The sequence below is a fragment of the Thamnophis elegans genome, chromosome Z (genome assembly GCF_009769535.1).
Source record: "Thamnophis elegans isolate rThaEle1 chromosome Z, rThaEle1.pri, whole genome shotgun sequence".
In the NCBI taxonomy this organism is placed as follows: Eukaryota; Metazoa; Chordata; class Lepidosauria; order Squamata; family Colubridae; genus Thamnophis; species Thamnophis elegans.
The window spans coordinates 104,125,732-104,197,820 of NC_045558.1; the positions used below are offsets into that span (position 1 = coordinate 104,125,732).

The 72,089-nt window shown below is 40.6% G+C and overlaps 1 protein-coding gene and 1 pseudogene across 1 annotated transcript; one reads left to right on the plus strand and one right to left on the minus strand.

Moving 5' to 3' along the window:
• Positions 1-18,871: 18,871 nt before the first annotated feature.
• On the minus strand, positions 18,872-30,771 carry DLX3 (distal-less homeobox 3). The gene is made up of 3 exons (XM_032238170.1): positions 30,450-30,771; positions 27,924-28,114; positions 18,872-19,219 (listed from the first exon to the last, which is right to left on the minus strand). The coding sequence occupies exons 1-3, from the start codon at positions 30,769-30,771 to the stop codon at positions 18,872-18,874; spliced, it is 861 nt and encodes a 286-aa protein (XP_032094061.1).
• Positions 30,772-53,287: 22,516 nt separating this feature from the next.
• On the plus strand, positions 53,288-53,629 carry LOC116521254 (annotated as a pseudogene).
• Positions 53,630-72,089: the final 18,460 nt, after the last annotated feature.

Sequence of the window (72,089 nt, forward strand, 5' to 3'; positions counted from 1 at the left end):
TTTGACATTTGAGCTTCCTCACATGTCAGGGCTCTGGAAAAGCCAACAAATCCAGCTATGCTAAGAGGCCTGCCTCCTGAGCTGTCTCAATGCCCAGATGGTTTCTCATCTTCAGAACAAATTTCAACACCGCCTTCTCATTCCCCTGCCCTATCCCCAATCCAGGTCTGCCCAAGCAGGCTCCAAAGTGGATAAACAACCCTTGGGCTGTGACAGACTTCAGCAAGGAGCTTCCACAGCAGATGACAGCAGCTCTTCCACAGGGCATGGATGGAGTGCCTCAACAATGACTCACGAGCTCTCGGCCTCCCCCTCAGGTGCAGGAGGACAAACAGGAGGTGCTTGCCACCCCCAGAATGTTTGCCTCTTTGTTTATGTTGTGTCAGCTGTAAAACACCCTTTCTTCTGGCAAGACCTCAAGGGCTTTGATTGACTCAGAGTCGCACAACAAGACTTCATCCTGTATTCAGGGCAACTGGGGAGAGTGTTGAGCCCTGTGTGCAAATATTGCTGGGTGGAAGAATCAAATCCAGGGCTTTTAATTTATTAATTACATTTGTATCCCATTTGTCCTCCCAGAAGCTTCTAGGTAGCTCATTGACTCTTCTTACTTCACTTTTCTACACTTACATTTCTTCTAGGTAAGCTAATAGCAATAGCAATAGCAATAGCAGTAGACTTATATACGGCTTCATAGGGCTTTCAGCCCTCTCTAAGCGGTTTACAGAGAGTCAGCATATTGCCCCCAACAATCTGGGTCCTCATTTTACCCACCTCAGAAGGATGGAAGGCTGAGTCAACCCTGAGCCGGTGAGATTTGAACCGCTGAACTGCTGATCTAGCAGTAGCCTGCCGTGCTGCATTTAACCACTGCGCCACCTCGCTAAGATGAGAGGGGGCAACTTGTGAAAAGTTGGTCAGTGAGTTGCCTAGAAAAATGGGGATAAAATCCCTCAATTTAATGCAGGATTGTGCTTACTGTTAAGGTTCCATTCTTCTTAACAGAAATGGCGTTTTTAGGACTTAAGAAGGATACGGCCAATTTCATCAATTTGAATGACTGCAAATTGAGTTTCTTTCAATTATAGACCTAATTCCTTAAAATGAGTATTCAACATCCTACTATGGGATGTTCTAACAGCTATAAAAAAAGGGTGCTAGGATAAAGGGTTCTCACCACCCATTTAGTCCAACGCTAGATTCAATAAGGTCTAGCGAGGTGGCGCAGTGGTTAAATGCAGCACTGCAGACTACTGCTAGATCAGCAGTTCAGCGGTTCAAATCTCACCGGCTCAGGGTTGACTCAGCCTTCCATCCTTCCGAGGTGGGTAAAATGAGGACCCGGATTGTTGGGGGCAATATGCTGACTCTCTGTAAACCGCTTAGAGAGGGCTGAAAGCCCTATGAAGCGGTATATAAGTCTACTGCTATTGCTATTGCTATTGTAAAGTAATACAATCTGCATTTCTTAAGTTTTGCAATCTCCTGTTGGTCTATATTCTAAAGTCGGTCTGCTCGGAATCTTAAGTAGGCAGAATTACTATTTTTGCCCTTGTTCAGGACAGAATTGAAAATCTTACAGCATGCATTTCTTGTGCAAGGTTACTTCCATCTCTTTTATATTCAGGGAAACAGAGGAGAGGTGTTTAAATAATACGCTCAGGTGCAAGTGCAACATTTAGTTTGAGAAAAGAGATGTAGATTGGAAAGGCAAGACATGGCTTGGGGAGAATCTAACCAAAAGTCAGCCTTCCTAAAGATCCAAGTATGGAATATAAATAATAAATATAAGATAAATCAGGAAGGGGATCTCCAGTCCTGGTCTATATTCATTCTACTGTATTCATTTTATTAAGGAATTGTTTTAATCTGCATTAAATATGCTGTCATCTTTTGCATTGTGAGTGTGAGACAGCCTCTTCTCATTTGCATTTTAAGAAGCTTAGGGGAGATAGAGTCATTCTTGGGAATGAAGATGATGCTGGAATTGGAGCTTTGTTTGGTGTTGTTTTGCAACTGCTAGGTCTTCCTCCCACCTGCCCTCCCTCCCTCCCTCCCTCCCTCCCATCCATCCATCCACCCACCCACCCACCCACCCACCCACCCACCCACCCATCAGGTGAGGGAGAAAATCTGGCAGGAGCCAAAGAAGAGGTCCAGAAGTTTACTAGGGTCTTTTGATAGGGGCTTCAGATATATATACATTTGAAAATTGCCAGAGTGGTAAGAAATGGCACTAAATTATGTTGCTCCCAGTGATTTGAAAGAAGGCCAAGATTCAGATGATTCTTCTTCTCCCCACAATATTTATATATATATATATATATATATATATATATATATATATATATATATATATATATATATATATATATATATATATATATATATATACACATACATACATACATACATACATACATACATACATACACATACACACACACATATATATACACACATACATACATACATACATGTATGTATGTATGTATGTATGTATGTATGTATGTAAGATTTTACACCCCCGGTATGCCCAAATATGGGAGGAAGATCACTACTTCCATTCTCTGTCCTTCGGCTCGTCACAAGAGACCATCCAGGCAGAAACCCAATATTTTTACTGTTGCCTTTTTTTGTTACATTGTTGTATTTGTGCTGATAAATAAATAAAGGGAGACTAGTATAGATCTATTTCAAGCTATTTAGCTCTCATCAGCTAGCCATACCCTTGCTGGGATTCGAACCTGTGCTGTATTGCTTCTTAGGCAAACGTCTTAGCCATTAAGCCATACAATAGAGCAATACAGCACAGGTTCGAATCCCAGCAAGGGTATGGCTAGCTGATGAGAGCTAAATAGCTTGAAATAGATCTATACTAGTCTCCCTTTATTTATTTATCAGCACAAATAAAACACTAATATAACAAAGGCAACAGTAAAAATATTGGGTTTCTGTCGTGATGGACTCTTGTGACGAGCCGATTGACAGATAATGGAAGCAGTTAGCTTCCTCCCATAATTGGGGCTTACCAGGGGTTGTGACACTATATATATATATATATATATATATATATATATATATATATATATATATATATATATATATATATATATATATATATATATATATATATATATATATATATTGTGGGGAGAAGAAGAATCATCTGAATCTTGGCCTTCTTTCAAATCCCTTGGAGCAACATAATTTAGTGCCATTTCTTACCACTCTGGCAATTTTCAAATGTACTGTACTAGAATTCATTATCCCAGGCTATATTGATATGTTGTGGTGATAGAAATTATAACCTATTATTTCTGAAAGATGAAATGTCTGCAGATTCACATCTTAGGCATCAGTGAATTGAAATGGCCTGGGCCTGCACATTTTCAGCTAGGAGATCTAATTGTTAAATATGGAAGACATGAAAAACAAGGAACAGCACTGTTTTTATACTTAGAAAGGGTATAGTAAGGAGTCTAGTACTTGGCTACAGTTCAGTCAATGACTGAATAATATCAATTAGATTTGTGGACAACCCTTTAATATTATAATCATTCAAGTTAATGTTCCATCTACCAACACAGAAGAACAGAAAGTTGAAGACTTTTAGGATCAAGTTCAATTTGAAGTTGGTATAAAACAAGTAAGTAAAATGTACTTATGACTGGAGACTGAAATGTCAAAATTGGAAACATTAAGGAGGAAAATGTAAATGGATTGTATGCTTAGGAAACAGAAATAAATCAAGTCTGACTTACCAATTTCAATATCTCATCATCCTTATGCAAAATCTATAAGCAAGTCAAGAAGCAACAATATGGATAACAGAGTCTCCTAGTTAGCAAAGAAATGAGGCAAGATTGCATACTCTCCCCTTACTCATCCACCCTATATTTAAAATTTATAATGAAAATATCAAAGCAGTAGATAGGTTCTTCCTTTGAGGATCAATCATAAACAGTAAAGGAACAAACAATCTAGAAATGCAGTGTAACTAGCTATCAATCCTGAAATGATCATGAGTGAGGCCATCTTGGAGGCTTCTTGGAACCTGCCTGGAATCCACACTGTAGATCGGACATTAATACAATTGAGTGAGTCCAGAGGAATTTCACTTTCCAGAGTACTCCACTCCTCTGCTCACAATATAATACCTTATGCCACTAGAAATTTTGGGCTTGGACAACCTAGAACTATGCCACCTACGGTCTGACCAAAGCATAGTACACAAAATTGTCTGGTACAACGTCCTACCTGTCAATGACTACTTCAGCTTCAACCACAATAATAAGTGGGCAAACAATTGATACAAACTCAAGGTAAACCACTCCAAACTTGATTGCAGAAAATATGACTTCAGCAACAGAATGGTCAACGCCTGGAACGCACTATTTGACTCTGTTATTACATCCTCAAGCCCCCATAATTTTAACCTTAAATTATCTACCGTGGACATTACCCCATTCCTAAGTGGTCTGTAAGGGGGCGTGCATAAGCGCACCAGTATGCCTACTGTCCCTGTCCTACTGTCCCCATTTATTCGTACCCATTTCCTCTATTCATGTCCATGTTTATACTAATGCCTGTTATTTTGTTCATGTTTGACAAACTAAATAAACAAAGGGAGTGGGGGAAATAGTTAGATGGGGTTTGTAGCCCAAACAATAAAATTTTCCTATGGGAACCCAAGGACATTCCACAGGTGGCTGGCCAGAGAAGGAGTGAAGTAATCAAGCAACCAGCCAGCTCCTGAATTGGATAGTGTGACCAGTGACTTGGGAGAAATGGGAAACCTTTACTTTTAATTAGGTGAAAGCCGTGAGAACCTTTAGGGTCAGCTTCCACCAGTTGTTCCAGTATGTTATACCCAATATATTTGAGGTATTTGAGGAGCTTGCCTACCTCAGAGTTCTGATTTCTATGGGTACATTACTTGGAATGCTGACACTAGCATTTTGTACAGTAGCCATGAAGGCCTTAGAAAAGATATTCAGATGCCGGGATGTGTCTATCCCTAAAAAAAATCAGAGCAGTGCAGGCTAAGGTATTAGCTGCGAGACCAAACCCCCACTGTAGGGAGGAGGAACCGACCAGGTGGTTCCGCCCCAGGTGACTTATGGACCCTTTGAGGTTCCAGACGGAGCTTGGGGTCATTCCTGATACTTACGCCCACAGTCCGGTAGAGACTCTGGTTGCTGCCTGGCACTTGGCAGCATCGGAGACCCTCGACCGGATTGCGCCACTACGGCCCCTCCGAGGCGGCGGATCCCGGAGACCTCCTTGGTTCACCGAGGAACTCCGGGAGATGAAGCGCCGGAGGAGATGCCTAGAGCACCTATGGAGGTCCGATAAGTCCGAATCGAACCGAGCAATGGTAACCATCAGCACCAAGGAATACAGCAGGGCACTTAGGGCAGCGAAAAGATCTTATATAGCCACCTTGGTTGCGTCCGCTGAGTCCCGCCCAGCCGCCCTGTTTAGGATAACCCGCTCCCTACTAAATAGGAGGGAAACGGGGGAACCCCTGCAGGGCAGGGCTGAGGATTATGCCCAATTCTTAGCGGACAAAATTGCTCGGTTTCGGTCGGACTTGGACTCCATCTCTGCAGTTCCAGCCGAGGCACAAGAGGATGAAGTAGACCACCTCTGGGTTGAGTTTCAGGATGTTGCCCCTGGGGATGTGGACAAGGCCATGAGGGCTGTAAGTGCCTCCACCTGTGTACTGGATCCGTGTCCCTCATGGCTGGTTGCTAACAGCAGTGAGGTGACACGAGGCTGGATCCAGGCGGTTGTTACCGCCTCTCTTTGGGAGGGGAACTTCCCCGCCGCGCTAAAAGCGGCGGTGGTGAGACCCCTCCTGAAGAAGCCATCCTTGGATCCAGCTGTTCTCAATAACTATCGCCCAGTCTCCAACCTTCCCTTTCTTGGGAAGGTTGTTGAGAAGGTGGTGGCCTTCCAGCTCCAGCGGTCCTTGGAGGAAGCAAGTTATCTTGACCCCTTCCAGTCAGGCTTCAGACCCGGTTACAGCACAGAAACCGCTTTGGTCGCATTGACCGATGATCTTTGGAGAGCCAGAGATGGAGGACATCCCTCCATCCTGGTTCTCCTTGACCTCTCAGCGGCTTTCGATACCATCGACCATGGTATCCTTCTGCGACGACTGCGGGAGGTGGGAGTGGGAGGCACCGTGCTGCGGTGGTTCTCCTCCTACCTCTCGGACAGGTCGCAGTCGGTGTTAGTGGGGGGGCAGAGATCGGCCCCTAGGCCCCTAACATATGGGGTGCCTCAGGGTTCAGTCTTATCCCCCCTACTATTCAACATCTACATGAAACTGCTGGGAGAGATCATTCGCGGGCACGGGATAAGATACCATCAATATGCGGACGATACCCAGTTGTATCTGTCCACCCCGTGCCAACTCAATGAAGCGGCGGACGTGATGAACCGAGGCCTTGAGGCCGTTATGGACTGGATGAGGGCTAACAAGCTTGTACTCAACCCGGAAAAGACCGAGTGGCTGTTGTGTTTCCCTCCCAAAAATTCGACCAGTACTCCATCACTCAGGCTGGGGGGTCAAATTCTACACCCCTCAGAGAGGGTTCGCAACTTGGGAGTCCTCCTGGATCCACAGCTATCCTTTGACCACCACCTGACAGCTGTGACCAGGGGGGCATTTGCCCAGGTCCGCCTGGTGCGCCAGTTGCGACCCTACCTGAATCGGGAGGCTCTCACAACAGTCACTCGGGCCCTTGTGACCTCTAGGCTGGAATACTGCAATGTGCTCTACATGGGGCTGCCCTTGAAGAGCATCCGGCGACTTCAGCTAGTCCAGAACGCAGCCGCGCGAGTGATCGTGGGTGCACCTCGGTTCACCCACATAACACCTATCCTCCGCGAGCTGCGCTGGCTACCTGTCGATCTCCGGGTGCGCTTCAAGGTGCTACTAGTCACCCATAAAGCCCTCCATGGTAGTGGATCTGCGTACTTGAGAGACCGCCTTCTGCCAATTACCTCCCTGCGACCAATTAGATCTCACAGATTGGGCCTCCTCCGAATTCCATCCGCCAGCCAGTGCCGGCTGGCAACTACAGGAGGAGAGCCTTTTCAGTAGTTGCTCCGACCCTTTGGAACGAGCTCCCCGTGGAGATTCGTACTCTCACCACCGTCCAGGCCTTCCGCATAGCCCTTAAGACCTGGCTAGCCCGTCAGGCCTGGGGACAAAGATAATCGCCCCTCCCGAATGATGAATGAATGTTGCTCATTATTTTACTCTATGTTTGTCTACGTTACTGTTTGTATTTCACTCCCCTGATCTTATGTAAGCCGCCCTGAGTCCCCTCAGGGAAAAGGGCGGCCTATAAATGTTAATAAACCTTCAAACCTTCAAACCTTTCCTGTTACACTCTATAGAAGTAAAGTTGGACTTTACTGAAGGTGAAGGATAGGAACAGTATTGATTTTTTTTTGTTATTGGAAAAGACTCCTGAGAATACCATGGAGACACAACAAACAAACAAATCATCAAACAAATCATCCCACTGTTCTCACTCAAGGCTAATAACCAGGTACAAATTATCTTAGTTCAGATACATTATGTGAAGACTTAGCTCTCTGGAGAAGGCTCTAATACTGTGAAAGTGGGAGAAGAGCAGTAAGGGGAAATAGACTCAATTACAGCAACAATGGGTGTATTTTTGGAAGACCAGGTTGGGAACAAAACATCATGGAGAAGAACTGTCTTATAGTTGCTAATGGCATATAATCAATCTGTCATTTATGTCAGGATATCAGGTTATGAAACTATTTGAAACCATAGGTAGAACTCTGGCTTCCCATTTGCAGTATTCCAAGCAGAAGTAGTGCAATAAAAGGGTTTCCAGACAGCGACAACCTGGCTATGATACATATATCTGCTCATCACATTGATATGAAGGCACAGGGTAACTACCAGGAGCAAAGAGAGGGCTATCTAATTACACAGAAAAATTCTAAGCCAAAGGTGTTATTGAATGCTGGATCTATTACAGCTGAACCCTGTAGTATCTTGTCTCCATTGTCTCAATGTAATCCTTCAACCACCTATTTTTGTCCATGTCTGCTACTAATATGTACTTAATATGAATTTGGCACTTAATATCTCATTGGTTCAGAGTGAATGATAGCTTGTAAAACCACTTCAAGTTGATTCATAAGATCTGAAGAAGAAAATAACCTTGCGTTGCTTTTTCTGACTCAAAGTGGGACCCCACAACGTTTCCCAACTACACAATGAACCCTACTCAATCAAAACTATGCCAGATATGGAAAGCAACCCATTGTCAGTAGCTTGTGCAAATGAGATAAGTTGCAAATTTTAGGGGGAAACAAATTATAGGCAATAGAAGATATAGAACTTTTGGGAAAATGAGGAAAGTAAGAAAGATATTTCATTTCCTAATTCTATTCCATCACACTGGTTTAGCTTTGTTTCTGTCTGTTAAGATTTCTTTCTTAAATTTATGAATGTATTGTTAGAAACCAATATATAGAATTGCCACTGAGCTACTGCTTTATATGTTTTCATTGTATGGTGCATGAGTTCATGGACACCACTGTAGATTTGTCACTGATGTGCAAGGATTGCATGCTTCACTTAATGACCATGGCAAAAAAGACCATAAAATTGAATGTTGTTCACTCAACAACCACTTCACTTAGTGGCAGAAGTTCCAGTCCCAATTGTGGTCATATGTTGAGAACTACATGTATATACAATGAAGAAGAAAAAAGAAATTTGAGTTTTACAAATAGTTGGCAAAATAGGCTCCAGCTATTCTAAAGACAAACAATATTGATTTGATGACTAGCAGTGTCTACCTAGAAATGTGCTGGCTTTCTCTCATGTATTGAGTTCAGTTTTGTGGGTGAGAGAGATCCATCATCCTTATCTTCACCTATTTCACCTCATATGGAACCTGATCCTGTAGATATTTAACTTTTAGCTACTTCAACTTTGAGACACTAGCCATGCAACTAAAATTTTCAAAATCAAATAGAATGGAAAATATGCCTAAATATGCTGTCTTTCCTAAAGACTTCTGCCATGAGCTCAACTTCTGGCAGAAGAGATCCTTAAGATCTTGTTTAATTAATATGATCTTCCTGAAGAAGCAAGGTTTTCACTGGAATATCATTCTTGTTCATTTGTTAATGTTAGATGTATTGAGGAGGGATCTGAATTTCCTCCTGCATCAACTTACCAAAAGTCTCAAACTCTTGTAAATCACAGTTTGATCTATATATATATATATATATATATATATATATATATGTATATGTATATGTATATGTATATGTATATGTATATGTATATGTATATGTATATGTATATGTATATGTATATGTATATGTATATGTATATATATATATATTTATTCCAGTCCAACAAAAAAGCAAATGACTATCAGCCTCTGTTAGGCAAAAAATATTCCCTTATACATCTTTCTATTGTAAATATCTTTAAAGCATTCTCTTCTGGGCATTTGTCTATCAGTTTCAAGGATATCTGCTGGTTAGAAAGGTTTTCCCGCAATTTCAACATATATTTGACTCTTGGCAATCGTCTTTAATTGGTTTTTCTTGTCACTCTGGATTTACTTGTTGCTACAATATCTTCTGGTTGGATGACCACTGTGACCACTGTGGTGTCCATTATGTGAACAGTGAAAGAGATGCTGAGAGCTTGCAACCCCCAGATAATACCTCAGGTAGCCATGCTTTTACAACATTTTTTTTTAAAAATAAGAGAGTTGAAAATATGTACTTTTGTGCTATTTAGGTTCTGTCTTACATTTTCTAAAAGATCATTTTGAATTTCAAAATCAAAGGAAAGCTATTAAGCTGCAAAAAACAAAATCCAGTTTTAAACAAACTTAATGTCCAACAGTCTCTTTATATTCCACGTTATTTTGGTATATTCAGCACCCTGCATTTTTGTATTTTGTGATTAAATCAACTCATCATGGCAAACATTTTATGAGAATACTCATAAAATATTTTAAAATTCTAAATGTGGCCCTATATCAAAAACACAGGGAAACGTATACTGGGAGATGATAATACTTAGTTATACCTATTTCTACAAACATACATTGTTGGTGCTTCCCAAAGTTTCAAGTGATAGTTGCACAGTCTGCTCCATTTTTTTCAACCATTCTTCAAGTTCATTCACTGTAGCTTCCCACAGGTTGAGAAATCTGATATGTCTTCATTTCTTTATGATAATAATTGCTTTACCAAAGTTCACGAGAAACCCTGAAAAGCTTACTGAAGAACTTCCTGGAACTCACCATTGAAGCCTGACCAGGGGCTTCAGTAAAAAAAAGGCAGTTTCTTTCTGAGTCCCATCAACAACAAACTACTGTTGAAACTAAGTTCTTATGGTATCTCCGGAACCCTGCACAAGTGGATAGCCACATTCCTGTTAAACAGGCATAAAATAGTCAAAATAAGGAGGGCCCTATCAATTCAGGTACCAGTTAACAGTTGTGTCCCACCAAGGCAGCGGTTTAGGATCCATGCTCTTTCTGCTTTACATCAGAATCGTATTAAAAGCAGCTTCACCAATGTCATAAAATCATTTAACACCATTGACAATGCTGCTGCCATACAAAGCAACCTTGACAATGTGTCAGAATGGTCGTGCAATTGGCAATTCCTAATTTTAACTAATAAATGCTCTGTCGTACACATTAGCAATAAAAATAGGAACATCAAATACAAGTTGGGTGTAAACAATCTTGTAGAAGACCCTCACTCTGTCAAGGACCTAGGAGTACTCATCTCAAACAATTTAAGCCCCAGAGCTCACTGTAACAGCGTTGCCAAAAAGGCATTAAGAGTTGTTAACCTAATAACATTGTATTGCTAACTAGGGCATACAAAACCTTTGCCAGACCAATTCTTGAATAGCTCATCTGCCTTGAACCCACACTGTATATCAGACATTGACACGATTGAGCAGGTTCAGAGGTATTTCATGAGAAGAATACTCTACTCACAATAGAATTCCCTATGCCACCAGGCTTGAAATTTTGGGCTTGGTCAATCTGGAGCTGTGCCACCTGCGGTTCGATCAAAGCATAGTGCACAAAATTGTCAGCTACAATGTCTTGCTTGTCAATCACTTCTTCAGCTTCAACCACAATAATACATGGGCAAACAATTGATACAAGCTCAAGGTAAACAACTTCAAACTCAATTGCAGAAAATACGACTTCAGCAACAGAGTCGTCAATGCCTGGAATGCTCTATCTGACTTCATTGTTACAGCCTCAAACCCTCAAAGCTACAATCTCAAACTGTCTACCTCATTCTTAAGAAGTCTATAAAGCGGGCATGCATAAGTGCATCAGCATGCCTACTGCCCCAGTCTTACTGTCCCCATTTATCTGTATTTAGTTACATGGATTATGTTTATGTTCATACCGATACTTGTTATCTTGTACATGTTTGACAAATAAATATTTAAATAATAAATAAATAAATAAATAAAATGCTCATTTTTGGATATTCACAATGTTTTATTCCTGACGCTGAATAAAATGTCCTTCTCTTGCTAAATAATAATTATTACATACTGACAGTCAAATGATAGGCTCCAACAAAGTCCTCCAATCTGGTGGGAAAATATTCCAAGCTGATTGGCTGAGCCATTTGACAGCTCCCTATAAAAGGGATAGCTGTCAAATGGGCCAGAGCTGGATTTGTAAATAGTTGTTTAATAAAGAGCTGTTGTTTGTCACTGAAGCCTGAGTCTGTCTCATCCATTCACCCAATTTAACATTGGCAATGAAGGTGGGATTGGAGACAACTAGGCAGAAAGAGCTGACAATACAATCCAGCAGGAAAATCCAGTTGTAACGATCATGGGCATCAAGCGGTCATTTTGAGCAGCAATTTCAAAATTGACTTGACAAACAAAATGACAACACACGCCCCTCCTGCTCCATTTGACCCAGCTACTGAGCACTGGGATTCCTACATGATGCAGTTTGAGTGCTACATGGAGGCTAATTGATTGATTGATTTAATGTGTATGCCGCCCACTCTCAAGAGACTCAGGGCGGCTTACAATAAAAAAGGGGGAGGGAGGGACATACAAAAACAAGACAACATTAAAAAACACAACATTCACAACTGAGGGTGGGGCTGGACGATTCAACAGCCCCAGGCCTGCCGGAGCAGCCAGGTCTTGGTCACTTTGCGGAAGGCCGGAAGGGTAGTGAGGGTCCGGATCTCAATGGGGAGATCGTTCCAGAGGGCTGGGGCAGCAACAGAGAAGGCCCCCCCAGGAGTCGCCAGCCGATGACCTTCTCGGGCTCTTGAACAACCAGAAAAGAGTTATGTTCCTGAACTACTGTGGGCCAGAGGTCTTTGACACCACCAAAACTCTGTCTAAACTGACACCAGTCCAAACTGTCACCTGGTCGGCCTTGCAAAATATGCTCAAACAGCAGTATGCACCAAAGCCTTCAAAATTCATGAGGCGGCACAAATTTAATCTCCGTAACAAGAAAGAAGGGGAGTGCATCAATCAATATGTTGCCGCTCTCCATAAAGCTGCAGCGAATTGCAAATTTCATGACCTAGATGAGTTGCTGCTGGATCAGATAATTTGTGGGGTAAGAGACATTAACTTGCATAGGAGGCTATTGGCCAAAACAAACCTCACACTACAAATTGCTCTAGATGAGGCAAGAGCTACAGAATCCTCAACTAAATTCACTGAGACGCTACAGAAACACAGTAGTCCCAAAAGTACGTGCAGAGCTGTAGAAGTCCATTGTGAGAACATTGAATAAGAACTCTCATCTGACAGGTCTGCCACATGTGATTGGAAAAGAGAAAAATGTTCCATGATTTTGGAAGTCATTTCCCGCCTTGCACCAGCTTGGAGGATACCATCAGAGATCTGCCTGCCAGTTCAGGAACGCTATCTGTCAGTGTTGTGACTGCATAGGACATCTAGACCGAGTCTGCAGAAGGGACCAATGAGCTCTGTCAGGCAGCTGGGAGAACCAAGACCACCCAGATGAAAGTTTTGGAAGCCCTAGTGAAAGCAAGAGAAAGCACAACCTACCGACATGTTCCAGGCAAAAATCTGGCAAGCCAGAATTCCAAACTAATTGATATGGGGATTTTGGAGCTGGTCGACCATGCACACTGGGAAATCCCTATTGTGACTCCTGTCCAGCCTGACAGATCTGTCTGTCTGTCTTCTTGAATTGAATTGAATCTGCGTGAACTACAAGTGTACCCTAAATAAGGCTCTCCAACAGAGCGCTTACCTGGTGCCCATTGTACAGCATTTACTACATTGTCTTGGCCTGGGAAAAATATTTGCTAAATTGGATCTGGTGCAGGAATACCAGCAACTGTTGATATATGGTACCATGGTGGAAGCCTAAACCATTGTGACACATAGGGGTGCATTTAAATGCACCAGGCTTCAATTCGGCGTTAGCATTGCCCCTGGACTGTTCCAAAGCTTCATGGAACGGTTTTTGCAGGGGATACCAGGAGTCATCCCCTATTTTGATGACATCTTGATATCCACTGCAAATGGGGAGCAACTTTTCAATCATTTACGAATGGTTTTGGCCAGAATTAGAGAAAAGAGTCTCTGTTTGAAAAAAGAGAAATATCAAATTGCAGTTCCACAGATAGAATTCCTGGGGTATTTGAGTGACGGCTCCAGAATTCACCCAACAAACACAAAAATTAAAGCTATCCAGGATGCCCTCACACCTTGCAACCAGACTGAGCTGCAGACATTCCTCAGACTTCTCAATTTTTATAGCATCTTTTTGGGGCAGAAAGCAACAGTAGCTGAACCATTGCACTGGCTCCTCAGAAAAAACACCAAGTGGACAGGATCAGATCTGAAGCTGCTGTCAACAGACACATTCCTGATGTACTATAACCATACCCTGCAGCTAGTACTGACCCGCCCTTCAGTATTGGGGCAGTCCTCAGCCATCGCATGCCCAACGGGACTGAAGCCCCCATTGCATACTACTCAAGGAACCTATCTGCTGCTGAGCGAAACTACAGTCAATTGGACAGAGAAGCACTGGCTGCAGTGGCGGGGGTCAAGAGGTTTCATGAGTACGTGTATGGCCATGACTTTGAACTTATTATGGACCATAAACCACTCATGGGGCCCTTGGCTGTGGACTATCCCACACCTGCATCGCTCTTGTTGTGAATGACCCGCTGGACTGTCTTCCTTGTGGCCTACAGCTATCACTCATCCACTGGGCCTGTAAGACTCTGGGCCATGCTGATGCCCTCAGCAGGTGCCTGTTGCCTGAACAATTGGACGATCCAACCCTTGAAACACTGGTTTTGCTTATTGACTGCCTTGAGGCCAGCCTGGTGTCATCTAACGAGGTCACCTGCTACTCAGCGATGGACAAAACAATCTCACAAGTAATGAACTGGGTGTGAAGTGGGTGGTCCAAGCGACTGGTTGGGACTGTATTTAAACCATTTGTTGCAAAGCAAAATGAATTGTCTGTATTGTCTCCAGTGATTGTTCAAACCAAACTGTGAGTTGCAAAATTAGAAGCCTTGCATGTAAGGCATCCAGGAATTGTCTGAATGAAAACTTTGGCAAGGAGTTATATGTGGTGGCCTAACATGGATGGGGAGATCGCAGAGTGGATAGCAACCTGCACACCATGGCAGGAATCCAGAACAGTTCCCCCAGAGGCACTTGCATGTGAATGAGAAAGCCCAGGACAGCCTGGTCCAGGGTGCACATTGACTTTGCAGGCCCTATGCATGGACAAACTTTCCTCATAGTTGTGGATGCCTACTCGAAATGGTTAGAGGTAGTTCTCATGACCACCACCATGGCAGAGGCTGTCATCAAGGTGCCATGTAGACTTTTCTCCAGACATGGCCTGCCCAATGTTCTGGTCTCAGACAACGCACCCCAATTTATAGCCATCCAATTCAAGACCTGTTTAGCAGAGCAGGGAATCAGACATGCCCTGGTTGCCCCATTCCATCCAGCTAGTAATGGTCAGGTGGACAGAATGGTGTGATCTGCAAAGGAAGCCCTATCCAGGATGGGGCCTAGAGATCGGCAACCCGGGTAGACCAATTCCTCCTTATCCAATACATCACGCCAAATGCCACAACTGGCAGAAGCCCCTCTGAATTATTGATGGGTTGCCAACTAAGGTCTCCCTTAGACCGGCTACACCCAAACTATTCTGCCAGCCATCAGTTGATTTGACCAGTCAACTATGAGTAGGGGATCAAGTCTATGTCCACAACTACACTGGAGGAGCTCTCTGGGTTCCTGCCACAACAATAGAAATCACCGGCCCTCGCTCTTACTGCTTAGAGCTTAAGGACGGTAGAAGTTGGAGGTGGCACATTGATCAACTCCGAGGCTGACTCGGCCATTCCAATCTTAGGCAACCAGAGGTAACTCCTGCATGAGTTAGCCAAAGTCCTACCCAAAAGGAGCAATCATACACTCCTTTCACAGACTTCTCAATCCCGAAGGTGCCGGAATACTTATCTGAGGAAGTTGGGGGCCCGCGGCGAGTTCCGAGCAAATCAGCTCTAAGAACTCCAGCCACACCCCAGGGAAGTTTCCAGGAGCTTCCATCAGGCAAAGCTGGAGAGTCAGCAGGTCCATCCGAATTGACCAAAGTCCCAGTGCCAACTGAACTGCGCAGGTCAGAGGGTCTCTAAACGTCCCGCCTACGTACGTGACTATATCACTAGCCTGATCAGTCCAGCTAAGAGGGGTGTTACATATGGACAGCCAAATGGTAAGATCCACCAAGATCCTCCAATCCAGCGTTATTGTATGGTGTATGCTAAAACATTTTATGCAGTCTGCAAAATATGTTATGATCACAGTATCCTGGAATGAGAACTTTGAGGAACGTAATAAATGTTTCTGAATCTACATTTACAAAATCTATAGTCCTTAACCATAGCTGCTTAAGCAAAAAATAAAGTCTTATTCTGTGAGGTTCAAAAAACATTTTATTAATATTATACAGAAAGGTTCTGTTTGCTACCAAAGCAGAAAGGAATCTCAAACAAAATCTCCATTTCAGTGAAATTGTTTTTTTTTAATTTCCCTAAGAATTGAAAAAATAAAAAAGTTTTTTTAAAATTTAAAATGTTTTATATAAAGCCATATATAAATTCCCCTCACCCTACTCTCCTTATTTATTATACCAGGGAACATAAATATGAATCCTGACACTGTACAGCATAAGAGATTGCTTATTCAAATTGTAGCTCTTATTTTTTCCTTTAAACACCCACATAGCTTTATTTTAAAAATATCCAAGATGGATTTGTTCTGGCTTTTGCTTTAAAAAATAAGCTTTCCTCTTTGATAATAGCTTAAAATAACTTTAGAGCAACACATAACTATTACTTTATTATTTTTTTAAATAAATTATTCTGAAGTATTTTAAATATCTCCCTAACTTTTAAATAAAATATTTCTCCTGAATCATTTAAAAAAAAATTATGAAGGTCAGCTTCTCAACATAAATCAAATGCATGTGTTATTTTTATTCTTTGGGGTATTTCTAAATTCCAACCTGAAGTAACTCTTGTTTGATGCTAGAATAAGCAGAGACTAAGACAGCAAAGAAACTTTGGTGTTATTCCCCGTCATCGCGTTGTCAGATTTTGCTTTTGACCAAAGCAAAAATCAGGATTCCTACAGTGCACTCCTCATAGTTATATGAAAACAAATTCCACTGATATCAGTGGGCTCAAATTCAAACAAATATGTAGCCTTACTCCATAGTATACCTGGAATTACCTAAGATGACTGGCACTTTTTTCTCTCTCTTCATGACCTCTCCATTCCTTCACACAAAATTTTGTCAACCTAGTTTTCTATATTTGGCCTGGAGCAGAGAATCCGTGTCTTTGATGTCCCAATTCTATGTATAATTAGCACTTCCACAATATAACTTTATCAATTGAGTGAAGAGCTCAGATGTGGTTAAGTATATTCAAATATGTTCAATTTTACTTTGGTGTCATATTTACACAATTGTGCTAAGGTTTATGCTTTGGTTGAATTTAACATAGCTTGCCATACAAACTCAGCTATAGTAATTTGTTAACTTTGATGGATTATTTACCATTTTTGTATGAACCCATGATAGTTAATTGGGCAAAGCATGGTTGCACTGTGTATTTGTACCTTGTGTGACCCCATACAGGCAGTCCTTGATTTACTATTCTTTCGTTTAGTGAAAACAGTTACAATGGCACTGAAAAAGGGGATTTATGATTGTTTTTCACACAATCATTGCAGCATCCCTACGTGATCAAAATTTGGATGTTCTCCTATGGGATCATTTTTTGCAACCTTCTGTCAAGAAAAGTCAATGGGGAAGCCACATTCACCTTACAACTGTGTTAGTTGTTACTAACTTAATAAGTGCAGTACTTCACTTAACAACTGTGACAAGAAAGGTCTTAAAACTGTCACTTCACTATAGAAATTTTGGGCCCAGTTGTGATAAGTGAAGGTCTATCTGCACTGTAATATCCTAGGGTCTGGTTTAGCATATTGAATGCAGCCAGGAATTGTGATGAATTGTGATTTAATAGTAAGTAAATCAGACTACTAGAGTTTATTTTTTAAAATTGCCCCCCCCCTCAAAAAAAAACCCTTGGTTTATCAGTATGTGCTGAGAATTACTATAAAGATTAGATGGGTTTTTTTTTGTTCCCTCGTGTATTAGAATTCTACCTTTATTTTTATTGTGTGAAGTATCTGCCTCAAACACTCAAGACAAGACTATTAACTGGGGGCTAGTATAGAACTGAGATCACTTTTTTCTTTTCCATCACCAGATGAAAAACCAGTACAAAAGTTTAATTTTACAATTTTTTTTCTTTTTTAATCTGCAATAAATCCCAGAGTGCATTCAGTATAAATCCAAAATAAACATTGGTCAGTATTGTTTTTTTCTGGGTTCCCTCACCCTTTTTTTTCTGTGCTAGCCAGTAGCACTACTGTAAATTAACACTATATACTGACCAGTTTTTGTGTAACACCTATGAAGTGAATTTAATCCTAAAGTGATTACAAAATCTATCACATTAATAGTTGTTGTCATCTACCTCTCCCTAGAGCATTGCTACAATTTCCAGTGGGACAGTATTTGCAAGGTGGTGTATAAAATGGGGGGGGGGGGGAGTTGGTTATATTACATTGTTCCCATTCCCAACTGCATGGGTAGCTAACAGCTCAAGCCTATTCCTATTATAGGCATGAATAATTGATTGGTATTTGCAACCATACCAATCTTTCATAAGACACATGAAGTTGATACTCCTCTGTTTGAGGTGGTCATCAATCAAAAAAACAAAGCAAAAACAAAATAACTAAAAGGGAATAAAACATTTTTTCTCCTTTGCATGCAGCTTTTTGCTTGTCTCTAACCATGCTGAGAACCACCCAGCTGATGGTGGAAACTGGGAACAATTAGACCAGAGACAAATCATCCAGGAAGTGGGTAACAAGAGTTCTTGATGGAACTGATTTGCCTGAAGTACAACACGGGCTGCAAATATTTTCTCTCCCTTTCACATTTCTTTACCCCCTCTCCCCCCCACACCCAATGGTCTCCCCTAATGTCTTAGCCCTCCTGCAGTTCAGTTGTTTCTGAGATGAGATGGAATGTGTACCTGTCCCGTGAAAGATATCAAAGGGTTTTAACTTGTTGCCTTCTGTTTTTTTTCTCTCCCTCTCTGGCTCCCTCTCCCTCATTCCTTTTTTCCTGCTCCACTGGTTTCATTGAGGAGGGAAAGGAGGTTAATAAACCGCTCCAGGATTGGGAGGAGGCCCTGGAGATGGATGATGCATAGAGCCAGAAGTGGGCGGAGGTCCCTGTTGTTGTATGTGAGGCCCATTCAGATTCTGATGATGGAACCAAGAATTCTGATCTTCCAGGTAGCTTGGGGGAGAGGTATAAGAGAGTGGCTGGGGGATTTGGCTCCTGGTGGCTGGGTTATTATGAGTATTACTGTCCCAGAGGGTGGGAGATGGTGGAGAATTGCAAGCCATGGAGTCACTGTTATTTGGGCTGTGTTCCAAGGGGACCTCTCCATTTTTGTACAATTTCTTAAATTTAGACCTCCGGTTCTGGAACCATATTTTGACCTGCAAGAAAGAAAGAACATTATTTAATTTGTAGAATAGGCTGCATCTATTCTATTCTAAGCCAGTCCTGTCCCCACCAAAGATAAAGCTCTACATTTCCTCCATCAACCCAAGGAAAAGTATTACTTGTCCAGTTCAAAAAGAGTTCTGTGGGCTCAGTGGATTTCATGAAACAGGGAAAAGACTCAAATCCTGGCAATTTCAGATATGTTTGGAAAGATTGGATAGATAGTTCGAAGATCTTATATGGATTCACAAATTGCACTAAGCCATGAGCTACAATTATGCCTGACTGTAAAGACCATGCTATGCAACACTTTTATTGTGTTTAGTTTTGACTTAGCATAAACAGTGAATCTAATTACTATTCATCAATCTAACTCTAAATTGCAGAAAGTTTGTGAGAGTATATCACAGAGGTAATAGCCATCTCTGCTCTAAACTCTTTCTAGGAATGTGTAGAAGAAAATAAGCATACCCCACATTCCTTTTGAAAAGTAGGACTACAAATACAAGCCAATTTCTAAAATGATCTACCAACCAATGTGTGTTAATAGAAGCAGGGAACTGTGGCTCATTGCAAAAAAAAAAAAAAAAAGTCAGGTGACAAAAGCTTGCTCAAAAGGTTTTACAAGTCTTTCAAGGATGCTAAACATTGGGATTGGGATGACTGCCATGATGAAACTTTGGGCAGGGCTGGAATAGTGGCCTAGCTGGCTGGAAATCTTCCCAATACCATTGTAGAGTTGTGTGACTCCATCTACATCCCACTCTAGAGAAAGAGTATAAGTAAAACAAAAGGAAGTGGGTGGTGGGTAGGAAGAAAGGATAAAGGATCAACGACAGTGGAGACAGAAACTCTTCCTAATCAAAACAAGGAAGCAGGGGGAGTTTGGAACAAAGTCTGCTTTGTTTAATTGAGAAACATCCTTTTTTTTTTTGCTTCTGGGGCAGGGGAAATCTCTCTGCAGTTGGTAATCAATGAAAGAGCTATGGTGGCACAGTGCTTAGAATGCAGTATTGCAGGCTAATTCTGCTGACTACCTGTAGTTTGTCTCTCACTGGCTCAAGGTTGATTCAGCCTTCCAACCTTCCAAGGTGGGTGGAATGGGGACCCAGACTGTTGGGGGCAATATGCTGGCTCCGTGAAACTGCTTAGAGAAGGTTGTCAAGCACTGTGAAGCAATATATAAGTCTAAGTGCTATTGCTATTGCTTTAGAATTGGCAAGTTTTTATTCTGAGCAGTCAGTTAAAATGCAGCTACATTGACTGGCTGATAATTCTTTAACCTGCGAGTGCGATGGGATAGGATTGCGAACTCATAAGAACAGACCAGGTGATTTAAACTGAAATAATCCAAACTCTTTACAAATTGTTGATTACAGAGGAACAATCACCAGTTTCATACTTTTTATATAGCTGGACTTCAACTTTCAAAACCCCAAATAAAAGAGAAAAGGGCATTTATGGACTTTTTTTTAGTTCTAGTAAAATCTGCATCAAATCTACTTCTGCTCATGGTGGAAAAATACAATGTGTTAGAATATTTTTATAGTAAAGTAACTGTATTTAATAGATGATTCTTCCATTAGTATCCCATTCAGAAACTATGCTGAATGTACGCAAGCATACATGTATGTGAGATGACAAAAAAAAAACCTAAGGGAAAATGTGGAAGGACAACTGATAGACTCAGAGATATCATTCAAATCTACAAGAAAGAGCTCCCCCTCATGTCCAAAGAAAACTTCATTCTTGGTATTTCTTTCATTTTCTAAAATCTGACCATAAGAAAAGTTCCTACCAAACTAGGATGGAAATGATGAGACTGCCATAGTATATATTGATATATTTTAATTAAGACACACCAGAAACTAGAAACCCGTGCATCTTGGTGATACCTGCAGAAAAACACCACTGACAGTATAAAATTTGGCCAGTGAACTACATATTAATTCGCAATTCATGCTTTTTTGCTCTGTAGGTCTAGGTTATGATCTGAAATATACATATTCATGAGACTTTTGTTTTTGTTGGGAAAAAGCCAATCTATTGGGCAAGGATCAATTCACTGTCAAATATTTCTGATTCCCAACAATTTAACAATAGATGTAATAAAAGGTCTATCATAATTTTATTATAGAGGTGAATGTTTAAAGTAACTAAAAATTGGAGGTGGGTGGGGTGGAAAATATATGAAAAGAGAGCAAACTTTGGAAAGTTCTGACCTCAGCAGATTCTCATATTCATAATTATTTAATTATGAGTATTTGTTGCTAGCAAAAAGATCCGACCGGTGAAGTTTGAGGAGTTCTATTAAAATAAATCCTTCCGTGCCTTTCCAAAAGTCAGCTGGACTTTCTTGGTTTATCCTCTTCTCATCCAGAACTGAAGAAGCTTCTTGGATGAGAAGCAAACCATTTTCAAGGAATGAACCCAAAAAGTCCAGATGCCTTTTGGAAAAGTATCTTTGAGGCAACCATGTGCTAGATGAGTGAGAATCTCTATAGATATTAAAATGAATATTCCACAAGTCTAAAGTTGACTCTTTTTTAAAAAAACAACTCCAAGTTCATCCAACCACTAGAAAAGCTTATGACACCAAAGTGAGGGACTATATCTCATTTGTTATAGATGGCTGTAAGTATATTCCAATACTTCTGGAGGAGGTTGGGTTATGAAATTCACACTAGACAATGTATTTAGGCAAATAGTAGATATTGTACATTTAATGCAACATTGTGCAAGATGATTCAAGCAAACTAAGAGTGGAAAAAAATGCAATTTCTCTCTGGTGGTCACCCGGGGAGGGGAGGAAATTCTTGCTTTGACAATCACATGGCTACCTCATACTCAACATGAACAAAACCCGTCCCGTATGGGAAAAACTTCAGATGATTCAGACAAATGAGCAATGCATCAGGCCATCTCCTATCCCACCTCCTGAAAAAAAAGTCTAAAGAAAAAAACTTGGGTCAGTGACCAGGGTGACCCTAGGGGAAAATTCCTTTCTGACTGTCATGGGGCAGTCTGTGTTTGTAGGAACAAAAACTCATCTGTACACCCCGAGAGCATTTTGTTGGGTGCAATTTTCGATGTGTCAGGTTGCCACCACTATGCTATGCTCTTGACCTATCAGAATCCGGAAGCATGCCAACTTGCTCCCTTAATTTAGATCAAAGCAATTAAGCAGCCTTCTTGTCCTCGGGGTGCTTGGCTGGCTCCACATTCCAGTCCAGCTTCTTTACCAGCCCCTCATGACCTGCTTAAGGAGGGAAGGCTTGTGGGAGAGGATGACACACAAGACAGCTTCATGTCTGAATGTGGGAGCTGAAACAGAGGAAGCTAACTTGGTTGGGTGTGTGCGTATATGTATCACCAATCACACATGATGTTTTGGAATATCGCGTTGAGCATTGTGAATGAGCATTTGGCAAAAGGCCAGAATATTTTAGTAGGAGTCCAAAGGGTGTCGCTTTCCTAACATTCATTAAGGTACCATCTCCACAGAATTAAAGCCAGGTTTGCCTAAAATCTAAGCTTATGATAAATGATACCTTTCTACTTTGGGAACCATCCCACTTTGTCCTTTTTTTCTGAATTATAATTGAGAAAAGAAAAAGTCATCCTCATGGCAAAAGTATGTTGTGGCCTTTGAAACAATCTTCTGCAAATGCCAGCCATTGCCAAATTAAACTGCAAATTAAAGAACTAAGGAAAAAATATTTTTATATTTCTGGAAACTGATGCAGGAGAGTGAATTCCTTCAGTTTATATAAGGGTCATTCAGGAGGCGTTGTTTTTTTCTTTTTTGTGGGCATACCTACCAGATTATCAATACTGTATATTAAAATAATACCATGAGCATTTCTTATGTCGTTCTATAATTCCAACCAATCCTGATGTTGACCATGGTGGCTAGTACTACTGAAAGTCAAATGAGTAGTACAAAAACCTTGATTTCTGATCTAAAAGGAACTTTCCATCATTTAAAATCCTCCGTGAGCTGCACTGGCTACCTGTTGGTCCCCAGGTGCACTTCAAGGTCTTACTCACCACCTATAAAGCGCTCCATGGTAGTGGATCTGGCTATTTGAGAGACCGCCTTCTGCCAATTACCTCCCTGCGTCCCATCAGATCGCATAGAGTTGGCCTCCTCCGTATTCCATCCGCCAGTCAGTGCCGACTGGCGACTACTCGGAGGAGAGCCTTCTCTGTTGCGGCTCCGACACTATGGAACAATCTCCCCGTGGAGATTCGTACCCTCACCACCGTCCAGGCCTTCCGTACAGCCCTCAAGAACTGGCTAACCCGTCAGGCCTGGGGATAATCTTATTTCGCCCCTCCCGAATGCTGAGTGAATGTTGAGTTTTATTGTCTAATTTACTTTGTGCACATTTCTTTTTTTGTATTGTCCTACACTCCCCTTCCTTTTTTGATTGTAAGCCGCCCTGAGTCCCCTCAGGGAAAAGGGCGGCCTATAAATAAACTACAAACTAAACTAAACTAAACTAAACTAAAATGAAACATTAAATCTTATCTCCCAATCCTCTATTTAAATTTGTGTTCTTCAACTTGGCAACTTTTAAGATGTGCAGACTTTGCTGTTTGGGGGATTCCACTTGGCTGGACATCATATTGGCTGGGGAATTCTGGGAGTTGAAGTCCACACATCTGAAGGTTGCCAAGATTGAGAAACACTGGTTCAGCAGGAGAGTGCTTTAGGCATTTATAAAAGGATGGAAATGTATTTTGGGTACACACCCCGAAAGCGGAGTTGCAATCTTAAAGTTTGAAAAACACTGATTTAAAGGAAGGCTATGGTCCTCTTCATAAGGCTCACTGAACATAGTGAATGAGATCAAGATCAAATCATGTTTAGAGTAGATCCATTACAATAAATGGAACTCAAATAAGTTGTGATTAACTTAAGTCCCATTCCTTTCAAAAGGTCTGTTATCCATGACTATGTCCAGATCCAGCTAGCGATTATAACAACCCAATAATGCAGTGCAAAGTACATTTTTATCTAAAGTAATTTCAAGCCAACATATCCAGCACTCAGAAAGGGCCAGAGATCTAATATTTTATTTTGAGGATCTTTGCTAGATATAGCTATGGAACTAAATATAAATGCACCTATTACTCATATGGATTTCTTTTTATAGAAATGTGTTAAATATTTAAAACCTAAGATGACCATCTACTTCAAGTTATTTGAGAACAATCTGAAAAAAATATTTAATGGAACAAAAGGCATTCTTGTTATAGGTGATACTTTTCATATAATTTTATAAATTGTAAGACTGAAGAATCTAGTGAGAATAGGCTTAGATTTCGTTTTAAAAAAATATTTCAATTGTATTACAACTTTTACATTATTATTGAATGACATTCTGATTAAAAGTTAAGCCCTGACAAACAAAAAGTATATTTTACCCTGATTTCATCCCTACCTAAGAAGTTACTTTTTGGCAATCCAGCCTTGTGTATTATTTTTCTTTTTCTTTCATGTAGACTTATCTAGGCTGCATTAATCTGAATGACTATTAGATGGCAGTAAGGTTTCTTGTATCACTTCGCTTCACTCTCATAGTTGCCTGAATCTTTGCAGGCAAGATATGGTATGTCTAGCCTCATATGTATTCATTCGTTTATTAAAGGCAATTTTCAGAGCCATTTAATTTTAGCCTTGTACCAAACTCCTAAATTTGCAGTCCTGTTTCACTCTGGGACCACACAACCTCACCTATAGCATCTAGGGCTACAGATGAAAATATAAGGGTTTGTTTGGGGGTAATGCATGCCTGTTGTTCCTTCTGTTCTTCGCCTTTTCTTTTGGCTTCATTTTGAATTAGTTGACTGAACATTAGGATAAATGAAAGGAGACATTTGGATAAAAGGATAGTAGCCTAACGTTGGACCCAAAAACCTTCCCAAATAATCTAGGTTGTGTCTGGCCTGCCTTAAATATTTGATGGAATGTCTAAATCTTTGTTTCCCATTGCTATTTTTAGGTAAACCATTAATTTTCTCTGGATTACAAATTGACTATATAGCAGAGACAAGTAGCTTGGGTTTTTACAACATGTCAAGCTAAAATAAAATTGGCAATGTAATTGTGTAAACTTAATCAGTATAAACCATTTATAGTTCAGCGTATGCTTCAATAAACTAATGGGAACAGTGAAAGATGCATCTTGCTTTATTATCCCACTGGATGTTGCAAGAAGGTATTTATGTATTTTAAAAACACTTATAATTATAGTGAAAACTTGGGTGCCTACTGGCTACGTTTATGCAGTGTGCTTCAGTATTCAATTAATCCATTTTCTGAATTCTCACAATACACTAGCATATAAATTAGCCAAATGAATACACAGTTAAGTCACCAATTAAAACTTTTTTTGTTAAAAAAAAAACAAAAAAAAACAAAACCTCCACCCTTGGGTTAAAGCCAGTCACTGTTTAGCATGTGGGAAACTTTCCCCTGAGGTCTTGCTTTGGAAAAATTAGATAGTTTCCTTTCCATTACTTTGTTGATTAAAAAAAAATGCTATTACCGATTCTGTCTACATTCCCCAAATAGAGATATCATTAAAAGTAAGAATTACTTATTTTTAGATTTATTCCTGGGCAATAAATTACAAAACGAAGTTAGTATTTATTTCTGATACATGCTTTTATGTATTTGAAAACTAGTATATCTATTTTGTCTGTAGTGCTGTTTTACCTGAGTCCGGCTATTTTTTCCTAAGGAAAAGAGGAGCACCGAATGTTACTTTAAAAAGACAGCATTCGCTTCTATATTTAGCTGTTCTCAAAGAAAACGAAGGAGCTTAGAAATATTTTCAGTCTGACCGATCCTTATCCATGCTTGTTTGGAAATACAACCTACTGACTTTGAGTAGCTAGGCTCTAAGGTAAATGTACTAAGACTGCAGACTTATGTATCCATTCATGATTTCCCAGAACTCTTCTGCATCTTAATGCTCCCAAGTAATTTTGCAAGATTGTAACTTTACTGAGGCAATAAAAAAAAAGTTGAAACACCATTCAGATCAGTAAATTTAATACAGCGGTGCAATAGCTCCACGGCTTCTATTTTTACAAAAAAAATGGGCATTGTCTGTACCAGTGAGACCTGCTAGAGAAACTGGGAACTGAAGTCCAGAGGATCCGGAGAGATCCTGAGCAAGACACTCCTGAACAAGAATCAAGAGAGCTCCAATTTCAGCTTAAACTGCACTTTGGTGATTTGTTGCTTCCCAGGCATAGAAGTGGCAAAGAAACTGTGTCTTCTCACCATTAACAGCTAAGCAAAAAGAGGGAAATTCGGGCAAGTGGAGCTTGCACAGAAATAAGAACTTCCGAAAATTCCCTCTTCAGCACAGCTCTGAAAAGTGAACTCATCTTCTTTTGCATCTTAACTGTCTTTCGACTGTAGTTCCTGCTTTGCAAAATGTGAGTTTGAAATCCCTTTTCAAGGTGCAAAAGACTTGTGTGTGTGTGTTTTTAAAGAAACATCTATCCCACAGTAAATGGAAACATAGTACATGGAATATTGTTCCTTCTGTTCAAATGGCAACTAGCAACCCTTAGACTTACCAGGGCCCACATTAACCAGTTCGCCTGCTGATGTTCATCTAAAGACTAACAATGGGTTCCTTTTTCCACTCAAGCCAACTTCCTTCTCACAGCCATCAATCCTCTTGGCCTAAGCTCAGTTAGCTTCAGGAGGAAAAAAGGGGGAACCTGCCAAAACACAAACTGTAGGTTGCCTTGCCCCACCCACATGTTTCCTGCAGCAATGCTCCTCCGCCTCTCTGGCTAGTCAGCATACCATTCTGGATCTTTGGGTCGCAGCCAGATACAAGTAGGCTACAGGACTAAAAGGACAGAGAGAAAAAAATAACTTCACTCCTTCCCATCTTTGTTCTGTCCCAGCTTGCTTACTGTGGTTCTATTATTACATTTTGTATCTATGGCAGCTCAGGCTTTCTCTAATTATAATTATTGTCATTATAAAAGGCATCGTGTTTGCCTTCCATATGACAACAGAGGAACTCACCACCTCATTTCTGCGATCCTCTTCATCCTAAGTCAATACTGTGTTATCGTAGAATCCACACATTTTAGCTTCTCAGCATGCAGAAAGTTATCTACTTTAAATGGTTAAAAGTGCTGAAAAATATCAGGCTTTGTTTTTAAACCCACATGTACCCACAGATAAAGTGGCATATTTAAAGAAATGAGAAGACAAATGTGGAAAAATCATTTACAAAATGCAGTGAAAAGAGAAGAATGGACAGATTGGAGGAACTTTAATAACTACACGTTGGTAAACTGATTTGAATTCAACCAGTCTGTAAACCCCAAATGATTATGAAATAAATGGGAAAAAATGAGTGAAGATTAGATAGAGCATCTGAAATTAATTGTTACCCTTGGGTTTTTTTTTAAATTTAACTTGATCTTTTCCTTTTTCAAAAAGGAACACTTCAAAAAGTGTTTTTCAAAAAACACTGGATTTTTCCTAATTTTCAAGGTCTAAAGCACTGCATTTTGTAGCCCTGAATTTTTTTGGGGGGAGTTTCAAGAATGTACATTTCTTTACACTCACGTTCCCAAAACAAAGATGAAAGGCTAAGCACACTTTTTCTGTCTTGTGATTAGCCTCCCTTCCTGTTTCTAAAGTTTTACCTGAGTCTGGGTCAGTCCAAGTTGTGCAGCCAACTCTGCCCTCTCTGGCAAAGCCAGGTACTGCGCCTTTTGGAATCTTCTCTGCAAAGCAGCCAGCTGGTAACTGGAGTAAATGGTGCGAGGCTTTCGGATCTTTTTCGGTTTTCCGTTGACCATCCGCACTTCAGGTTCAGGTTCTTCCTTCACTGAAACTGCAAAAGTGAGACAAAAGAAATACGGTGGGAGAAAGGATCCAAAGAGCAGAAGGAACTGTTTCGGTGTCGCTCAAAAAGAAAATACTGCTGGCTTCTAAACCTTTGCATTGATAAAAACAACTTTATCTGTTCCAGCTGCAAAATCCATGCTTTGTTCCAGCAGAGAAAATACTAATTCTCAGCCACTGAATTGCTGTACATGACAATGAAGGACAATTTGATTTGTGTGATAAAAAGAACAGCCCCTTGAAGAAAAGCAATTTACCATAATTTCCTATAATTGTAAACCTTTGCTCTTTTCAAGGAGACATCAATTGCTTCTATTAATTGCTATTAAGTAATTCTGTTAATTGCTTGTCCTTCCAATAATTTCAAGGACCTGCTGTCTACCTCCCCATTATCTGGTTCTACTCAGCACGTACTGAATACAAGCAAGATGCTGAAAGACACAGCCTTTAACATCTGCTTCTACCTTATCACTTCCACCTCCCCATTCCTACCTAACAAGGATAATTTTCTCTTCTAAGGAGAGTCAGACTAAGGATGAAAGACTGTCTTAAAGGGCTGTGCAAAGGATTCTGCAGGAGACGTGCTGAACAAATATGTTATTACTAAGCCTCCCTCCTCTCAGTGTAATTTACCCATATGTAGCTCTTATCAAAGGGCAGCTGTGCGTAGTTTGTATGAAGCTAGTTTGAATCAATCACCGGTATAAGTCAGACCTTATACTAAAGTTCAGAGGCTTTCTACTATCCAATTTACTGAACAATTAGGACAAGGTGGAATTCCATTAAAAAAAGACTTTTGAAAATTGATTAAACTTTTAATTCCCCTTCCTTCTTTTGCTCAATATCTCTCCCCTCCCCACCCTTTATTATTTTTCCTCCAATTCTTTATATCTTTTAGGCTCTCCTTTCTCTCTTCCTTACCCCCCCCCCTTGGTGAATATTTGTTCCCTTGGTGATTTTTTAAAAGGACCAAGTCAGAGTTCAACAGGGGTACATTGCAGGATACAGTGCTGTCTTAAACTTTCTATCTCAGAAATGGACTTCTCTATTCTTCTGTTTTGACCCAGCTCCTGTTTTTAAACAAACCAATTTATTTTCTATCTCGCTAGATGTATTTGATGTATTTTTCCCCTCCTTGGCAGGAAGCATTGTCTGGTTACATCGGGACAGTTGGAACCACACAACCCCATATTCCCTTCCTGAAATATTTGTGGGGAATGAGGGCGTAAGTTAGAGGCCTCAGACGGTTATAGCCAAAATTTACATGCCAGCTCTTTTTAAAGACAGAATTCATCATTTTCATCTTTACACCATTATTTTTACAGTTGTTTATTTTGTCTTTCACTTTTCCAACTTTTAAGTTACTACTTTCCCTGTTTTTTAATTCATAAAAATAAACAGATGCCCTTACACACATCAAATTGTGGGTGTTGGTATCAAGATTTTAACCAGCAAAATAACGAGTTTTGCACACATCACAGGTTTCTGTGTGGGAGAGAAACAAGCTACTAAAAAATAGCACATTTGGCAAAATACCGGTTTAGAAAAATGTGTGTGTGGGGGGGTGTTAAAGGAGAAGGGGAAACTAGCCTCTTTTTTTGCCTCAGGGAAAAAAGTTTCAGGCTCAGCATTATTTTTTCTTTAAGAAAAAACATTCACCCCCCCCCCCTTCCTTAAACAAATGATGGAATTTAAGATATTGTTGCATCAGTAGCATTTGCACTTTGCAAATTAAAAAGTAAGCCATGAACATACAAAATTGTAAAAAAAAATGTGCAGACCTTTTCTTACTCAGGAACACAGAAAAAATAGTTAAAGGGAAAGGAGGGGGGGAAGGCTGTTTGAGTCTTTCTGATGCTCAATTTGGAAGGAAGCAAATCACACCTCTTAATTGGGCAAGAAAAAAAAGGAGGAAAATTGATTTCAGCTTTGCCTTAATTGCCTTCTACAGTGAATGGTGGGTTGCACGTGTGTTTTAAATGAAGCACAAAAACTCTGAAGGAAGACCTGGTGAAGGAAAAACGGAATCCCATCCAAGAGTTTAATCAGTTAGTACCAGAAAAAGTTTGGATGTCTTGTATGTAACAACACAAACGGACACCATTCATTTCTTTCCACTAGGACAATATTTTCTGGCAAGGCAATATCCCTCTCATACACACTCATTCACATATTCATACCCTCATTGTTTCAAATATCCCCAATAGAGTTGGGGAAACACTCCAAGAGATTCCAAGCCATTTAATCTCCCTGAAACCCAAAACAGGGACAGTCATCCATTCAAACTCACAAACTCTGGACTTCCGATTTAAAAACGTCCTTACCTGTTTCTTGGCTCGGTAGCTGCTGGTCCCGGAAAGATCCATATTGCCGATATGAAGTGCTGTAAGGATAGTCAGATTTGGGGGAGAATGTCCCCGTCGCCCCCATCCCATTGAAGTTAAATTGGGGGTGGTATGCATAAGGATTCATAGGCTGAGCATAAGCCTGGCTGGGGTAATATTCATGTTGATTCTGCGGGGTACTGTAGTATCCCAAGTCCGTGATAGACGATTCAGGAAGCGTCGGGGAGTCTTTCGTGCCTGCATGGCAACTGGAAAGGTCAGTCAAAATGCTGCTAATCTTCTTATCAAAAGGTCCACTCATGATGAGAAGAGCTCGCCAATGGAAGGTCCAGCGCTTGATCCAGAAAGGCAAAAACTAACTGGAGCAAACCCTTCCCACCTTCACCTCCTGTTGAGAAGTCTATTACTCAGTCATGGTTCCAGGAATGGTTGCAGTTGCTTCTTCTACTGCCGCCGCCGCCGCTTCTGCTGCTGCTCTTGCTACTGCCGTCCTCTAGAGAAAATGTGTAAGAAATTCAACCGAGCCAGCTTGCTTAAACCCTCTAATTAAGGAGCAGAGTAGGGTGGATACTACATTCCGATTGGCTCCAGAAATATTGCCTTAAAGGCAAAACATGCTCTTTTCCTCCCTCCGTCTCTTTCTATTTCTCTATACTTTTTTTTTAAGAGAATGGAATAGAAAATAAATACGCTCCTACTACTACTATCTCCCCCCAAGCCCCTCTTTTTCTTTCTTTTCCTGAGAACTTGGAACTCCTTGAGAGAACCAGGTGCCAGAAATAGGGGGTTCTCTTCATCTCTCCTCCTTATTTGGAGGAAAGAATTTAGCAGGATGGCAGGGGGAAGTATATATTGAAACGGGGAAAGAAATGGGAAAATTCGCCCGTGGGTGTGCTGAGAAGCATATTTTGTTCATCTACATCAAGGTGCATTTCAGATTTAGGAACTGACAAATATTTTTTATTTGTGGGTGGGCTACTTCCAGAAGACTGTGTGTTCCAGCTAGGGTTTCTAAAATAAATCACACACACACACACACACACACACACACACACACACACACACACACACGTTAAAATGGGTGATCTTTTGCATCTCCTTAACACTTGATTATGCAATTATTCGTTTGGGAAGTACCATCTAAATCTTTATTAGCCCCCACCCCAACAAAACCAAATAGATTTTTTTAAAAGTTAAAATTATCTTTCACTACATTCGGTTAAGAGCATTGGAATGTAATTTAATTATTTGCTAGGTTCTATAGGACTTCCATCGTAATAAACTTCTAAAATTGGGTTTTGGGAAGCATGTTTCCCCATCTCTTAATCACCTCCTTAGATAAACCACAATTTTACAGATAACAAACAAAATCAAGATATAACACGCTCAGGGAATTCTTGGCTAGGTTTGGATCTGATCTGGTTTTCATGTTGTTGTGACCATTGCATCATCCTGGTGAAATACAAATGGAAGATCCCTTATGATAGAGATAGATAGATAGATAGATAGATAGATAGATAGATAGATAGATAGATGGATGGATGGATGGATGGATGGATGGATGGATGGATGGGTGGGTGGGTGGGTGGGTGGGTGGGTGGATGGAGGTAGGTAGGTAGGTAGGTAGGTAAATAATTTGGGCTATATAAGTAAGTTTTCATTTGTATGTATGTATGTTTTTCATATAGTTTTGGACAGTGTGAGAAACAGCCCAGGAAAGTATTTTCCAAACTCAAAACATAACAAAAGTCTGGATTTAAAGATTGTTCACATTCAACTTTTAAGACCAAGTGTTTTTTGTTTTTTTTAAATGGAATCCTTTTAAATAGGCATATATTTTCAAGAGGACATGCTGGGTCTCACAACTGCATTTCATTACAATGGCATAAAATAGACTTTTATGTTGGGAAGTCCTTGGCTTTGTGAAGCACAATTCCAAATGCGGGGCACCCACAGATTTATGTTTTTCTAGGCATAGAGACATGAAATCTAACCCTCCCTAACCCTAACCCTAACCCCAACCCTCCAGGCTTAATATGGATTGATAACTATATTTGTTTGGCAAATCAGTAACCGTTTGCAGAATTGATCTCAGTGCTATTGGAAATTTCTTTCCAGTTCAGGGAAGAACCCCCTGTGCAGTGTTAACTTTCTGAGCAATTTGGTGAATTGGTCATTGGAAGAAGTCATTAGGATAAAGAACCAGTTATTAAATTATTTGAATCCCACCACTGGTAATTTGCCTACGTGCTACCATTTAATTCTTTACTCCTGTAACCTTGAAGATATCTTTGAAATTACCCTGTGTATACATGAGAATCGTGAAACTCAAGTGAAAATGGGGAAATATAAACACCCTTCCAATTAAAGAAATACTTAAGTACACCTGCTTCTTCAAGGACAAATCACACAGGCATAACACCTGTGGCTTTTTATCTGCTTGTTCTTAGAAGCACATGTCTCCTGTATAATGTATTATTAGTTTTAAATGGGATTGATATACAGAACTTTATGAAGAAAACATTTGTGTGAAAACCCCCCACCTTGTGTGAGTCACAATTTTCAGCTTTTTAAGCTTCCCCAAGTTTTTTTTTTTGTCCATTTAAACATGAAAAAATGTAGAAGATAGGATTGAAGATAGCTTACTATGTATTTAGGAGATGTCTAGAAATGTATAGTTGGGCTGCTAAATGTAGAAATTGGAGCAGGAGGTTGTTTTCGTAGCAATATTTCTGGGATGTAGGCAGTTTGTGACTACAGATGATCAGAGTAAGACACTTGCTAAGAATTTGAAGAGAAGTTTGTGTGGGTGGCTACCTTTGGCAAGTTAATGGGTGTGTTCATGTTTGTGAGCAGGCATGTAAATATGTGTGAAGGCAAAAAGTTCACCAATAAATAACCTGACTGAAATATATATTTGTATATACAATAGGTCTGAACACAAGGGGGAGGGAGTTGTACAAGCACATTTATGTGCATGTATGTCCATATTTAGAGATAGAAAGGACATAGGATATGCTATTTTTGATAAATATGTATCAAATGTAAATGTATATCAAATTTTGAATGTATATGTAATACATTAAAAAAATGAATGCTTATTTCAACAAAGATAATTTTTGAGATCATCTCATTTGGTCTAGTTAGCACTTTCTATATTGGTATTGTTCAAAGGACTGGATAGTCTTCTTTAAGGTATAATCTTATAGAAGAGCTACCCAATGGACCAGTCCCATAACAACACAAAGTATGTTTATAATTCAATGGTAGAAAAATGTTTTGCAGATAGAAAGGTTAAAATACCTAAAATAGGTAGTCCTTGACTTACAGCCACAGGTAAAAGATAAAGGTTCCCCTCGCACATATGTGCTAGTTGTTCCCGACTCTAGGGGGCACTGCTCATCTCTGTTTCAAAGCTGAAGAGCCAGCGCTGTCCGAAGACATCTCCGTGGTCATGTGGCCGGCATGACTAAATGCCAAAGGTGCACAGAACACTGTTACCTTCCTACCAAAGCTGGTTCCTATTTTCCTACTTGCATTTTTACATGCTTTCGAAGTGCTAGGTTGGCAGAAGCTGGGACAAGTAATGGGAACTCACTCCATTACACAGCACTAGGATTCCAACCGCTGAACTACCAACCTTTTTGATTGACAACCTCAGCAGCCACTGAGCCACCGTGTCCCTGAGCAACCACAACTGAGCCCCAAATTTCCATTGGTAAGCATAACAGGTATTAAGTGAGTTTTGCTCCATTTTATGACCTTTCTTGCCTCTGTTGTTAAGTGATTCACTGCATTGTTAAGTTAGTAACATGCTGGTTATGAGAATCTGCCTTCCCCCATGACTTTGCTTGCCAGATGATGATCTCAGGATACTGTCTAGTTGCCAAGTGCCCAAATTTTAATTACGTGACGTGGGGTGCTGAAATGGTTGTGTGAAAAATGGTTATAACTCAAATTTTCAGGGCTAACTTGAATTGTCACTAAATGAATGGTTATAAGTCGAGATTATTTGTACATTTTCTTGTATTTCCAATTAACACTGGAAAAATGTTTTCCCTTAAAATCCTGTAAAATCCTTGTCCTGATCAGCTAGAAATTTAGAATTATAATAGAAGAAATATATATAATTAGAGTTGAACTATGGAGTATTAATATTACCTAATTGGGTAATGAAATATCTGCAAGCATCAAGGACTCCAGGATTTAGAATTGGTTGAGCCAATAGTTTGATTCATTATAATCAGGAATGGGATTTTACCTTGAAGCGCGCAGACACTGAACTGGTTGTTAAACCGGTAGGATCCCGCCACTGAATAATGCACCTTCCTTTTTGCCATATGTTTTTTTAAATTTGCCTTATTCCCTAATACAATTTGTAGTTTCCTAAAAAAAATTGTTTTATTTTTTGCATTTATATCCACATTTTTTGAAAGAAAAAAGCAATGCACAGAGAACATTTTATCCATCCCACTTTATCCATATTAGACTTTATTTTTCAGGCATAGTTGATAACACCTGCCATGAAACCAACCTAAGATGGAGAGTGATGTGTTGTTTTATGGCTCATTTCCCTTTCTTGGAAACACAATGGCAGTTTTTGTGTGTTTAAGAAAGGAAGTATGGAGCTTCCAGTGAGAGAAAGTGGACAAGTCAGCAAAGAAGAAAGTGTTAGGGGTTGCTAACTTTCCACTTTATCTATTTAATAGAATAACAGAATTGGAAGAAGAATGAAACAAAAAAAGTGTTGGAACAGAGGATGAAGTGATCAGAGAAAGGAAAACATAGGCAACTGTCAACTTACAACCAGATGTGAGCCCAAAAATTATGTTGCTAAGCAAGACAGTTGTTTAAGTGTGTTTAGTTCCATTTTACTTTCATGCCACAATTATTAAGTTAATCAATGTAGCTGTTAAGTTAATAAGATGAGTGAATCTGGATTCGCCATTGATTTTGCTTGTCAAAATACCGCAAAATGTGGTCATATGACCCTGTCATAAATGCTATGCCAAGCATCAAAATTTTGATCACATGACTATGGAGAGACTGCAATGGTCATAAGTCCCTTTTTCAGTGCTGTTGTAACTTCAAATAAATGGTATAAGTCAAGGACTACCTGTGCTTCTCTTGAGTTTGTTGGAGAAAGGGTTATATGTATTATAACTATAATATGTAAAATTATGTAAATGTAAGATAATGCTCGGAACTTTCAAATGCAGCCTTTCAGCATGTGTAAAGTTGTTGTTGTTAGCTGTAAAATCATGTCCGACTGATCACGATCCCATGGGCAATGTTCCTCCAGGCCTTCCTGTCCTCTACCATCCTCTGGAGTCCATTTAAGCTCATGCCTGCTGCTTCAGTTATTCCATCCAGCCACCTCATTCTCTCTTGTCCCCTTCTTCTTTTGCCCTCAATCTTTCCCAGTATTAGGCTCTTCTTCAGTAAGTCCTTCCATCTCATTAAGTGGCCAAAGTATTTGAGTTTCATCTTCAGGATCTGGCCTTCTAAAGAGCAGTCAGGGTTGATCTCCCCTAGGACTGACTGGTTTGATCGCCTTGCAGTCTAAGGGACTCTCAGGAGTCTTCTCCAGCACCATAGTTCAAAGACCTCAATTCTTTGGCACTCAGCCTTTCTTACGATCCAACTTTCACAGTCATAAATTGCAGATTTTGTAAAGTATATTTTGCTAATTACTACTGCCCCCCCATCAAACAAATCTCAAATTAATAGAGGTTCCAGAGAAGGAGTTATAAAATCCAGAAAGGCATTGAAATCCAAAAATGTCCTATTTGAGTCTCTTTGTTCTTGGCTTGAGCTAATATCTTGTGAAGAAATTTTTCCAAAAAGGGCATGCAACACATGAAATTTATAGAAGGATTGCACATTGCCTGGGCCAGAGGTTCCCCATTCTTACTGCAATCAATGCAATGTTTCTCCATAGTCATGAAGCTTTTCAGAAAATAAACCATGTTCCAAATATTATAATCTACAGTGAAGAACTAATGTTAATTTTTTTTAAAAACAACAACAACAACAATATATTACCCTTTGTCAGTATACCCTTTCTCGATACAATTTGTCGATTTGTTTTACTTTCTTAGCAAGTTCTGCACTCATTTAAAAGCTGCTCTCAAAAGCAATGCAGCCTATGAAATCTAACACACTGACTTATTTAGTCCAGGATCATTCATGAAATCCTCAGTTTGTGGCCATTATATTAGGATTCCAATATCTGGAGAGCCAGATTTGAAATTGAAGTTTTGGTGTGAAAGACAGTATTTTTTTTCTTAACTCTTGCTGACAAAAGTTATGATCATTAAGCAGTCTTTACTCCAACGATAATGAAAAAATAAACAAAGGCCCCAATTTCAAGGTTGCATTTTTGAATTTCATGATAAGATTTTGGGCCTGGGTATCAAGAGCCCGTCACCAAAACAAACATGTTTCTGCAAGGCATCAGGGTAAATATCATATTTTGAACTAAATTCACCTTCTAAGGATATCCCACCCAATTAGATCATTTATACCTTGGATTTAATCGTGTAACTAAACCACATTTCCATGTACCTAAAGCCAACCCTCCAAAGACATTTTATTGCTTGGAGAAAAAAAATCCCACCTCTTGTCCTAAAGTCCAGAGATATAGTTTGACCAAATGATCTTAATGTCTGAAACAAAAAATATTATGTGCTGCTTTCCAGAAGTAAAAATGTATTTCTCCTAAATTGATTATCAGTGGGTTGCTACCATTTTGCAATCCACAAAATAAGCCGCCTAAAGCAAATAGCTCAGTCATAATGTAATGGTACGACCAGCTCTGATGCCAGCATCTCATGTTTAACCTTTCTTGAGAATTTTTTAAAATTCTTGTCACATTAACAATAATCCATAGACAATTCCCCATCTAGACTCAAAGCAGAAAGCATGCAAATTTCTTTCAGGCATAAATGTTCTCAAGCCATAGATATATAGGTTACTAGATATGAATGATACATATATATATATATTAGAATGGCACACTAGAAAATTTTTAAATGAATAGATTATATGATTGTATGGCAATTCATTTTATAGTATGGAAGATCTTGTTTTCCTATAGGATCATACATTTCTTTGAATAATTTGTTAAAAATAAAATCAAGTATACAGTCACCCCTTTTAATAGAAGGGTGCACTTTTAAATTATTATAATTAATTAATGACAGATGACATTTTTATTATGTAAATTGAACATAATGAAAATCTAGCAATATTTGCTTCGTTTGTTTTTTCTCCTTGTGTAATGTTTTCAAGAAACTTATACCAGAGCCCCTCCCCTTTCAGAAATATAGTAAAATCTTTATTATTGCTGTCTTGATAACTTGATTCTGTAGTAGGTGAGATAAAGATTAAATGTAAATGCATATTATATACGAGATGTCGTTATATTGTTAGGTGACATGCACTCTATTTTTATGATACCTTCAAGTCTACATAACATGTTAAGAAACCATTGAACAAAGTATGATGAATGTTTGCCATCTGCTGGGCAATATCTAGTATTTGCCCAGCAGATTGCTCATCATCTGTAAAGCTGGTTTGTTCTCCATATATGCTGAGACTAGGGACTTCTGGGAGTTGAAGTCCACCAATCTTAAGATTCCCAAAATTGAGAGACACTGCCCTAGAGCTTGGCAAAGGCTCAGAATGCTGAAAACTGCTCCATTTTAAACCCAACTCTTTTCTGGTTATATGATCCAGGAAATACTGATATTTCTCCTGATACTTAAAAAGTTGCTACTGTATATTATTGCCACATGAATTTACCTCAGCCCTTCTTCTTCTTTTACTATTAAGCGCCTTTTTATTCCATGTGAGCCTTATCTTAACAACAGCAGACCCTGCTTAGTTTCTAGCTACCCAAGGCTCTTCTATTTTCTCTCTCTCATGCATGCCATACCATACCATCTTTGGGCTATTTTCTCCCAGCTGATTTATGGTAGCAGCATCCAAATATCTTTGGGCCAAGATAAGAATAATGAGGATAAGCCTTATAGTGCTACAGCAATGGATAGGTGTTAGTAGAAAATGCTATTATTTATTAGTAAGTGGCCCTGGCAGTCACCAGAATTTCCAAACTAGTGACTTGCAATGTAATGAAATGCAGCTTCCGCCATGCTCAGACAAGCCAGTGTAGTTGGATGGGTGATAGAAGTTGGAATTCAAAACATCTGGTGGGTGTCAGGGCGGTAGGATACAAGCACCCATAGACATTTCTTTATTCCTGTATGTTATCCTGCTATTGTTTTCACTTATGGTTGGTGAAACACCACCATCTAGTGCTTTGGCACTGGAACTGCAACCCTTTATTGTTTTACTGAATGATTGAGGAATTAATTGTACTGTATATTTTACATTAATTGAGGTTTATCTAGACAAGAATCTTATTCTCCGCAAATGGCAGCACCCTTGATTGGTGTTTCTCAGCTCTGGCAACTGTAAGATATGTGGCGCTATTTGGGGAATTCCGTCAGTTTTCGCTGGCAGAGCACTATGGCCACCACAGGAACCCATGACACCAGTGACATCAACCTGGCCACTCCCCCCCCCCCAAGGTCAAACACTGCCCTGATGAAATTGAGTTTGAGCTTGATTGTTTGCTGCTTGCAGACATTTCATTACCTGACTAGATAGATGTTTTGCCAAGTGTCAGGGCAATGATCCAGTGTGCAGGCAGGTGGTTCTTTTGGATCCAGAGACAATAAGCACACCAGTGAATAAAGGGATTTCAACTTTAATTTTATTATTAACTCAAGCAAACAGATTGAAAAACACAGAAACAGGGACAATAGCTCCTTAAGCAGCTGCTAGCAGGTGGGAGAGCCCTAATTGCTGCCAGGAGGTCAGTAATTGTGTCCAAGGACTCATCTGATGTACTGATAAAATAAAGTACAAAGAACAATAATCATTTACTGAAGGATATTCATGATAGATATATTTGTGACCCCAGTGATCTGCAAAAGCTACTGCAATCCAAAATACACAGCAGATTCAAAAAGATATTCATTTAGGAAATTGAAAAGTGAAACACTAATAGATTTACTGTCAGCACTTATTTGCTAGTTTACCATCTGGTTTTCTGTATCAGATTTTATTTTCTGCAAATGTAAATCCACCCTGGCCCTTCAATGTATTATTTTCTGGCCCACCGCTCTCTTTTACTTGGCAAACATAAGGTTTTTTTAATTAGTTGGACAATTTGATCCCCTCTCTCAATAGACATATACCGCTGTACACCCAAAACCCAAATGAATAGATTTAGATTTAGATTTAGAAGGTTTATTTATATGCCGCCCTTTTCCCTGGGGTACCCAGGGCAGCTCACAATCCAAAAAGGAAAGGAGGGAAACAGACTTTTTACATATAAGAGAATACATAATTAAAACACAACATTCATACCATTCGGGCGGGTTACAATCTTAGCCCCAGGCCTGACGGGATAGCCAGATTCTGAGGGCTGTGCGGAAGGTCTGGAGGGTGGTGAGGGTACGAATCTCCACGGGGAGATCGTTCCATAGGGTCGGAGCTACCACCGAGAAGGCTCTCCTCCGCGTGGTTGCCAGTCGGCATTGACCAGCGGATGGAACTCGGAGGAGGCCTAATCGATGAGATCTAATAGGTCGTGTGGAGGTAATTGGCAGTAGGCGGTCTCTCAAGTGGTAGAGAATATGTTGTACTTAGCTCAATAGTAATGATTGCGAGAGGAATTTAGAAGTCATAGTGGGCAATCACTTAAATATGAGCCAGCAGTGTGTTGCAGCTGCCAAGAAACCCAATGCAGTCCTAGGTAGGATTAACAGAGGGATATAATCAAGGTCATCCAAAGTGATAAAACTTTATAATACCTTGGTAAGATACATTTGGAATATTGCATCCAGTTTTGGTCGTTACAATATAAAAAGATGTTGAGACTCTGGAAAGAGTGGAGAGAAGAGCCAAAAAAAAAAAAAAAAAGATGATTAGGGAACAGACGGCTAAAACATATCAAAATTGGTTGCAGGAATGGGGTATATTTAGTCTAACAAAGAAAAGGACATTGTAACTGTGCTCCAAAATCTAAGGGTTTGCTACCTATTTTCCAGACTTGAAGGCAGGACTAGAAATAGCGGATAGAAGAGGTCTAACAGAGAATTAAGAAGAAATTTCCGGACAAAAAAATTAATCAATGGAACAATTTGGACAACCACTTGTCTGAAATGGTATAGGCTCTCCTACTTGAGCAGGTTGTAGGACTAGAAGACCTTCAAGGTCCCTTCCAACTCTGTTATTCTGTTATATAGCCTGGAGTTCTCCTCTGTCATCTATTATACAGCTTAATACCTGGTTTCCCTTTATAGCCAAATTAGACCTGAGGGCAATCCGGTTATAGTGTTGCTATGCGATAGATGTACAAGTTCAGCGAGTCTAGCCAATTGCTTTTCAAGTGTCCTGATAGGCATTTGTACATAAAATTCATAGGGAAGGCTTCGGGTCATGGAAATAATTTGCAAAGGGGAGGTCAAAGATAGTTTACCAACTGTCTCTCTGAACCATTTAATCTTTCCTGTGGGACAGCTGGAAAAGCAGGCTTGTTATTCACTTCTTCCAGGAATGTTACTGGTCCTCAAATTACCACTAGTCCAGTATTTAATATTTTTAAAGTAAGCACACCTTTCTATTGCCAATAAGCTTTTCATTTTACTAAAAAAGAGGTTTGGATTGACCTGAATCTCTTTTTTTCTGGTGCAGAAGATTGACAGTTTGAGACCCCAATACCACATGTCAAGTTGAGCTCCTGTTCCTGACCCAACTCCTGTCAACCTAGACATTTGAAAGCATGCAAATGCAAGTAGCTAAATAGGTACCATTTTAGTGGGAAGATAACAGCATTCCATGCTCCTCAGCATATAGTCATGCTGGCCACATGAACATGGAAGAATCCTCGGACAACACTGCCCCCCTTGTCTATGAAATGGAGCACCCCCCCCCTAGACTCAGACACAAATGGACAGGAGAAACATTTACCTTTACCACCTCTATACTGGATGATTGTGCACAGTGTGTGTGTGTGTGTGTGTGTGTGTGTGTGTGTGTGTGTGTGTTCGTAGATTTTCACGGGTGTAGGTATACTGGTCTTGTTGTATTCAGGTCTTTTCCTGTGTAAGATTGAGATTGTCTTGGCAACATTTCGGCGAGGTCTCACTTGCGATCCTCAGGCTGGTGTTTTTGGCTTAAAGCATGGTCGGAGATGCTGTCTTTCTATAAATCTTGGTGGGGTGTGAGTACTGGCATTGTTTCAGTAAGTGGATTGATTGGATGTGTGGCTGTATCATGATTGGTAGATTAGTGCTGATTTATTTATTTATTTATTTATTTATTTATTTATTTATTTATTTATTTATTTACTTACTTATTTGTCTTGTATGCCGCCCACTCTCGGAGGATTCCGGGCGGCTCACAAAAGACAAGGGAAAGGGGGGAATGAGACAAAGACAACATATTAAAAACAAAACCAACATTCACAATTTCAATCGCTCACGCGGCTGCATTCTGGACTAATTGGAGTCTTCGAACACTCTTCAAGGGCAGCCCCATGTAGAGCGCATTACAATAATCCAGTCTTGAGGTCACAAGGGCGTGAGTGACTGTCTGAAGGGCCTCCCGATCCAGGTAGGGTCGCAATTGGTGCACCAGGCGAACCTGGGCAAAGGTCCCCCTGGTCACAGCCGACAGATGGTGTTCTAGAGTCAGCTGTGGGTCCAGGAGGACTCCCAAATTGCGAACCCTCTCTGAGGGGCGTATAATTTCGCCCTCCAGCCTGAGAGATGGAACAGTTGGACAATCTTTGGGAGGGAACATCAGAAGCCACTCGGTCTTGTCTGGATTGAGTGCCAACTTGTTTGCTCCCATCCAGACTCTAACAGCCTCCAGGCACTGGCACATGACTTCTACTGCTTTGCTGAGTTGGCACGGGGCAGACAGATACAGCTGCGTATCGTCTGCATATTGGTGATACTTTATCCCGTGCCGGCATATGATCTCACCCAGCGGCTTCATGTAGATGTTAAATAGGAGGGGGGACAGGACCGAACCCTGCGGCACCCCATACTTGAGGGGCCTTGGGGTCGATCTCTGCCCTCCGACCAACACCGACTGCGACCTGTCCGAGAGGTAGGAGGAGAACCACCGCAAAACGGTGCCTCCCACCCCCACCTCTCGCAACCATCGCAGAAGGATACCATGGTCGATGGTATCAAAGGCCACTGAGAGGTCAAGAAGCACAAGGATAGAGGGGTGACCCCTATCCCTGGCCCGCCAGAGATCATCGATCAGTGCGACCAAAGCAGTTTCCATGCTGTAACCAGGCCTGAAACCCGACTGAAAAGAGTCTAGATAATCGGCTTCATCCAAGGACCGTCGGAGTTGCGAGGCCACCACTTTCTCAACAACCCTCCCTACAAAGGGAAGGTTGGAGACTGGACAATAGTTGCTCAAAATGGCTGGGTCCAAAGACGATTTCTTCAGGAGGGGTCTCACCACCGCATCCTTTAGGAGGGGTGGGAAGATTCCCTCCTGGAGAGAGGTGTTCACAATCGTCTGGATCCAGCCGCGTGTCACCTCCCTGCTGGTCGAGACCAGCCAGGAGGGACACGGGTCCAGTATACAAGTGGAGGCACTCACCGCTCCCATGGCCTTGTCCACTTCATCAGGAGAAGCCCGTTGAAACTCAATCCATAAAGCATGCTCAAGACCCTCCCCCGGTACCTCGGCTGGTATCGTGCAATTGGAGTCCAGCTCTGTCCGAATCCGAGCGACTTTATCCATCAAATACTGAACAAATTCCTCAGCTCTACCCTGTAGAGGGTCACCCACATCCCTCCCTTTCAGGAGGGAGCGGGTTATTCTAAACAAGGCGGCTGGGCGCGATTCGGCGGATGCAATAAGGGCGGCAAAATGCGAACATTTCGCCGGCCGTATTGCCACTAGATAGGCTCTAATAAAGGCTCTCATCAGTGCTCGGTCTGACTCAGATTTACTGGCCCTCCAGCGGTGCTCTAGACGTCTCTTTTGGCGTTTCATCTCCCGGAGTTCCTCGGTGAACCAAGGAGCCATCCTGGATCCGCCGCCTCGGAGAGGTCGCAAAGGTGCAATCCGGTTTAGAGCCCCCGCCGCCACTGTATTCCAAGCAGCGACTAAGGACTCCACCGGATTGCGGACGATAGTGTCAGGTATTTCTCCAAGCGCCGTCTGAAACCCCATTGGGTCCATCAGGCGCCTGGGATGGAACCACCTAATCGGTTCCTCCTCCCTACAGTGGGGGATTGGCCTCCGAAAGTCAAGCCTCAGCAGGAAGTGATCAGACCATGACAAGGGCAAGGTTTTAATGCCCTTCAACTCTAGATCACATCTCCACTGCTCCGACAGAAATACAAGGTCAAGTGTGTGACCCGCTGAATGAGTCGAACCTCGAATTACTTGGGTCAAGTCCATGGCTGTCATGGAAGCCATGAACTCCTGCGTCCCATCAGAGCGTTCACCAAGTGTAGGCAGGTTGAAATCCCCCAGAACCATAAGCCTGGGGAACTCCACCGCCAACTTAGCTACTGACTCGAGGAGCGAGGGGAGGGCTGTTGCAACGCTTTTGGGAGGTAGGTACGTTAGCAACAGACCCACTTGACCACCAAGGTCCAGCTTCATCAACAGGGACTCACACCCGACAAACTCCGGAGCAGGGATCCTACGAGGAACTAAAGACCCTCGGACGATGACAGCCACTCCTCCACCCCTTCCCTGGGGTTGCGGCTGATGAAACACCTGAAAACCTTCTGGGCACATTTCAGTGAGGGGGACTCCTCCCTCTGGGCCCAGCCAGGTCTCAGTAATACATGCCAGGTCTGCCCCCTCATCTAAAATTAGGTCCCGGACAAGGGGAGCTTTGTGAACCACAGACCTGGCATTTAGCAACAACAGCCTGAGACCAGGGCCCTGACAATTCTCGCCACCTGGCCCTGGAGTGGAACTAACAGGGCCGGAAGGAGGGATCTCTGTGATGTAGTGAACCCTCCTTCCCCGGTAATGGCCAGCCCTGAAGTTCCCGTCATTCCTGCCCCTCCCCATAGTGACCGTAATGCTCTGGCCCTCCCCCGCTACCGTAGACCCCACAACCCCTCCCACAGCTCCCGCACCATCCAGCAGGCAATCCTCATTCTAGGACGGGAAGTAAGTCTGGGCCCCTACCACTTCTGCAGTGGCACTCAGTGGAGGAGACACCAGGCAATACTCTCAACCCTCTCATACACACGCAGCCACTCACCCATGCAGTCCCCACGAAATAAGTTAAACACAGAAAATACAACAGTATGAATTTTAAAAAAGTGGATGCAAACATCAACCAAGCATACCATTCACACTACATTCCTAAAAAATTCACGGAGCACTGCGCTAGTGTGATGTAAGACAATGGTGTGCAGATGGAGGGCGAGCTGCTCCGCTCCCAGGCCACAGGTCCAAAGTCAGTAGCATATAAAGTGGCTGTAAGCGGAGAGGGTATGGGATAAGGGTCCGGTATTGGTACACAGCAGCTTTCCAGTCCTAAGTCCTCCGGATCCAACAAGCAATTTATGGCCCCCGTGTCAGGGGGTAGTTCTTCTCCTTCCCCTGAGATTGAGCAGGGTCCAGAATCTGGGGGGGGGGAGAGTCTGTGGGGCCAACGTCTGGGACTGGCCCAAGCTGCTCCAGAAGACGGGATAAAGGGCGCCAATTCCTACAGAGCCAAGTCCTGACCCCTACAGCTGCCATCATCTACCACTCCTAGCCCTATTCCAACCTTATCCTACTACTAAACCTAATCCAAACCTAAAGCTAATCCTAATTCTAAGCCTAAACCAAAAACTAACACCAACCCAAACTAAGCTCACCCATTCTAACCCTACACCAGCCTAATCCTAATAACCCCAGCGTAGCCTAGCCCTAGCCCCACACTAACTCTACTCCCAACCCTAGCCACGACCCCAACCCCCGTCTCCACTAGCCCTGCCCCAAGGCCGAGAGCACCCACAGATGGTACAGTCTCCAGTACTTATACCTAAATCTATATCTAATCTATGCCTAAACTATATCCTAAATCTACATCTAATCTATGCCTAAACTATATCCTAAATCTATATCTAATCTATGCCTAAACTATCTATAACTATAAACCTAAACCTAACTAAATCTACCTAATTAACTGGAGCTATGGCAGGCAGCAAACAGTCAGAGGGAGGGCAGATAGAATGACCAGAGCAGATGGCCCCAGCCAAGGCGAAGGAGAGTCAATGCTGGGTAGGGAGATGGTAAGGCTCGCCAGTAATAGAGAGGGACAGGAGTGGTATCCGAAAGGCTGCGATGGAAAAAAAAAGGAGGGGGAGGCATCCAGGCCTCTCACTGACTCAGCAATGGACGATGTCAGCACGGCGCCCCCTTCTCCGCTCCGAGCAGCACGATCACTCAGGGTCGCCGGAACCCGACAGGGGTGGAGGGGCGCAGGGGCGAGAGGAGAGGGGCGAGAGGAGAGGCTGGAAAGGACGAGCAAGGCATTGGGGGGTGGGGGGAAACGGCCACGGCGGCAGTACACGCAGCCAGCCGCCGAATCCGCCGATCCCACAGAACTCCGTTCCAAATGGTCTCAATTGAACAGATCTCCCAATCCCCCCTGCTTACTGCTCACCACATAGATGAAATAAAAAAAACAGAGTTCAACTCCAGTTGGAAAAGCAGCCGCTCAGATAGAATCAAAGGCAAGCGTCCAAGATTTAAAATGCAGCGTTCAACAGAGCGGCGCCGCCATCTCTCCTCTGCGCCACGAAGCAGCTCCAGCTCCAGATCCAGGCCTCAGCAAATCCACAGCTAGGAAAGCGACCGGAGACAGCTGATGTTCAAATGCCAGTCCCCACTCGATCCGCGAAATACAGCCCTTCCAGGACCTTATGTCAAAGTTGTCACGGACTCCGGAGGCTCCTCTAAGATCTTCTTTTGTCTCGCCGGCTTCTATCGGGCGAGAAGCCAGGCAGCCATCCAGGTCCTGCACATGCACAGATATTGCTGATTAGTGCTGGCTGTGTGTCCATTGTTGTTTTGTGTTGTAACAGCCTGGGTGGTGGCTGGGGCTCGTTTGTTTACCAGGCTGGTTTACAGATGTCTGGCAGGCGGGAGGCATCATCACGTTTATTCATGTCTTTCTCTATTTCGATAGCTTCCATAATTATTCTCTTGTTGAAGTTTTCAGTTTTGGAGATTAATTTGGTTCCTTCAAAATTAATTTCATGTCCTGTAGCTTTAAGGTCTTGGAAAACGGAAAAATGCTGTAGTTGATCCTTGCTTTTCTCCAAAGGGAAAGTTTCGAGGCAGTTAAACCACAGCCACTCTTGTTGATGTTCCTGGTGGATAGATGAGAGGAAGAAGTAAGCACTGTCAGGGAGGGGCATTGTAAGGAAAGGGGGTGAGATAATAAAAACCCAAACAAAAACAGTAGCACAAAGAAAGAAAACAAGGGAGCCCAGACAAAATCAACATTGTTGCACAAAAAGCTGTTTGACAAACCGAGGGACAATTTTTTAAAAAAATAATGGAAAAAGGGGCACATAACTGTAACAGAATATCAGCAAATAGTCCAAATTTGCAGGAATGGAGTCAGAAAGGCTAAAGCTCAGAGTGAAGTAAGACTGGCAACAAATATCAATAAATAAGAACAACAAAAAATGTCAGTATGTAAGGAACAAGAAGAAAATCAAGAAGAAAATGCACACACACAAAATAAGGGTGTTATTTTGTTTTGACCCCCCAAAATAAGCGCTTGGTCTTATTTTCGGGGAGGTCTTATTATTTTTGAGGTATGGGAGGTGGCGAGTGTGGTCACCTCATGGCTGCTGCTGTGTTGCAATATTTTGGGGGGAGTGCTTATTTTAGCACATGCGCTCAAAAGCCCGATTGGCCTTATTATCTGTGGTGGTCTTTTTGGGGAAACAGGATATATATATATATATATATATATATATATATATATATATATATATATATATATGTGTGTGTGTGTGTGTGTGTGTGTGTGTGTGTGTGTGTGTGTGTGTGTGTGTGTGTGTGTATATGTGTATATGTATATATGTATATATGTATATATGTATATATGTATATATGTATATATGTATATATGTATATATGTATATATGTATATATGTATATATGTATATATGTATATATGTATATATGTATATGTATATGTATACACACACACACACACACACACAGAGGTTGGTAATTGTTTTTTCTTGGAATTTGTTTTTCTTTGGAATTTTCTTTGGAATCTTTGGAAACATCTACTGGAAAAAAACACACCAACCGCTACTTAAACGCGCAATCCCATCACCACCCTGCACAGATCAACTCTGTAGCCAAGACCCTCATCTCCAGAGCCAAATGCCTAGCCGACAAAGACCACCTGAAAACTGAATTACACATTCTCACAAACGAATTAATCTCCAACGGATTCCAAAGAAAAACAATTACCAACATATTCCAAAGGGAGACTCCCCCCAAAAACCAAGACACAGAACAGGACAACAGCATCGTCCTCCTCCCTTACATCAAAGGCACCACAGATAAAATCAGCAAAATTCTCCACAAACACAATATCAAGACAGCCTTCAACGCTGATCAAAAAATAGCCAACATCTTAAGAAAACCCAAAGACAAAATCCAGCTAGAAAACCAAGGAGTCTAAGAAATACCATGCAAAATCTGCCCTGCAACATACATAGGACAAACTAATAGGAGAATAAATGCACGCATTGCAGAACACAAGAACGCAGTAAAAAAAAAAAAAAAAAAAAAAACCTTCCTCCCTTTTCCAGCACCTTAAAGCTACAGGACATGAAATTAATTTTGAAGGAACCAGGTTAATCTCTAAAACTGAACACTTCAGCAAGAGAATAATTATGGAAGCTATCAAAACAGAGAAACACCCCACAACATGAATAAACATGATGATGCCTCCCGCTTACCAGACATCTGGAAACCAGCCCTAGTCAACAAACGAGCTCCACCAACTACCCAGGCCGTTACAACACAAAATAACAATGGATACATAGCCAGCACCAATCAGCACCAATCTACCAATCATGATACAGCCATACATCCAATCAATCCACTTATTGAAACAACGCCAGCAGTCCACACACCCCCACCAAGATTTATAGAAAGACGGCAGCTCCGATCACACTTTAAGCTGAAAACACCAGCCTGAGGATGGCAAGTGAGACCTCGCCGAAATGTTGCATCGTTGTATACACACACACACACACACACACACACACACACACACACACACACTGTATGTATGTATGTATGTATGTATGGCAAAACCTGTAAATGTTCATCACACTTTCTGTTTAGGTAAAGACAACAGTAACTGCAAGAAAGTGTGATTCAGCTGCAAGAACTTCTAATACTATCGATTCCCCCAATAATTTTTCAACATCAAAACTTTAAAAAGTGGGAAGAATAAAATCTATGCATATTTATTGCTTGAACTGCTTCTACAGGCAAAAGGTTTTTTTAAAAAAATCAGATAGACTATTCCAATCCATGGAGTCTCTATCAAACATTGTGTCAAGCCAGCCTCCCTCAGCAACCAAGAAGGAAACCACTCAACTCCATTTTGCAGAATTAAGAGTACTTTTACTGGTTATGAGTAGATAGCAGCTAAGCAAAGCAAGATCTGAGGCGAAAGCGCGCATAATCATAGATATCAATATGTGACCCAACTCCCTCCCCCTGGTAACCCCATCCCATAGTTCAATCCGCACATCCCTCAGGTGTCATGTGGGTGTCATCTTCAAAAAGCATCATCAGGTTGGTATGCCCGACAGTTGGCCTTGGCGGGCAAACCCACTATCTGCAGCATGCGTAGCAGATGGTGAGAATAAAACTCCCTTTTTTACAATCACTCCTGTACTTAAACTTCCCCTCCCAAATACTATGCCTCCCCCTCCCTGTTTCAATGACAGCCAAAAGCAAGTAGCGAAGCAGAGGCTGACACATTGTCTTAAAATATTTTATTCATCCTATCCTATCCTATCCTATCCTATCCTATCCTATTCTATTCATATAATAACTTGCCTTTGCAGTGTTGGTGGGAATATGGCATTTTCCTGGGTAGTTCCTTGATTAAGTTATTGTTTTCTGTTTGTCTGGTGTTAATCCCTGCTTATCGAGGTATTGGCTGCTAGACACTATGTGCTCTGATCTGTTTGTTTCCTTCTTAGCATAGTATTTTTATAGTATTTTTAAAATATTACCATAAGGGAAGATAGTATGGTAAAGTAATTCGTCTGTCATGTTCTCTGTCCTGTTAGTTAATTTTTTCCCCAAACATGGCAATACCATCTTATTTTATAAAGGCTTTTATTGTTATTATTATTTAGACTAAATAGATTATCCTAATTCTCAGTGCCTATTTGAAAGAAAGTTCATACATTCCTGAATATTGGTGATATAACAGGGGGAAGAAGGAATTGTGTTCCAGTTTGGGGCAAACAAGTTCCAAGAAAGCTCTGAAGCAGCTGTGGGGTGAAGATGTCATCCAGGAACAAGACAGAATGTGTCTTGTCACTGATTCATTTCTATTAAGTAATTATTATGACTGCCTGGTAGTCTCACAAGATGAGTTAGTGTTACTGACAAGTTAAGAATTGGAAAATATGGTATTAAGAATGTGTGATGGGTAGGAATTGGATATGTATATGTATGGTTAGTAATTATATAAAAGAACGGACCAATGGACAGGTAATCTGACGGACTATTTTCATTTCATTTATTCCATTTGTATGCCGCTCTATCCCGAGGGACTACACATACCTATGTAATGGATATAAAATGTAATTGTTGTAAGATCCAATCACTATATGGAAATGTTTATGCCAGAAATGTCGCACTATGTACAATGTTTTTATTGTTTATTTAATACTTTTTAAAAAAAAAGATGAGTTAGTGTTAGAGAGAGGGGGTGGGAGAGAGAGAGAATGAATGAATGAATGACTGTGGGAAAGAAGAGTAATTCAGTATTTTTATTTTCTTTAATGGTTTTTTGTAAAAAAAAAAGTTAGCATCTTATACTAAAAAGGAAGACAAAAAAGTCCTTCTCTTCCAACTACTTGATGATGTCTTCTAAGAAGAATTTCTGGACAGGCTGTGTATGACCTGTCAGTGTACTATCAATTAAAAGCTGTCATAATTATTTTGTCATCCTGGCATTGACTGTGAGAAGCCCCCATATTAGGAGGACTGCAGGATACCCTTTCTTTCAATAGAACCAGAGTTGTGTTATTCAGTAATCTTGTATGAATTTCCGTGGAGGTAAGATTCTCTGAATAGAATAGGCCTTACTTTCAAATACAGTAAATATTTAAAGATTGTGTTCTTTTCCTCTGGATTATTTCTCATGGCTGAGCTACTGGTTAAGTTCAAAAGTTTTCCTTGATGTTTAGCTTGTTTCTTCCTTCCTACGTTATTTGTTTGATTCATTCATTGTTCAAAGATGCCCTGCCTTGCTGTCTTCCTGAAATGTATTTGTAAATAATCTTTTAGTACTACCTGTTCCTTGTCTGAGACTTCTTTTTTTCAAGATATACATTTCTTAAGTTCAGAGGATAAATGAAGAAAGATACATGTGAGAAATTCCTTTTTACCAGAGACAGAAATGTGGATACCCTGCAGGGAAAACAGGCAAATAAAAAAGTTTCATTTGACTTCAGCACAGAAGAATTATTAGGTGAAATCTTTTTGCTTCATTACACATAGGCAGATAAAATAAACCAAATATAGATAGTTCAAGAATAACTGGTTTGTTCATTGTGGCCAAACAAACCAGGATTGTATATTATATTCCATGGGGTTGGTTAGCTCCCTAAAGCCGTTCCTCCACTTTTTAATTAACTTTAATATTTAATTTTAATTATATTTTCCTCTTACTTAAATTTTATATACAATTTTAATGACTTTAATATTTTATATGCACATTGATCAGAGTCCTTTTATGAGTGAGATGGACAGTTTCTAGATGCAATAAAGCCAACCAGCTGGTTTTGGGGTTTCTGGCACTCCAGCACACACGTTCCAGTTTGGTGCCAAAAAGGTTTGCCATCACTGTCATAGGTGGGAATGAGTACCCCGTTATGCTTCGGATGCTTCTGGAATTAAACAAAATAATTGAATAAATGGGGCTGTCCAGTGGCTTCTGTTCTTTGCGATTGTGGTGACATGCAGACAACAACACCATACAAATACTTGCCCTTTATGTCCCCATCAGGGTATACTTGAGGACTGCATAGTAGCATGACAGAATGCAATTAATGTTGCTAGTTTCTGGGCAAGATCTGTTTAATTTGTAAATAGTTTAATCTTATATCTTATATTTTAAATTTTATGTCACATAGTATGCCTTATTTTAATTGTGATGCTTTTGACCCAAATAGGCAAACTGATGTCATGATAAGCTGCTTCTTTCTGTCTCATTCCAGTAACTAGGAAAAATACAGTGGAATGTATTGTGGTTTAATAAAACAGGATTTCTCAGCTGGAGAGCTACTTTCGGTTTCAGATGGGGTGACCCATGGAAGCCATGTTTAACACAGCGATGGGCAATCTATAAACCTCTGGCCTACATGCAGTTTCTGAACTCCAAAAATCAACCCCCCCCTACCTTTTCCTGCCATTCTGAGGACTGCCATGTAGGCCTTAATTCAAGGTCAGCCTTAGTTCAAATAAAACAACAAAGAAAGATAAATAACTCACCCTTCCTAGCCCTCAAGAATCTGAAAGGTGGGGGGGGGGACAAAAGTTTCGAACTTGCTCACATTGCAAAATATAACCTTGCCTGCTTTGTATCATTGTGAGGAGTGCCCTCAGCCATGGTTTTCTTTTTTAAAAAAATGTCAAAATGGTAGCCACACCTGCCAATTTTTTTGGAAGCTCCAACTAATTTTTGTATGTGCATCATGTGCAAACTACTTTTTTTATGTGCATAAAATGGATGGAACTTTGTCCTGGTCTCTATTTTGACTTTTTTGACCAAAACCTTCAGAAAATCCTACAAGTATGGCCACATGCTATAACAGAAATATTAAAATGGGAGAGGGAGAATCAAATTAACAGAATGAAACCTTTCATACAAGCAATTTTATCCTAAATTTTGAGCAATACAGTCTGACCACCACCAGGAGGCAGAAATAAACAATACAGTGCAATTGTATTATATCCATATAGATTTGTCCAGAAAAATTCAACTTTAACAGAACATACTGAAATGCATTCTGGAGTATATAGGACAATTCTACAAGATTCTACCCAGATTTTGTGGCTTCTTCCCAACTCCGAGTTATAGCTATTGTAGCATTGGGCACATAGAGCAATGGACAAAGCAGATTTCCAAGACTGACACATTTTTGCCCCATCAAAAATCTGTAGCAATGGAAATGCAGAGGCTGGCAATGTTACCTTACTATCTTCCCTTTGCACAGGAAAATTAGAATACTCATATGAGGATAAGACATGTTTAATTTTCATGCTATAACTAACTTTAATAATATGGGTGGGAGAGGCAGCTAATCTTTTTTATCCAACCTGACCTGTCATCTCTGATCCACACTGAGGAAACTCTGATGAAGCAGCTGGTGACCTGCTATGGAGGGAGTGCATGAGCCTCTTTGGTGCCCGGGTCCAAATTAGCAGATGGCAGCAACAGTGGGGACTTTCCTAGCGGTCTGATGGACGAGAGAAAAATAGCTGGACGCAAAGTGAAGAAACCAGGTAAACAGGGCTGTAAACTAACTAAAATAGATGTGAAAGCCAAACAAGAGATAACAAGAAATGCAGAATGGGAAAAAAACTGAGGTACCAATATCTGGAAGAGCTGGTTTCAAGGCTGAGAAAAAGCCATCTGTGCTCTTAGAGAAGAATTGGAAATGTAGTGGTGCATGGCAACTGATCAAGGAAAAATCTCATCTGAAATTAAAGCTCTCCCGAGCAGAGAAGAGCAAAGTAACACTCAGCAGAATGTAGGCAAGATGGCTAAAGCCATAGAGAGTTATGCCAACAGTTCCTGCTAAATGTCAGACCAAGCAGACTGAAACCCATATTTCAACTCCCCCCAAACCCAAGATGATATTAAAAGGAAAAAAAAAGTAATGCATGGACATAATATGAAGTTGCCAATTCTTGGTCATATCAACAGATCAATAACATCAACTATTCAGCTGTAGTGCAACCGGAGTTTGAGCTGACTTTCAAAGTTTTCAAGAAACTCTTGCAATCTTTTAATTTCTATCTCAGCAGAGTTTGGATCCACTAAAGACAGGTGGCGGGTTTTTAGAAATCTTCAACCTGCCAAATGATTTAATATTTAATAGATATTCTCCCAAAAGCTTAACTTGTAATCATTATAAATAATAAAAACCAGGTACTTCTTTCTACCAGTTCCTTCCCAGATTGAACAGCTGCTTTATTTTCAACAGAAGCAGCTGCAGGCATGTAGCCACTTTAAAAGAGGTTTTGTTTGCTCCATAAGGGATATATATATTGCCAAAAAATGTGATATCTGATAAAGAGATTTCATCACTACCCATTTAGAAGGAGAAATTTGATAAGTGGGCTCCGGGTAGGACTAAGAATTATCCAAATACAAGCAGTTGAGAATGAACACCAGAGAAGTAGATTTTGTCTAATACTGATGCTCCTATTTATAAGCACTGGGTTGGATCCTCCTTGATCATCATGTATAGAGGATATTTGTTGAAACTAATGAGGCTTAATTAAGCAATTGACTTAAGAACCATTGACTTAAGAACCATTGATCTGAATGCTTATACTTGCAGCCAACACACAGCTGATAATTACAAAATTGAAACCAGTAATGTAGTTTGTTTTAGTGCTGGCAAAGATTGAGATGTGGCAGGCTAGATGATCTGGTGAAGAGCTTTAATGGAGTCCTTCAATTAAGCCCCATTCTGTTATCTGTTTCTCTGGAGTGGGCAAGCAAAGAGTATGAACTATTACCTTTCTCTATGCACAAAGGAGGAAAATTGATTTCCTCCATGCACTGCAGGATCTTCCCTCCTTGCTTGTAGGGCAGATGGGAAAAATGCTGTAGTTGATCCTTGTTTTTCCCCAAAGGGAAAGTTTCGAAGCAGTTAAACCACAGCCACTCTTGTTGATGTTCCCGGTGGATAGATGAGAGGAAGAAGTAAGTACTGTCAGGGAGGGGCATTGTAAGGAAGCGGGGTGAGATAATAAAGACCCAAACAAAAACAGTAGCACAAAGAAAGAAAACAAGGGAGCCCAGATAATATCAGCATTGTTGCACAAAAAGCTGTTTGACAAACCGAGGGACAATTTAAAAAAATGGAAAAAGGGGCACATAACTATAACATTATACCAGCAAATAGTCCAAATTTGCAAGAATAGAGCCAGAAAGGCTAAAGCTCAGAGTGAAGTAAGACTGGCATCAAATATCAATAAATAACAACAACAAAAAATGTCAATATGTAAGGAACAAGAAAAATCAAGAAGAAAATGCACACACACAAAATAAGGGTGTTATTTTCTTTTGACCCCCCAAAATAAGCGCTTGGTCTTATTTTCGGGGAGGTCTTATTATTTTTGAGGTGTGGGAGGTGGCGAGTGTGGACACCTCATGGCTGCTGCTGTGTTGCAATATTTTCGGGGAGGGCTTATTTTAGCGTGACCCGACAAAAGGGCGAACGACAAACCGCGCCCGACTAAACCGTGTCACTAAAACCGCGATGTCATCAGCACGGCGACAACAGTGCGGTGACAACAGCACAGAGACAGAAAGGCGCTTTACAACAGCGCATCGGCAGAAAGCCGCTTTAACTTAAGGTAAGGGTTAGGGTTAGGTTTCGGGTTAGGTTTCGGGTTAGGTTTCGGGTTAGGTTTCGGGTTAGGTTTCGGGTGAGGTTTAGGGTTAGGTTTAGGGTTAGGTTTAGGGTGAGGTTTAGGGTTAGGTTTAGGGTTAGGTTTAGGGTTAGGGTTAGGGTTAGGTTTAGGGTTAGGTTTAGGGTTAGGTTTGTGTTACGTTTAGGGTTAGGGTTAGTGTTATGTTTAGGGTTAGGTTTAGGTTTAGGGTTAGGTTTAGTTTTACAGTGCGCTTCTGTTGCCGCGCTGTTGTTGGCGTGATTCAGCGCTCATTCATTGAAGCGCTTTAGAACACGCGGTTTTGTCACCGCGATTTAGTCGGATGCGGTTTTGTCGTTCGCCCTTTTGTCAGTGAACATATTTTAGCGCATGCGCTCAAAAGCTCAATTGGCCTTATTATCTGCGGTGGTCTTATTTTGGGGGAATACAGGATACATATGCATATACATATACATATACATATACACATACACATACACATACACATACACACATACACACATACACACATACACACATACACACATATACACATATACACATATACACATATACACATATACACATATACACATATACACATATACACATATACACATATACACATATACATATATATATACCAGTGACGTGCGGTGAGGTATATTTATGTATACCTCACGGGCGGTGAGGCTCAGCTGGGCATCCTTTGCGAAGTAGCTCAGCAGGGCAGCGGTCGGCCTCGGCGGGGGGGGATTTGCATCACGGGAGCAGCCAAGCGCCCGGGTCTGCAGCAAAGGCGCTTGGCAGCTCCCGCGATGCAAAGTGCCCCGCCGCCCCTGATGCTGCCGCCCACCCGCTGCCCCGGCCTGTGGCCACTGCTTCTCTAAGCTCCGCCGCTGGAAGTCCCGGATCGCCTCTGGGGGAAGGCTGAGTGAGAAGCAGAGCGAAGCTTCTCCGCAGCCTCCTGGCACTACGCAGAGGCTATCGCAGGAGCGCGTGCCAGCAGCCGGCGGCCCGGAGCAGCCCCGGCTGTGAGACAAGGCAGCGCTTAAAGCAGCCGCTGCCGCCGCCACCACCCCTTCTTCACCCGGAATGCCCCGCCCAGCTCCCGCAGCTTGGCACCTTCCAAATGCCATTGAATGCTGCTCTGCATGGCTGGAGAGAGGGGTTGCGCGAGCAGCTGTTCTGCTCTCGCTCACCCAGCCTCATGATGCATGGCCCAGCTCTCATTATGGAGCCAGGGCACCTCCGCCGCCGCCATCCCAGCCTGGCTTTTTCCGTGGTTCCCATGGCCATATTTTGTAGGTAAAAAGAAAATAAGACGCTGTGGTATTTTCAGGGAAACACAGTAACAATTTGGAAGATAGACTTAAGATTCAGAAGAATCCGAAGACTTGAGCATTGGGCCCTGTCCAACAAGATGTAATTCAGTGGTGAGAAAAGTGAGGTCCAGGAAAAAATGAAATGCACAGGTACAAAAAATGCCTGTGAGAGGAATCTAGTAGACCCCCACTTAAGTGTGGATCAGCAGGTCCAAGGTTGCATTTACAGAAGAGTAGCATCAAGATCACAAGTGAGGCTACTATACTGCACAAGCGAGGCCATGTTGGGAATACTGTATCATTACGACAGAAAAAAAGATACTGAGAAAAAGTGCAGAAAAGAACAATAAAGATGATGAAGGGTCTGGAGGTACGTTTAGCCTAACAAAGATAAAGCTTACAAGTGACATGATAGTCATCTTCCAAAATTTAGTATCTTATAACCACTACAACTATATCACCCCACAATCCCATTTGATATATTTGTTATAGCTTACTACATTATCTGGCATGGTGGCACTTAACTTCAAGGTAGACCACACTAGGAAACAGCATTACAAGTGCTAATTACACTATTATTATTGCTCCATGTGCCAAGGCCCACATAGTATACAAAATCTCAATGCGCTTCCCCCTCCCACTCTTTATCTTCATGAGACTTAGGGGGAGTCTTGTCCGAGTCACTTTCTCAAATTACTTATCTGCCTTAGACTCAGATTTTCTTTATCTGATTGTTGTCCTGGTTTCAACTCTTTCTCCTGTTCTCCTATTGCCCATTACACGAAGTGAACTTGGCTGAGCTTAAGGTTCTGGTGACCTACCATTCAAGTTAAGACTTGAATGGTAGATCACCAGGATATCCTAGGAAGGCATCAAAAAGAACCCTGGAAGAAGACAATGGCAAAGGATTTCTCTCTTGCTGACAAGAATAATATACAAATGTGTTCTTTAGCTACAAAGTCACCAGAACGTAATGCTACATTAAAAGGGGGGTGGGGGGAAATCTGCTTGGGAAGTTACCCATTTCCTAACAGTCACTAACAAAAAGGAAATGATCAGTTCTGCGATCATATCACACTGGGGCAAAAGAAAACAGACCACATTGTGGCCTAGCAAAGAGCATGACTCCATTCTTTGAGCTAAGGGAAGAGAACACATTAGAAACTGAGCTAAAGTGACAAAACTCTCATTCAGATCCCCCAGGCAAAAATATACTTGACTCACCTTTCTTCCCTACCACAGGTACCTGCTTATTCATACAAAACATCTAGTGATGAATACTTAAATATGAACCAGCAGTGCTCAGAGCCAGAAGTATTAGTACTAGTAATTAGTATTAGTACTTTATAAAACCTTAGTAAGACCACACCTGGAATACTGCCTCCAGTTTTGGTCTCCACGTTACAAAAAAGTTGTTGAGAACTTTGGAAAAAGTGCGGAGAGAAGAACTAAGATGATGAAAGGTCTGGAGACTGAAGCATATGAAGAATAGTTGGAGGATTTGGGGAGTCTAGAGAAAAGAAAGACTAAAGATGGCATGATAGCAGTATTCAGTATTTGAGGGGACTGCCACAAAGAAGAGTGGGTAAACTTAGTTTCAAAGCACCAGAGGGCATTTCAAGAAACAATGAATGGAAACTAATCAAGGAGAGAAACAACCTGGAATTAAGTAAAAACTTCATAACAGTGAGAACAATTAACCAGTGGAACAGCTTGCCTTCAGAAGTTGCGGGTGCTTCATCACTGGAAATTTTTTAAGAAGGGACTGGGCAGTCACTTTTCTGAAAGTGGCCTCCTGCTTGAGCAGGAGGTTGGACTAGAAGATCTCCCTTCCACCTCTATTCTATTCAATTTTAGAAGCAAATTAAAGAGGAACAGAGAGAGGATTCCTATGGTTTTTCTATGTTCAGAAGTAGCTGGGAGCTGAGAATCTATAATACCAGCACATGGAACCTGTAGCCCTACAGAGACTGTTAAAGTGGCATAGTCCTGGCAATTGTCATTGTTGTCCATGTGGCTGAGGCGGCTAGGGGTTTTAATTCAACAGCCTCTAAAAAGCCCAGATTCCCCTCCCTTACAGTAGAATTCCTAAGAATAAACATGAACTAACCTCCGCCTAAGTTTTTCTTTCTTTTTCTTCTTTTTTTGAAATGGTTCTACATTGGTGGGCAGTAGTCGGCTGGTCTCCTTCCATCACCAGCCCTGTTCCTTGCACTAGGTGGTATTGTGGGGGCGGCTGAGGGTCTCCATATCTTCGCTGTGGGCTCTTCTGGCTTTTGAATCAGCTGTCACATTCCTGGAATTCCAGCTGTGGTGGTGAGGGAAATCTGGAGAATGTTTGATTTTGAGAACAGTGCCCCCATCCCTATTCTTCACATTCACACCTAATGTTTAACCAGAGTTGAAGTAAAGCAGAAATATTGCTGATTAGTCATATCCTTTCTTCTGGCTGGTCAGAACTACTGCAGTTGTAAGGCAGAATAACTGATTGAAAGCTGAGTCTAGGTGAAGCATTTCCAAAATTTGTATTATCACTAAACTAAAAACTCCCAACCAAGCCCAATTAAAATCTGATAGGTGTTTATGTAACCCCCCAATCTGTTAGCAACGGTAACTGTAGCACAATCAGCAATACAAGAGAGAAATGTTTAGTAGTGGATTTTTATTGCTGAAAGTGTTTGTTACTCATGACGATGCAGAATTAATATTACAGTAGAATGAGAATTATTCAGGGGTCCTACGTTGGATCTTTGCACTGAATCTGGATGTGCCTTTGGCAAGCCCCAAAGTTTTTCAGTTTTATTCCCCAAGTCTTTATCCATCAAGTAGAGAAGCACAATCATTTCAGAAGAATTGAGAACTTCAGTCAGGGTTTGGATGGAGTGGGTTTCAGATGTCATAAAAGAAAAGTGAATTTTTAATGTGGATGTGGAGGGAGTATTCTATAATGACAGGACATTTCTACAGTTTTCATAATGACAAGATTTAAATAATATACCTGCTTCAGCACAATTGTGCTGTTTCCCATGGCAGTTAATATTTTATAAATTCAGCCTTCCTCAACTTGGTCTTGAAGTAGTCCTCAACTTACAACCATTCATTCTTTGATCCTCGCACTCAAAACCATCAAAGCATCCCCACAGTCACACGATCAAACTCAGGGGCTTGAAAACCAGGATGTTTTACAATAGTTACAACTTCCTGGGGGTCATGTAATCACCATTTGCAATCTTCCCAGCCAGCTTAACAACTGCACAATTCACTTAACTGCAGTGATTTGTTTAAATGTCATTTAACAAACATCTTGCTTAACAACCAAAATTCTGGTCCCAATTGTAAGCTGAGGAGTACCTGTATGTTGAAGTCCAATTCCCATCACCTTCAGCAAGCATTCCAAGAGAGCTACTATAAATATATAACTGTCAACCAATGGAGGGATTCAAACATTTTTAACACTGGTTCTTTGGGTGTAGCCTGGTTGGTGTGGCTTGGTGGGCATGGCAGAGGAAGGTAAAATCTCCATTCCCACCCCACTCCAGGGGAAGGTTACTGTAAAATCCCCATTTCCTCCCAATCAGCTCGGAGGCAGAGAATAAGTGAGGGTGGGGCAAGTCAGAGGTGGTATTTACCAGTTCTCCAAACTACTCAAAATTTCCGCCACCAGTTCTCCAGAACTGGTCAGAACTTGCTGAATACCACCTCTGCTGTCAACTGTGTTTATATACTTTTATTTCTTCAAAGAGGAAAATAAAGGAATTCATTTTTCTAGCAGCCACAGTGACATTATACATATCAAGTTATCATGCACATGGGGCAAATTATATAATAAATAATTATATAATGTATGAATTATATATCATGAAACAAATGCTATACAGTACATAATTCATATCATTTGCCTGATGACACCCTGATAATGTATGATATTTCTTTCCTCTCACCAAGGATGACTGCACTCATGGCTGTTACAAAGAAACTCATAAGTCTGGGTCAGTGATTGGTTCAAGATCCCGTTGCAACTGGTACAGTGCATTGGTTGCGCACATCACATGCATGCATGCAAGACGTGCGTAGCAGGTGCATGCATAGCCACCGCCCATGATGCTCCAGCTGCTCGGCGGAGCATGGCACAGGCGCCGTACGCTCCATGCGCATATGCAAATCATTGGCTCAAATAGCAGTAAGGAGAGAGGGCGGGTGCGTGGCCCTCTGGAGCACCATTCCAGAATGGTATCTGGTCCTTCCAGCAGGTCTGGGTACCTAAAGACACTATTCATTTACAGGGAAAAGATATGGTGGGACATCAAGATTTACAAAAGTTCAAATAAAGTTTCTGGGGAGAGGACTTTAAAAAGAAATCTTCCTTAGCTCCAACCACTAAGGAGGAAAGAACACACTCACTGGGTTCAGACCGCTGACTGATGGAAGGAAGAGGATGGAATGGAGTATCATGAAAAAGGGTAAGGACCATGGTTTGATCGCAACTGAAAGAGTCTTTTCTACCTATGGTATATAGTATTTGAACTCTTCCCACCACCAGTCTCTGAACTGACCCTATTAATAATGAGAATCCAGACTTTATCAAGATTTGTAAATATAATGTTTAATTTTTGTTGCAATTCTGCCCAATCCAGAATATAATTGCACTGAGCCAGAGATTATCTGGGAGGTATGATTATTGTGAAGGTGTCAGCCTCAAACCTGTATAGAACAGACTGAAATCCAGTTGAGTTCAATATTTTATTTCCTTATACTTAATGGACTGAATCTTGCCAGATAAAAGTTATAACCTTCTAAATTACTAGATACATCCTGGGAGATTCAAGGGTGTGGAACCTCTTGAACCTCATCCCCCTCCCCTATCTATGCAGTCTCTTAATCTAAGTTTCTCTGTCTTTGCCAAAACTCTCTCCTGTTCCTCTTCCAGGTGCAGATTGCATCAGGAGAAGACCATGAATTCCTACACTTTACTGAAATCCCATTCCAGTGCTACAAATCAAGGCTCCAAAAGAAAGAAAGAAGGATCACTTTTCCTTGAAGAAAAAAGTTCAAAAATACCCCTAACTTCTAGAGTAACGATTGGGAAAAAAAGCTTAAACACCACTGTTTATAGGCCAACATACAAGTTTTCCACTCCAAATGTCAACAGTTCCAAAGAAAACCATCCCAAATAGCAACATAACCCATTTAGATAAATGTAAATATAAAATATATAAATGTAAAAGATAAACATAAATATTGAACACTAAAAATATCTTTCAGCCTTCCACTGTAAAGTAGAATGCAGATCCAATATTTCTCAACTGGCAATTTTTAGATGTGTGGCCTTTGTCTTCTAGAATTCTGAGAATTCAGTCCATGCCTCTTAAGATTGTCAAAATTGAAAAACACTGCATGTCCATCCTGTCTCCATCTCTGACAATATATTGTACTTTCTTGATCAACTGAGCAGCAATGTCCTAAATTCTAGAAATTAGTGAAAACAGGCCCTTTTATGCCCCTATTAATCAAACCCACTCTTCCATTATACGTTCACTGAAGCAAAGAGGCAAGTATTTTGGATAATAGACAGCCTTGCTCGGTGAAAAGAAAGCATGTAGAGAAAGGAAATCCAAATTAGGAACATGACTTTTGTATTCTTGAAGTTGTTTCTCACATGAAGGAAAAGAAAAATAAATTTTAATTAAGAAATAACATAGTGATGGAAAATCCTGAATTACTTAAGCCTACCTGTAACTAAGAGCTTGTAATGTCTCTTCATCATTTAGATAGTCCTCATTTAATTACAGACTTCCCTAAAGATTAATACCCAATTTTAGAGTTCCAATGGTTCCCCCCCATTCAGTCATATGATCATATTTTGGGGCAATGGGTTTGCATTTATAGAATGCAATGTCCAATGATCACATAACAATCATTTTTAGCAATTTTGCCATTTCCATTTACTTCCAATTTCCAGCAAAAAAAAAAGTTTAATGACCACTGCATTTGCTTAATGTTCATGGCATACACTTAATTATTGCTGCAAAATAAGTTTGCAAAATCAGACACATGGTGGCTTGCTTAACAACAACATACAATCATAATCCCAGGTTCAATTACAGTTGTAAATTGAGGATTATCTTTCAGAGAGTATAAGTCAGCTGCAAACCTAAATGTGGAGGTAAAAGATGGAAGAAAATGAAGACAACGCTGAGAACATCTGTCAAAATATTAGGGCACATATTACATAGAGGGCAGATTCCTTTCTCTGTTTCGTCCATCACCAGCATGGGACAGTCATCACTTCCAAAATGCAAGAACTAAATCAGGTTGCCCTCTATCCATCCTCACCTGCATTCCCTTCTGGTTTATCATCATAGCTGTGATTCAAAATTGCTGTGTTTCTGACCTGAGTTTTCTTAAGCTCTTTTGAGCAGATGGTTTCCAGCACTTGTTCCATTCTAGTACAAGTAGTCCTCGACTTACAGCCACAGTTGAGCCCTAAATTTCTGTTGCTGAGCAAAACAGTGTGTTATCCTCAGTCTAAAGGTTCATGTTCTTTTCAAACCCTGATATCTCCCTTGGAGGCCTTTTCCATTTTAGACCAGGGCAAGTAAAGAATGCTCCCCTTACTGTCCTACTCCGGGCTTCACAGTATTGCAACGCTTCTAGTCCCTCTTTCTTTAAAAAAAAAAATCCTTCAGTTGGAATGTAGAAACATTACTATTTTGTTTCTATGTAGCTGAATAATGAGTTCTTCCTTATTATAAAGTTTCCATGGATCTAAAAAAGTTCTTCTCCCTGTTATTTTGATTATTGTAGCCTCAGTACTATAAAGGTGAGAGGGAGGGAGGGAGGGAGGGAAGGAAGGAAGGAAGGAAGGAAGGAAGGGACATCTAATTTAAAGGAGATACAAAGGAAGGGAATATGAAGGTATGAAAACATTTGGGAAAGGAAAGAAAAACCTGGGAAGTAGTAAAGGTGGACTATACATTGGTTATAGATTAACCAGCCCATAAGACTTTCATTCCCTGGCAGACAATGATCAGTTGGGTCTTGTGCTGCCTATATAGGCTCTTTGTTAAGCCACTGCAATCCAGAGTGGAATTTCTGAAGTTGGGGCAGCCGGGAGCAACATAGGAGACCAGCCATTTAGACTGCGGTGTGGAATTGCTCACGCGCAAAACCTATTTTTGAGACAAGGAAAGGAGAGACACCTCTGCTAATTCTCCCTACATATATAGGTAGTCCTCAACTTACAACAGTTGATTTAGTGACTGTTCAAAGTTACAATAGTACTGGAAAAAAATAACAATTTTTCATATTTACGACTGTACAGCATCCCCATGGTCATGTGAATGAAATTTGGATGCTTGGCAACTGACTCATATTCATCACGGTTGCAGAGCCCCAGGGTCATGTGATCACCTTTTGCATCTTTCTGACAAGCAAAGTCAATGGGAAATCCAAATTCACTTAACAACCGTGTCACTAACATAACAATTGCAGTGATTTACTTAACAACTGTAGTAAGGAACATCATAGAATGGTACAAAATTCACTCAGCCAATGTTTCACTTACCAACAGAAATGTTGGGCTCAATTGTGATTGTAAGTTGAGAACTACCTGTACTGCAGTTAGTGGTCAATAGGTTATACTGTAAGTATCATATTTTTCAGAGTATAAGATGCAGCAGAGTATAAGATGCACCGAGATTTTGAAGAGGCAAATTTTTAAAAAAGTTTCTGCAGACCTCCCAAAAACAGGCCTTTTTTTTCAAAAAAAGGGCCTGCATAGCCTTTAAGAGGCTTATAGAATGCTCCCGGGGATGGGGGGGGGGCAAAATTGAGCAAAAAACGGCCTGTTTTCACTTATTTCTACCCTCCCCAGCCCCCAGGAGCACTCTGAAAGCTTCCTAAAGGCTATGCATGGCCATTTTGGTGAAGTATTCAGTGTTTAAGACACACCCAGATTTTCAGCCTCTGTTTTGAGGGATAAAGGTGCATCTTATACTCCAAAAAATACGGTAAATGCATGCAGATTTAAATTCTGACATTTTACAACATACAGTATTTACTGCACCAAAATTTAGAAACCAGACAACAGCAAATAAGTTTTGTGTGTATCACATAAGACTACATGTACTGTACTAAATGAAACTATCAACTCAAACAAAAGTTCAAAAAAAAAGAATAACTATGAAACTTGATGCACAACTAAAAATGGGATTTCATTGAATTGGAGAGATTTTTGCCCTAGTATTTCATATATCCTTCCCTTGGAGGACATTTTTGGCTAATCCACATTGCTAGGAATTGCACTTATTATGGTGTGAATACAAAATAAATAAATAATTCCATCCAAAAACTTAATTTGGGATTTTTCTTTTACATATAAAATTTTAAAGGCTTCTAAAAATAAAGGATGGGAAGTACACAAAAATGTTCTCATAATCAATCTTTTATTTTCCAAAAATGGAAATTTTCATGTAGTTAAAAGCAAAAGTATAGGGAAGAGATATTGTGTCTAGTTCTGGTCACCACAATACAAAATTGATATTAGGTCACTGGAAAGTGGACAGAGAAGAGCAACAAAGATAATAAAGGCTTTGGAGGCTAATCGTGTTTGGACCATTGAGGAAGCTAGTATATCTAGCCTACAGAAGAGAAGGATTAGGGAGAGACAATAACTATTTTCCAAAGCATTAGAGGGCAGGACAAGAAGTAATAACAGATAACAGAATAATAGAGTTGGAAGGGACCTTGGAGGTCTTCTAATCCAACCCTCTGCTCAATCAGGAGACAAGCAGCTATCCAGTCTCTTCTTAAAAACCTCCAAAACTCACAACTTCTGAAATCAAGCCATTCTACCAGTTAATTGTTCTTACTGCTAGGACATTTCTCCTTAGAAAAATGCTTCTCTCCTTGATTAGTTTCTATCCATTGTTTCTGATCTTGTCTTGTGGTGCTTTGGAAAATAGCTTGGTCCTCTCAAATGTTTGAATACTGCTGTCATGTTACCCTTAGAAAGATCCACATAGAAATAAGGGAGGAAAAATTCTGATAGTGAGAACAATCAATCAATGGGGTGCTTCCTCACTGGAGGTTTCCAAGAAAGGACTGGACAACAATTTGACTGGAATGGTATAAGGTTCCTGCCTTCAGCAGAAGATTAGAAAACCTCCAAGGTCCTTTCCAGACCTATGATTCTATGTACTTCTGATTCTGTAAGCTTCCCGTATGCAGATGGTAATAGAAATAGACGGACTTTTGATATGATTCAGTGAAGCCATTCTTATGAGCACACCTTAGTGGAAGATGGATCTAGACACAGAAATGCATAATATTAATGCAAAATACCTAGCTTCTTACCAAATGAAGGTGGAGATTATTTCTACTAGAGTTATTAAAATAATAAAACTTGGGTCCCTCGAGAAAATGAGGCATACATTTGATCTTGTGAACAGGCAGCCACAGTTGTGGAATTACTTATACAATGCGGGAGGGGGGAGGTTACAAAGACTCTTGCTTGCCTGCGCAGAGATGTTTTGACTTGCCCGTTTCTTCCCCTATGTGCATGAACGAAAATTCTCCAAATTTTATTATCATTCCTTTCCTCTCCCAGTCCGGTAACATCTCTGTCCTCCGGGCATGGTTTTTTTCAGGATGGGGCTTGCCTTCATCTCCTTTGCCCCAGTTATGTCTGCAAAGGGAGAGAGCAGGATGTAATCACTTTGGGGGAGCTAGTACTCAGAGAGGAGAGTCATTTGTTTGTGGGAAGCAAGAGAAGAGAGTTAAGTGCTGCTGCTCACACATGTTGCTTTTTTAGATTGCCCTAAGCAAGATGTGCAGAAAAGTAGTTTTCTACCCTCCCCCAGGAAAGCAAATAAATCTTTGGACTTCTCCTGAGCCAGGACTGAGCCCCTCAACTTGTTGAGTCAGGAATTTGGAATGTGTCAGAGTGAGTGGCAAGAAAAATCTCTCGAAGTATGCACAAAATGCCTTTTTCTATTAGCAAACAACAGTAGCCAGTTTGTTTGCATCTGGGACTGAGAAATGGAGACTGGTGGAATGACGAACAGATCTTCTAGGGGTTGTCTTCAGCTTTTACAATAATCATTTTTGAAACTAACTCCTTTAACCTTTGACACAAAGCATATATTATTTTGACAGCAAAGTGTGCGCACATATCTGAAATCTTCAGCTCTAGCAGTGCTACCTGTCATTATTTCACAGACATTATTAGGCAGTACTGATTACAGTACTTATAATCTGGAATGGTATCATCATAGACTTGAAAAGGGCCTCATCAAGTCCAGTCTATTACCAATGAGGAAAACAAAATATTAAGGCATCCTTATCAATATTTTAAAGCAGTGTTTCTCAACCTTGGCAACACTGCTTTAAAGGAACACAGTGGCTCAATGGCTAAGACGTGAGCTTATTGATCGAAAGATCAGCAGTTTGAATCTTAGTGCCACGGAATGGGGTAAGCTCTCATTACTTGTCCCAGCTTCTGTCAACCTAGCAGTTCGAAAGCATGTAAAAATGCAAATAAAAAAAATAGGTGGGAAGGTAATAGAGTTCCATGTGCCTTCAGCATTTAATCATGCCAGCTACATGATCACGGAGACGTCTTCAGACAGCGCTGGCTCTTCAGCTTTGAAAGGGAAATGAACCCTAGAGTTGGGAATGACTAGCACATATGTGCGAGTATTAAAGTATTATCAATGCTTTAAACCTTCTAATAAATCTATTATTCTATTTATTAAGAAAAGATTTGGGGTCATCAGGAAGATTTGTCTAACTTTACTAGAAATTTATTTTCTTATAATTGGCTGGTTTTATATATTGGAGCAAAAGAAGAAGAAGAAGCCCACTCTGATATGTATGTCACAACCTTTGAAGATGGCCATTCTATTGCTTTTAATCAGCTTGCCTTTTTTTCAGCTGTTCATGGCTCATCTCACCTTTGCCCTCTAGTGTTTGTAAAAGCTCCAATGCCTCCTGGACATTTAACTAAATAGATCTATGGAGCTATGTACCTATATGATCATGCTGGGAGATAATTGTAGAAGGTATAATTCCAGCACATCTGGACATCATTAAATTGGGGAGGGCTGATCCAGAACAATAAAAGATTTAATATCTAGGTGGATTTCTGCCCTCCCTTCCCCCTAAGGTCTAATACTTTCATGGCACTTTTTGAATGATCTCCATGATTTCCTCAAATCTTTCCCTTTTTATGACCCTACATTCATATTTCATTGGATATGGATGCTTGACTGTGTGAAGACTTAAATTCAAGGACGTTATCTCCCACATGACAAACTATTATTATGTTCTGTGACCAGATCCTAGAAAAGGAAGAAAAGAATCCACTAATTATTACTGTTGTGCAAGTACTGGAGCATCAGTACTACAGCCATAACTACAAGCTGTATCCTGCCACCTCGACGCTCTAGAACATTCAATAAAACATTGTTCTGAATCATTGTGGTAAAATTTTAATGTAGTTCTGTTGCAGTCACAGAAAGCTGCATGCTGAAGTAAATGAAGCCCCAAAGAAAGCATTTTCAAGTGGGACCTGAAAACTAGAACAAAGGTACCATTTTGCATAATAGAGAATAGGGAGTGAGCTGGCAATTCATCTGAAGTGAACTGTGAGCAATTAATCTGAATTGTTCCTCATTATATAAAGTCCTACCCAGGGCAGAGAGTTCAGCTAGAAGGGATGAAGTCAAATTTTCTCAAGGAGGCTAGAAACCATCTTCACCTTAATGAAGGGATTTACCCCGAAGTCGTTGCCTTTAATAAATTTCAAAGATCCTGATGTTTAGTAGAATATTGAATGGAAACACTGGACATTTTGCTGAATAATTTGCAACTCAAATCTAAACCACATCTTTTACTCTCTGAACAAGAGATATAAGTAACCTATGTATTCAAGTCTATATGCCAAGACAATACCACTAGATTTCATCCAAAATTTTATGAAATAGTAGATTGAAGACAGCAATTTATTATACTGTGGTCATACAGGCAGCCCTCAACTTACAACAGTTCATTTAATGACATTCAAAGTTATAGCAACACTGGAAAAAGTGACTAATGACCATTTTCCACACTTACAACCATTACAGCATCCTATGGTCATGTGGTCAAAATTCAGATGCTTGGCAATTTACTCATATTTATAATGATCGCAATGTCCCAGGATCATGTATAACCTTCTTTATAACAATTGGAGTGGCCCAGGATCATGTATGACATTCTGATAAGCAAAGTCAATGGGGAAGCAAGGTTCATTTAACAATTATGTCAATTGTTACTAATTTAACAACTGCAGGGATCACTTAACAATTGTAGCAAGAAAGATCATAAAATGGGACATAACCACTAAATAACTGTCTCACTGAGCAACAGAAATTTTGGGTTCCATTATAATTGTATGTCGAGGATTATTTGCATTAATATCTGAGAAACAGTCCCACTAAAGACATTGGCTTTCTCCATTGGGATTTAGAGATTATTTTAGAGATTGCTTGTCCCCATCTGTTCTGAAACTTTTTGTTAAAAATCCTATCCCTTTTTCTTTTCAAATCATTTATACTTTTGGGTTGCCGGATTTTGCTCTTTCAGCTTCTTTTTCTTTTATTGCTTTGGAACTTTGATAATTTGGGTTTCCTTTAGTTCTCTTTTCTCATTAAGTTTAAGTTGCTTTTAATCTGACATTTTTAAACAATGGCAATGTTTTACAAATGCTGGTTTAAAATTATGTTCGGTTTTAAAGGTGTTTTTTTTCTACAGATTTACTTCTACTATCTTGGAAAGCAACCCTAAATTCAAGATGTTTCCTTCATAAAATGAAGCTAGGATAGGGAAAAAAAACATAGTTCCTTCTCAACATATTTACAGAGAATATAAAATGTCCTTCCTGTTTCAAAAAGTAAATCGTTTGATGGAAAAAAATAGTTTTACTTTCATTATTTTTAAATAAATTTAGGACTGAGTATGATCCTTAACCATATTTTAGCTTTGTAAATTAAAATGCAGAGGGGATACTGGACAATGGCTGTCTTTCCTTCATCTTTGAGAGCCAAACAAGGCTCTCTGCTGCTTTATTATTATATATAATTGCATCAAGGTGTTTCTGTGTTTCATATATGTCACACTACAGATATATACGAAAGCCTTGGAAAATTTTAATTGAATGCAGGAAAGCTAAATATCTATCTAACAAAATAAAACAATTATCTGTCTAACAAAATAAAATTTAATGGTGAGAAATGAAAGGTTCTTCATTTAGTCAAGAAAAACCAAATATACAGGTATAGAATGGCCCAATAGTTGTAACTGTGAGAGGGATCTTGGAGTCCTAGTGGACAATCACTTAAATATGAGCCAGCAGTGTGCTGCAACTTCCAAAAAAGCCAGCATAGTCCTGGCTTGCATTAACAAAGGGATAGAGTCAACATCAGGTGAAGTGTTAGTACCACTTTCTAATGTCTTGGTAAGACCACACTTGGAATATTGCATCCACTTTTGGCCACCAGAATATAAAAAAAAAGATATTGAGACTCTAGTCTAGAAAGAGTGCACCAAAAGCAAATAAAGATAACTGGGGGGGCTGGAGCTAAAACATATGTAAAATGATTGCAGGACTCTGCCACAAAGAAGAGGGGGATCAACCTATTCTCCAAAGCACCTGTAGGCAGAACAAGGAGCAATGGATAGAAACTTACTAAGGAGAGGATCAACCTAGAACTAAGGAAAAATTTCCTGACAGAACAATTAATTAGTAGAACGGCTTGCCTTCAGATGTTGTGAGTGCTCCATCATTGGAGATTTTAAAGAAGAGATTGGACAACCACTTGCCTGAAATGGCATAGGTCTCCTGCTTGAGCAAGGGGTTGAACTAGAAGACCCCCAAGGTCCTTTCCAACTCTATTATTCTGTTAAAATAATATCTGGCTTCCCGTTTGCTAGAATGCTTTCCCCACTGCTGTTGCCCTTTGAAAAAAACCATATAAAGATATGTATAGTTGAGAAACCTGGAAGTTCATCCATGTCAACTTTAGCTAAAAGACTTATTTTGCTTAAAAATACTGATTTATTGTTACAACAGACGTCTTTTCCTAGTTTGCAAGGGGATAAATGTTATTTTAAGAGCCTGTTGGCAAGAACATTCAACCCTTTATTTCCAGAGTTCTGGATATTGAGTACTACTATTCTATAACCAAACAACAAAACAGTAGGGGACCTCCTTCCTCTCCCCCCTCCCAAATACCTCAAAGAGGATTAAGTGTGCTCATTGGCCTTGGAATGCTAACTGTTGGGAGGAGAACGAAAGAATCCATAGGAGGAAGGCAATGGAATGCAGTCAGGGATTCTGAATAGCTGTTCTCCACATTGCAAAGTTATTTTGCAGCTCCACTTGCAATTAACAATCTTACACTGTACTTTCCCCATTTGAAGATAGCCTTTGCTGCTATCTATCCTTTCAGTAAGTCCCCGCTTCACAAGGCTAGGAAACACTGCATTGAGTAGTCTAGCTACAACTATGACTTGCATGACTGAGAACCTCCAAGGGCATTTTAGCCATACACTACATTGAGTGGAATCCATTTTAATGGATTTTTGTGTCCCATGGATTAAATTAAGTATCCTGGATCTAGAGATAATCTGTGGTTCTTGCAGCCTTCTCCATGTCCCTCCCAGGATCACCATAACTTGTCTACCACAATTTATGGTGACCATAATTGATTAATAAAGCTAAGGTAATTAGATTAGAATACTGTAAACTATTTGGAGCTTTAATACTGTGAACTAACTACAGTTTGGAGTTTTAATGCTCATGATTTCTGCCCTAAGATCCTTCCTAAGCACAGTATTGGCATGATCTAGCTGTACCTCTGAGTGCCAGACCACCCATAGGCATTCCCCTTAGCAACCATAAGCCTTCTCTTTTCAATGGTTGTTCCCTTGTGTGGTTGCTTTTGATCTAATGGGCATCATTTCATCAGTGTATAATAACTATTTTTTTATTTTGTTTGTTCTGTCGGCTTCTTTTAAAATTGCCTTTTATTGTTTCCAAACATTGAGGCCTTCTTCAATAACTCTTGTTTACTCATTGTATGTCTAAATTATTAAAGCTTTAATTTCATTCTTAGTAATTCTGCATTTTTATTTTATCTTGTGTTTATTGAATGGTGCTTGAAATTCATGCTATTCTCAGGCATATTCTGCAGCACAATTTAAAGACTTGTATTTTAACAATCCATTTTTCAGATCCACAACCATGGCTTCTACAACCTGTAACTTTGTTGTCAGTCTGATGCGTCTGTTC

Coding starts and splice junctions, on each gene's coding strand:
- DLX3 (XM_032238170.1), bottom strand. CDS start 30,771: ATGAGTGGACCTTTTGATAAGAAGATTAGCAGCATTTTGACTGACCTT. Junction 28,115..30,449: donor GCTACCGAGCCAAGAAACAG/GTAAGGACGTTT, acceptor TCACTTTTGCAG/TTTCAGTGAAGGAAGAACCT. Junction 19,220..27,923: donor TTGGACTGACCCAGACTCAG/GTAAAACTTTAG, acceptor TCTTTCTTGCAG/GTCAAAATATGGTTCCAGAA.